The sequence below is a fragment of the Pteropus medius genome, unplaced genomic scaffold (genome assembly GCF_902729225.1).
Source record: "Pteropus medius unplaced genomic scaffold, Ma_sr-lr_union100, whole genome shotgun sequence".
NCBI classification, from domain to species: Eukaryota; Metazoa; Chordata; class Mammalia; order Chiroptera; family Pteropodidae; genus Pteropus; species Pteropus medius.
The window spans coordinates 3,748,595-3,820,683 of NW_024353908.1; positions in this window are offsets into that span (position 1 = coordinate 3,748,595).

The window sequence follows — 72,089 nt, forward strand, 5'->3', positions numbered from 1 at the left end:
ATACTGTTAGAATAAGTGTTTTATATTCATAAATTTTCTATTTTGGAAAAGAAATTTAATGCATATACCATATTGCACTATATCTCTAGATTAGTTTCTATTGCTACTGTAACATATAACCACAAATTTAATGGCTTAAAACAACATAGTTTTATTATTTTACAGTTGGGGTCAGAGGGTCTACAATCAGTGTTAGCAGGGCTACATTTCCTCTAGAGGCTCTACAGCAGGATCGGTTTCTTCGCCTTTCCAGCTCTAGAGGCTACCTGCATTCCTTGGCTCATGCTCCTTCCTCTGTCTTCAAAGCCAGCAGCAGAACATCTTCAAACTTCCCTGTCTCATTTTGACCTCTGCTACCATCATCATGTCTCTTATGTGTCTGACCCTCCTGTAAGGACCCATGTGATTACACTGGACCCATATGAATAATGCCGAGTCACCTCCCCATCTCAAGGCCCTTAATTTAATCCGATTTGCAAAGTCTAATTTACCATGTAAGGTAACATATTTGCAGGTTTCAGGGATTAGGACATAGACCTCTTTGGGGGCCTTTATTCTACCATAACCCCAGAGATGTCCAGGAGAGCACCCAAAATCAGAAGCATTAACAATTCTGCAGCAAAATATATGAATATTCATGCCAAATTATATACATCCATGGTTAGCAAACTACAGCCCTTAGGTCAAATCTCACCTGTTTTGTAAATCCAGTTTTATTGGAACATAGCCACACCTACTTGTTACTGCTGCTTTCATGCTACAATGGCAAAGCTGAGTAGTTGTGGACTGCAAAGCTTAAAAAACCATCTGGCTCTTTACAGAAAAAAGAAATTGCTGACCCCTTGTACAAATAATATCTCTAAATTGTTCAGGTCAGTTTTGCCACCAAATGAATTTTCCAGAAACCTACAGAATATCTTTTGGTTTTTAAAGGCATTGAATTTTGGAAGTACAAACAAGGGGCCACTGGTTAGTGACAGAGCAAGGGACTCAACCCCAGATGGCCACTAGGCCAGGCTCAAATCCAAAAAGTCCATGACACCATTTTTTGTGTGTTTAAAGCAAGAGCGTGATCTGTATATTTACTGGACCCATTTTAGGATTTCAGATACTCAGAGGCTTAGAGCAGAATGTAGCCCTGTGCATAATCCAGTCTGCAGGCCACGTCTTGCTAGAGGTGTATTAGCTAGGGCAGTGCTTTAGCAACAATGCACCTGAAAGCCTTTAGCCAGGAGCATGCTCTCACTGTTGCCTTACCCAAGCCCCTTCGCACATTGAGATTCCAAGCCTGATCCATGAAAGCATTTGAAACTTAACCGTTGATCTAATCTCCTTTGTCCCATACTACAGAGGAAAAAAGCAAGATCCAGAGAAGCATTTTATATAAGGTCAGACAGCAAATGAGTGGCAGAGCCAGGACCTATGTCTCCTACTCTCTCTGCCAGTTTTCTTTTACTTCACTCAGGTACTTGGATTTGGCCCAGGGTCAGTTATGATTCATGTGCATAGGCTTCACTGGCTTGTTCTCCCTGCTACATCAGTCCCTTCCTCTGCTTAACTTTGTTTTCCCTGCAGGTCACCAGTTAATCACTTGCTTAAATAATCATCACCTTCAAATATTTAGCAGTGGTCTCAGATGTTGTAATCCCTCTTGGCTTCCTTTGATACTCTGGAGAGAAATTTCCTTGGATATCTTCCAAATTTGGGTCTGAGAACTTATCATATGAATTTCAGACTACACCAAGACTTCAGCTTTGAAAATCATTATAGTTTACCTCTCTTCCAAGTCAGGATTGAGTTGTAGCTGCAAATGAAGGCACTCAAGTCTTAGCTGATCAGTTCTAGACAGGGTTTGGGGTTTCATTGTTAGAAGAAAGAACTTTTGGCCCTGGGATGATGATCCACTGACATAATTCTCCCTGAGGTCATTCCTGAAGGAATTCCAGAGGAAAAAAAAGCATCTACCTTAATGAGAAAGAGTATAAAATCTTTTCCAGCTGTTGTATTTTGTGAAGACAATAAAGTTTCCCTTATTGAGTACCCCTCCTCTGGTTTTAGGTTAGCCAAATCTCATCCATAAAGTATCCATCACAGGGATACAAATCACTTTTTAATTAAAATTCCTAACCATAGGTTCAGGGATAGGGCCAAGAACATCCTCGTATGCTCCATTACATCTTCCTTCTGAGACACATTACAGAGAGCTGGATATTTCTAGAAGTGAAATGTCTGTTTTCTCTGCCTTTGAATATAGGTATTATTTTCATTACTGTTTAGTTCCTTCAACAAGTATATGACCATTGATGTAGACAGAAAGTCATACCTGGAAGAAGATTGGTTCAAGGAGGAACTTTAAATTTCCCCATCATTTTCATCTAATAACCCTCTTCCAGCCATTCTAAATGAGCATACCATTAGAGTAAAATAATGAGCTTCTCTGCAGCTGCACTTCCATGACAAGGCCCTAAGCCATCCTCTTACCATCTACCATGTTGTCCCTAAGCACCTCTGGATAGAAATTGTACAGAGCCACTTGTAAGAATTCAGACATTCTACTGAAGCTTTATTTGCTACTTGGATAATTAGTGTATAATCTCCACCATTTAACAAATGGTATTTTCTTGGATACACGCACAAAGATCTTTTCATAGGCCAAAATTAAGGGAGACCTATAATGTCTAGTAGTGTTGCAGGATACTCAGACAGAGAGACGGGACACCGAGTCAATAAGCAGGAAGTAGCATTTATTGGTGCTGGCACCAGCTCAGCAGATTCACATCCAAAGGCTGAGCTCCTAACACAGCGGGGCTTTCCTTTTTATACACATCTTATACTTCCTCATAGTAAAGTGTATTTTGATTGGTTGGAGGGCTGTAAAAAGAGTGACTGACCAGGGTCGGTGGTCTGTGCCATATCAGCTGTGACACTGAAAAGTCCCTTACCTATTATGGGAAGGGAAGTGAACAACCTTCAACCATTATAGGAAATGATTAGCTCGGTCTCTGCTACCACATTCCCCTCTTTGATGCTCGTGTCCAAGATCGGGTGAGAGAGCATCATCTTCATCCTGTTCTTGGTTTAAGGGCAGCCAGGCTGACAAAATCATCTTCCGGGGCCTCAGGTGATCGTCGTGTCATCTGGTACCGTCCTTGGAACACTTGCCTCTTCCTCTTAGGCCTGGAGTGGGCTGGTAACTGCCCAACCACTGGGGGCACTCGTTTTTCCAGTGACCCTTTTGGTGGCAACGAGCTCACTGGTCCTGCCCCAACCTCATTTCTGAGTGAGGTGTTTCTTCTAGTCACCTTCTCCTCTGACCCTGTCCCTGGCCCGTTGGGCACCTCTCCGAGAGTGTCCTGATCATTCTACCAGGGCGGCAGCGAGCAAATCTACTTTCCTTCTCATTTTTTGTTCTACTTTCCATTGGGTTTCTTGATCTCGATTGATGAACACTTTCATTGCCACTTCTAACAATTGACTGGTGTTCATATCAGCAAAACCCTCCAATTTTTGCAGTTTGCACCGATGTCCTCCTGGGCCTGACTGACAAAAGTTGCATTAGTCATCCTCTGGTTTTCGGCCACCTCTGGGTGAAAGGGGTGTAAAGGCGAAATGCCTCACACAGCCTCTTGTAGAATTGGCTTGGGCTTTCCTCGGGTTGCTGGAGTACCTCCGAGGTCTTACTCATATTCATCTCTTTCTTCTGTCCTTCTTTTAGACCGCCTAAGAGGGCCTCCTGATAGCGCTCGAGCATCTGGAGTCTCTTGTCCTCATTGGGGTCCCATTGAGAGTCCTCCTTGGGGAACTGGTTTTGGGCACAGGCCTGAGCATTTAAGATCCCTGCTGAGGCAAGTTACTCTAGCCACTTTAAAGTAGCCTGGGTGACTCATCGGCATTCCTCTGCATTGAAGAGGGTCAGAAGGAGCTGGCAGCAATCGGCCCAGGTGCGCTTATGGATCTGGATGATAGATCGCAGTAGATCAATCATGGTCTGAGGCTTCTCTGTGAAGGAGGGCATATGATTTTTCCAGTCTGAGAGGTCAGTGGTGGTGAAGGGCTGGCACACAAAGGCACATCAGCCGGGCCTATAAGTGGCCATCCTGGTCATAGTATATATGACCAGTTTCACAGAGTGGTAATTGGAGGGCCTCTCCTCTAGAGACTGCTGCTTTTGGTCTGGTTCCAGTTGGGCCATAGTGGTTCAGAATAGGAGGTGGTGGAGAATCTACAGAGGTCATCAAGGACGGGATGTCGGTGGATACCAGGCTGTTTTCATGCGGACTTGGGGGCAAGGATCTCGAGGGCATAGCCAGCTGCTCCAGGGCCCTTGGCAGGGGTGGATAAATGGGAGTATATGGCATTGGGGTATCCTCTGGCTCACTTGGCAAGATTGGTTTCTTTTCTTTAGGTTGGCATTTGGAGATTGCAGTAGCTTTGGCCAACATTACTCTGCAATTCTCTTCTAGACAGGCTCTCAACCAAGGGGGTCGGGTCAGGACCACATCTTGCCAACTATCAATATAAGGGAACTGGTCTAGATGATCGGAATTCCCTACAATGACCTGATAGACCTTGGCTATGACTGCCTTGTCCAGGGATCCTTCTGACAGCCACCCCACATCAAATGAGGGCCAGTATATCTCACAAAAAGTATGCAGTTTCAGGTGGGTGAGCTTCACACCATAATCTCTTGAAAAATCTTCCTTAAAATTCTTTATCATACATCCTAAGGGAGTCTGCTTACTCTCTTGCCCACCCATATTCCACTCATGTGATGGTGACGCACATGCACTCAGGTATTCACTTTTCCCATCTCCGGCTGCTCCCCTCATGGGGATATTTCAAGCGCCTCTTAGCAATTGGTGGGTGGGTATAAAACCCCTACTCGGATCACTGAAGTAGACTCCTCACTGAGATTCAGTGATATCACCCTAAGCTGTATGAGGTTCACTGCAGAACTGCGGATAAAGGCTCAACTCTCACTTTGCGGCCAAGCTGCATCTCATGCACACTCAGGCACTCATCATTCAAACACCATCCTCCGCCCAAAATAAACCTGAGCAGTCACAGTTTCATCTCCCTCCAGAGACTACTTGGGTGACCTCTGGAGTTGATCAGACTCCCCTTCTGCCTCTTTAGGGGCAGATCAAATACCTGGGTCTTCACCAGTTTGTTGGGCTGTGCTCCTGCACTGATTCCTGTGCCTCACCGGGTTCCATTGTGCTCTTGGAGCTGCCACCCCGGTCCACTGAAAGAGTCATTTTCCCCTACGGACAATAGGTCCACTGGCACCAGGGAGAGTATATTTTTCCTAGTGTTCCGGAGGCCAAACCCCCTACAACAAGGGAGGTGAAAACTTGCCATCTCTGATCCTGGACAAGCTCCCAGAAATGTTGCAGGATACTCAGACAGAGAGACGGGAGGGACACCAAGGCAATAAGCAGGAAGTAGCATTTTTTAGTGCTGGCACCGGCTCAGTGGATTCACAACCAAAGACTGAGCCCCAATCGCAGCAGTGCTTTCCCTTTTATACACATCTTATACTTCCTCATATTCTTTCTATATAAAGAAAGTGTATTTTGATTGGTTGGCAGGACATTAGGGGAGAAATTAACCAGGGCCGGTGGTCTGTGCCACATCAGCTGTGACTTTGAAAAGTCCCTTACGTATTATGGGAAGGTAAGTGAACAGAAACAGCTCGGCCTCTGCTACCACAATAGCCCTTCAAATATTTCATCCAGGCTACTCACATTCATGGGTATTCCATCATATCAGACCTTCAGCTATGTTAGTACAAGATTTCTGTGAGGCCCTTGTGAATATTATTGAATTTCTTCATTTAGTCTCTAAGTGTGCTTGTATACCTAAGGCACTAGGTTCTGCAAAGAAAAGTCTATTTCCTCTATTGTAACTATTACTAGTACTTAAAGTTGACATTGGACTACCAGACACTGTTTTAAGTACTTTATACATATTAACTCATATAATCATCACAGGAATACTATAAAGCAGATACTACAGTATTATTCACATTTTACAAAGAGGAAACCAAATCAAGGAAAGGCTAAGTAATGCGCCAAAAGTCACACGGCTGGTGAGCATCAGCGCTAAGGCCACTAAGTGGTTTATGTCCAAAGTCCATGCTTATAATCATCACACCATATGAAGATTAAAAAGGGATACAGTAGTGTCCCTTTATCCATGATTTTGCTTTCCGTGGTTTCAGTTATTCACAGTCAACTGAGCTCTGAAAATATTAAATGGAAAATTCCAGAAATAAACAATTTATAAGTTTTAAATTACATGCCATTTTGAGTAGTGTCCTGTTCCATTCCACCAGGGACATGAATCATCCTTTTGTCCAGCATATCATATTGTAAGTACAGTACAATAAGATATTTTTAGAGAGACACTACATTCACATAATTTTTATTACAGTATATTGTTATAATTATTCTATTTTATTATTAGTTGTTATTAATCTCTTATTGTATCTAATTTATAAGTTAAACTTTGTCATAAGTATATATGCATAGGAAAAAACATAGTATATATAGAGTTTGATACTACTCTTGGTTTCAGGCACATACTGTAGATCTTGAAATGCATCCCCTGTGGATAAGGAGGGGCAACTGTACTTTCTGCCCTCAACGATGTTACAGCAGGGCTGAAATTCAAATGCTGGCAAGGACCAGGCAGGAAATGAAAAAGGGTGAAATAGGCCTGGTGGGCATTTTGGGGAAATGGAGAGCTCCATCCCCTGGCAGGCAGAGGCTGCTTTACAGATCCAAATCTGCAGAAAACAAGCTCAGTATGGACAGACTGGCCAGAAAAACAAAGCTTTGAAATCTGAAATCTCTCACTGAAAAAAAAAAATACTTTCAGGTTCAGTGTGGATCTGCAAGCTGGGTTGAGCCTGTGGATTGTCAGTTTGCAAATCGAAGTTATTGAAGTTATGGTCTTAGGAGGAGCTATAACACATACATGCTGATACTTGTAATATGATAGGGAGGGATTGTGCCCTAACAGAGGCATATTAGGGAAATGCTATGGGAATTCAGAATAATGGGGAAAGGTGACTTCCGTATAGAACTGTGTGGGAAAAGTGGCAATGAAGATGGTCTATGAAGAAGGAGCTGGATTTGTAAACACAGAGGAGTATAAAGGCCTGTTACGGAAATAGTAAATTCTATTTGGCCATGAGGAGGTCTAATAGTCATTGAATGTTGAAATGCGCTGTACTGGTCAGTAGAGAGCAATTGCTCCCCCAGGTGTCCTCTACCAGACCTTCCCCTGAACCAGAAACTAAAGGGTTAATGTCAGGCATCACTGACTTCTACTTAGTAAGGGTAATGGAGTTGAGGCTGGCCAGGGAAGCTGATATAGACCTAAGAAAAGTCCAAACCTATAGAGAAGTTTTATAAGAGTTTATTTGAGCCAAATTGAAGACATATGCCAGAAAGCAAGATCTCAAAGGCTCCAGAGAGTAACAGTTTTCCAGTTTCTTTTATGCATTTGGAACTAAAGAGAGGTGTAAGGCAGATTACATGAAGGTGGGAGAAAGCAAGGAAAGAATTGGATTACAAGATAGTTAAGATCATTTGCTCTCCTGAGGGTGGTTACGGCTTCCAGGGGGTTTACTTCGGGAGTTTCAAAGGTGTGTTAACCTAGATGCACAAGAACTATAGACAGGGCTGGCTTAAAACCTATCACTACAGAAGTTATAGGGCTGAGGCATGACTGTTCACTATGACCTACCTAATTAGGAGTTTTTGGTTTATTAAAGAACCAATTTTTCATCCAGACCATTGATGAGTTTACCAAGAATATCTGCCTACCTAAAACTGTCTTTAGTCTGCCTTAATGATTGAGTTGCTGGGAGAATGCAGGTCCCTTGAAGGGAAGAGGGAGTGAAAGGACCTTTAAATTGGCAGTTAGGGGCATTATATGGCCCCTTCCAATGACGTTGGAGAGGGTCTTTTATCTGATACCCTTTCTAATAAAATCCCCAGGTGGCACTCAATGATCTTTAAAGTTTTTGTCTCCTAGGAGCCTATTGTGAAAGAGAGCGATTACCTATTTGGCATTTTCTTGAAGTGACTTTATCAAACCTTGGCAATAGTGTAAGATGTCCCCTTTCAATAATGTCAGATCATAAGTTCCTTCACCTAAGTCCAGCTTAAATGCACTATGATGTATAAAGAAATGTAATGACCAAAAACCTGAGCATCAGGGAGCCAGGAAGTACCAGAGGCCATATTGGGTTTCCCATAGTCCCAACTATACATTGAATTTAAAACCATTGTTTATCCATACAATATACCCTAAAAGTTTTTCATCACTTATTTTACACTGCTTCCCATGAAATTTTACATAAAAACAAGTCTTTGAGGTGTTCCAGGGGCCTTTCTGGTGTTGTAGCCGCTAGCCCCCGATAGACCACGGACCACCAGAAATCAGTGAGTTATCGGAAACACATTCATTATTCAGCTATCTCGGTCTGCCATGGGTACATAGACCCCAAATCAAGCAGCCCCGAAATGTAGCGGTACAGGGTTTTTAAGCCCTAAACCCCCATTCTTCATCCTGTTTGAACACACAAGTCTATTTTTCTTCTTTTTACTAACTTTCAACCCACAGGTCAGTTGTGCAAGCGGGGGTACAGAAGCAGAAAGCTTATTGCTAGAGTGTTATGTTCCTATAGGCAATAGCCAAGCAGTAATTTTCCAGCCAGCACATTCCCCACTGGCCTTAGCGGAAAATCAAATCCTTGATTCTTCATGTGGAATTTGCTCATAGCCTCTATTTGGTATTACTAAAAGTTTAACAGAATTAATTCTTTTCCTTATATATCTAAACAAGAAATTGAGGAAACATGGGCCAAAAGTTAACAAGAGGAGAAGGAGGTTTAAAGGTCCAGCTACAGCAGATAGGAGGGTTGTTAGCCATGGCGACCAACTGAACATCCTATAAAACCAGTTATCTGATTCTAGTCTTTGTTTTTCCCTGACATCTAAATTTCTCTGTACTAGTAGTAAGCTTTCTCTAATTATTCCAGAGTTATCGGCATAGAAACAACAAATTTCACCTAGAGCCATACATAATCCGTCTTGTTCTAAGAATAATAAATCTAAACCTCTTCTATTTTGGAGGACTACTTCTGCTAGTGAATCAACTTGAAATTCTAGCCTGCTGATGGTATCCTTTAAGGTCTTGATATCCTTATCTATCTGTATTTCAATTTCACGTAATTCATTTTCTCCCTTGATGAGAGCATTAGTACCTACAGCTGCAGAGCCTGCTATTCTGAATCCTACAAGAAGGGATGTTAAGTCTGGTACGACCCATTTCTATAGCCTATCCTGGCGGAAGAAGTGGAGTCTGCCTTCCGGCCCATTGTAAAGGGACACTTGGGGGAGTACAAAGACTAGGATACAAATAGTAGTCTCAGCTGAGTTGAAAAGATCGGATGCAGCACAGTGAGTGAGCCCACTATCACATGCTAACCAAGTATTATTTGGAGCCTTATAGTATTTGCCCCGTAAGATAGGTACTTTGATAGTACGATTACAGTTATCAAAGTAGGGTGACTGTGCCAACAGCTTGGAATAGTTCTTTGAAATTAGGCAGGTTCCTTCTTCTTGTATGTCTCCTAAGGTGAGTCAGGGAGTTTCTCATTCACAGCCTCGTGCACTGCTGAGCTCAGTTAAAGTTTACAGGAGTTCCTACCAAAACATAGTAAAGGGAGTTTTGAGTTTAGGCACAACCAGCAATCTTGTCCTATGCCTGGGGTGGTCTTATTTAAGACCTTGTGTATTGTCATTAGTAAAGTTATTAATGCTCCTTCTGGTTCTGGTTGTGGCTGGTCGAATGCCTGGGGTTTAATAGCTGTTAGGCTACTACCTGGAGGGGCTAGAGCTGGAGTTGGAGTTACTCTGGAAACAGAAGTTTTCTTAGGTGTAAGACTTTGGGGTAGTCCTGGAACTAGAAGTGGTTTGTTGGTCCTATAGGGTTAGCTTTCCTGGGAGGGTCCTTAACCTGTATAGTAAAATATAATCCTGAATCTTACCTGGTTTTATATAATCTGATACCCCATGTCTGTCCTGTAAGCCAATAGTGTCCCCCAGGGCTACCAGTTTTGATGGTGATTATGATAGGATTGCAAGACCCAAGAGAGCATGTGGAGGGGCTTGGTCCTCTTATTAATCTAATATGATCATCATTCTGTTTTTTATAATTATCTATAGTGGAGATAGTCTCACAACCCCAGTTAGCATGAGAAAATTGGCCTTGGCCCTCACATCCAAGTCCCATATTACCCATGTGGCCAGATATCCCTGGGTAATGTCCTTGAGGACAAATATAGAGTCCTATCCCTAAGAGGCTTTTCTCAACTGATAATATGCCACAGTTGGGTCTCCCTTGTAGCCTAAGTATGCTTCTCCACCTATGAAAGATCCAAGGTGGTGTCTGGCCGTTGCAATGGCGAGGGGATCTCTGGCAAGCCGGCACAACTCTACTCGAATCTCTGGAGTACCGTGGCTGGTGATGTTCTGGGCAATAATTTCACCAGTCTTGGTTACTATAAGCTCCCATACTCAAGGCTGGTGTATGTTTCTGTATGCGTAGGCTAAAGAGGAAAAAAGAAAGAAATAGAGGGTTAGACTTATGTACACTTGAGTCTTGGTTTTAAGGGCCCATCTTCCTGAGCTGTCCACTCTCATGCTGCCTTCACGTGGGAGTGATGAATCCATGATGGGATGCTGTCTACTTTAACTGTAGTGGGCGTTGTCAGTAGACAGTGAAGGGTCCTTTCTATTTGGGTTCTACTCCTTTGGAAGTGAACTTCCAGATTCACACAGAGTCCCCAGGCTGAAACTGATGGCGAAGTCCGACCCCTGGAGCTGAGTGGGCCGCATGAACCTGGGACCAAATCTCCTTCTGTACACTTTGAAGGGCCTGTAAAGACTTAAGCTTAAGACAAGGTTATGTAGTTCTGCCTTTTTCTCATCTTCTATTCTAGGTACTAAAGGTGGGGATTTTCCAAAGAAAATTTCAAATGGGGTGAATCTATTAATATACAGAGTACACCTGGCTTGGAGAAGAGCGAAGGGGAGTTCTACCCAGGTCCCACCAGTTTCTGATCCTAATTTGGCTAATGTCTCTTTTAGGGTCCAATTCATTCGCTCTCCTTGGCCTGAACTTTGGGACCAGTAGGAGCAGTGAAGTTTCCATCGCAAATTTGGGTAGCTAGCCAATTGTTGTGATACCTTTGCTACGAAGGCTGGCCCATTATCCGACCTTAAATTTCCGGGGAGACCAAATCGAGGGAGGATTTCTTGTAGTAGTTTCTTAGTAACTACCAAGGCAGTCTCTTTCCTGGTGGAAAAGGCCTCTACTCATTCTGTAAAGGTGTCTATAAAATCAAGTAAATATTTGCAGCGCCCCCACAGTCGGGGTTACCTCAGTGAAATCGACTTCCCAATGGTCCCCCCAATAAGTTCCTCTTTCCCTATGCCTAGGTTCTTCTATCTTCCCCTTCTTTGGATTAACTTGGGCAAACTGGGCATCGTGAGGCAATCTCCTCTGCAGTTCTTCTCTCTTCTAACAAGTGAAAGTAGGGGTCTAAAGCTTGGAGCATCTTAGTTCACCCTAGGTATGTGGTCTGGTGTAGTTGGTGGAGAAGAGTCCTTCCAAGGGCCCATGAGAGCCTGATTTTTCTATCTGGGGTCGTCCACCACCCCTGATGGTTCCTAGTGACTCCCTTATCTTGAAAATATATGTTCTCTTCTGCCATATAGGTCAGAGATGGAGGCAGTTCTGGGTAAGGGACAACAGTCAGTAGATGTAGTGGGGGCCCCATTTGCCTTGTGGCTGCTTTTCTTGCCTCTGCATCAGCTTGTTTGTTTCCCTCAGCCTTGGGACTATTCCCTTTTTGATGCCCTTTACAATGAACAATAGCAAGAGCCTTAGGCATCTATATGACTTCAGATAAGGCTAAGATCTCTTCCTTGTTCTTGATGTCCTTCCCAGCTGAAGTCAGAAGCCCTCTTTCCTTGTAGATGGCTCCATGTACACGTGCAGTGGCAAAGGTGTATCGGCTGTCAGTGTGTATTGTGACAGCCTTATCCTTTCCTCATCTTAGTGCCTCAGTAAGGGCGATGAGTTCAGCCTTTTGATCAGAAGTCCCATGGGGAAGAGTTTGTGACCAGATAGTGCCAGTTAGAGTTATGACTGCTGCCCCAGCATACCTTCTTCCTTCCTGCATGAAGCTGCTTCTGTCTGTGAACAGAACTTTATCGGCCTCAGACAGAGGGGAGTCTTTGAGGTCTGGCCACGAGGAAAACACAGCATCAGTGAAATCTATGCAGTCATGAACAAGGGTCTTAGGGTCTGGGTCTGGCAACGGATTGGCTGGGTTGATGACAGTAGCTTTGGATTTTAGCCATATATTTGAGGTCATCCGGTGCCTCCCTATTATTGAACACCTTCTGGGCTATCTCGACAAGTTGGGGCAGGTTCATCCCTGCAAAAACTTCTAATTTTTGCAATTTACACCAGATATCAGGGGCTGCATGAGTAGCAAAGGCTATATTAATTGCCTGCTGGTTCTCATGGGCCTCAGGATCAATGGGGGTGTATACCTGGTACACCTCCTATAGTCATTCAAGAAATGCTCCAGGAGATTCTTGAGGTCCCTGTATAACTTCAATTACCTTAGAAAGATTAGTTGGCTGACGAGCAGCCATCCTAATTCCCCCAGTTAGAATCTGGTAGTACCGATCTAATGCCATTCTCCCTGCCTGAGAATTGTGTTCCCAGTCTGGGTGGGTGGAAGGAAATTCATCCTCAATCTGTTCCCGTGCTTTCTCAACTTTCCTCCCTCTTGCAGCTATCTTTTGTGCTTCTGCCCAAATGCGTCTGCGTTATTCCGCGGTGAAGATGGTAACTAAAAGCTGTTGACAATTGTCCCAGGTGGGGCGGTGAATCTGAAAGACACTTTCTAAGAGTCCCATTAATGCCTGGGGTTTCTCGGAGAAAGGCGGATTCTGTGCCTTCCTGTTGTACAGGTCACTAGTTGAGAAAGGCACATAAACCATAAAGGGCCCATCTGTGTGATGTCCCTGGAGTGGTGCTTCTCACAAGGAGAGAATGGCCGGGGTGGTGGTATCTGCTGGTGCCCCACCAAGAGCGGGAGCGGGAGGCCCATAAGGGTTACCTGCCTGCGTCCGAGGAGGTGAGGGGGTGCTATTTGGCCTCTGTTGTCCTGGATTATAGGGTGGGGGATGGTTACTGTCCTCCGGTGGAGATTGGAGGACTGAGGGACTGGGCTGTCTTGGAGATTGGATTGCCGTATGTTTCAGGGTACCCGCAACTAAGATTCATACCCTTAGAGAAAGGGCACACGGACAGAGCCAAGAAGGGGGTTTCTGAACAAGGTTAACCATTGATCGATGTAGAGAAACTGATTGGGATGTCCTGGGTCTCCTGTGACAATCTTCCAAACATTCCTCACTAAACCCCTGTCAAAAGAACCCTCCAGAGGCCATTTTACACCAAAAGATGGCCACTCAACTTCACGCAATGTTCTTAGACTGCCTGGAGAAAACTTTATGCCATAGTCAGCTCCCTCTACAAACCCTTCTTTGAAATGTCACAGGAGACACCCCAAGGGTGTCTTCCATAAACTCGGCCTTCCCCCATCACTTGCGTGGAAAACACAAGACAGACACTCAGACGAGAACAATTACCGGGGTGTAGGTGGACCCAGAGGGGTCCGCCACCTACAACCCAGACAAGACCAAAGACAATAGACAGAACCCGATGACAGGGCACAGGAGGCGGCGTCCTGCGGCCTGGCCATGGTCCGGGAAATATGACTGCATCCAGTCTCTCCATGAACCCCCAATGAACGGTCAACAGAAAGGTACCTTTTTATCCAGACGCCGAGGCCTTGGAGATTTCCGGCGGGATCTGGAACAAAGAGTGTGTCTTAGAGGTTGCATCCTTGATGATTGCGTTGACTCTGTCACGGCGTTCAAGGGCCCTGGAATGATGCAGGGAGGCCACCCCTTTGAGTCCGTAACAGGGACAGCAACCGCTTTGGAGGCCAGTTCGGTCTTAGATCTCAGAGCCACTCTCTGAGATCCTGCTGGGGCCTCCAAATGTTGTAGCCGCCAGCCCTTGATAGACACACGGACCACCAGAAATCAGTGAGTTATAGGAAACACACTCTTTATTCAGCCAGCTGGGTCTGCCAGGGGTACATAGACCCCAAATCAAGCAGCCCTGAAATGTAGAGGTACAGGGCTTTTAAGCCCTAAACCCCCATTCTTCATCCTGTTTGAACACACAAATCTATTTTTCTTCTTTTTACTGTCAACCCACAAGTCAGTTGTGCAAGCAGGGGTACAGAAACAGAAAGCTTATTGCTAGAGCGTTATGTTCCTATAGGTGATAGCCAAGCAGTAATTTTCCAGCCAGCACACTAGAACACGAGAGAGAGAGAGAGAGAGAATGTCTCCTCAATTTCTAATGAAAATTAATAAGTAAGCAATTTTCATTCTTTAGCTTGGCCAATTTATAAAGACTTTTTCATAAATTAGTGTGTATATTTCTGAGAATTTTGGAATACCAAATCCTTACAAGTGCTTGCCTCTAAATTATCTCATGTTTATAATATACATATATAGATATAGACAGACAGATACACACTGAGAAGAGTTGGCTCCAAGTTTGTTTTTGAGGCATTTATAAATCTGTTCTTGACAAGTCGAGTTCCTAATGACCTTCCCCATTTTAAAATATAGACAGCCATTTTTACCATTATGATAGCACCCCTTTCATCCACACCAGGTCAGTCCTAGTGACCTTGAGTGCCAAGTCATAGTGACCCAGGTGTATGGACTTTGGCAATGGAGAAACATAAAAGACATCTGTGCAGGCACTAACTTGACCAGAGTTGGGTCTAACAGCTGGGTCAGGCTAATAGGAGAGAGGAAAAAACTGGAAGCAGGAGACTAGTTAGGAAATGGACTAGGAGAGCCCTTGTGACGAGATTTGGGGCAGAAGCAGTGGGAATGAAGCAGAAGGGCACAGGGCCAGGAGAGAGGCAGGGCTTTGGGGGTGGGGAAGGCGAGTGAATATGGATCGCTTCCAGATCCAAGCTCAGGCATTGGTGGTATTACGAGGCACCTGGTGTGGGCTGGGGGAACAGGTTGACGGGGAAGAATATGAATTATCTTTTGGACATTTGGTTTTGAAGAACTGGTGGAAATTTCAGGCACATGTACATTATTAAATGTCTTCCCATGATAATACTACAACATTAGAAACAATAATTATACATTTATTTCTCTCCCCACTCCCCAGGAAATATTTGTTTAAAACAGATCAGAGTTTTGAGAGAATGGAGCATAGAGTTAGAGAATGGGAACTTTTTGATGAAAAGCATTTCCAAGTAAGACTTGCCTGGAGCAAATCAAGACCAAAAGAAATAACATTTATTGAATACTTAGTATGTCTAAGGCACAAAGTAAGGCTTTATGTAGATTATTTCGTTTGATCTTCAGAACAGAGCAACCCTGTGAGCTAGATACTATAATTATCCTCATTTTAAAGATGAGCAAACAGAGGTCCAGGAATGATGTCATTTGTGGGGACCATCAAAAGGAAAGGTGAGGACTTTGAAGGCAAATTTTATTCACTTTATGATGGTTTTTAGAGACAACCCTAGTTACAGGTGTTTAAAAAAAAAATAAAGCAGACCAAAATGGAGTCACTTTTGCTTAGCCAGATCACCAAACCAAGACTTTAAACCAATCAGTCTGGAATTTCCTTATAAGCTCTAATGAGATAATCTGCTTGATAAAACCCCCTGCCTTCCCTTAAGGGAAGGTGTCCTTGCCTGAAATAATCTATTGTTTTAACTTCTTAGCCCCACCCTATTTCTGCCTATAAAAACTTTCCATTTTGTACAACTCACCAGAGTCCTTTTCTAGTTGCTAGATGGGGTGCTGCCCTATTGATGAATCACTTAATAAAGTCAATCAGGTCTTCAAATTACTCGGTTGAATTTTGTTCTTCAACACAGGTGACAGTCTTTATTAGTCAGTTCCCACATTTATGAGAGAACTGTGTTGCTTTGATTTAATCGTAGCTCTCATGGACTAGTCATAGAGCCTTGTTTTCACAGCAAGCATGAGCAGCTTAGAGTTAAAGGTGCCTTCATTCAAAATTTAAATAATATTCAGAAAGCTTCCATATTAAAGATTTTTATTTGACTAGGGTGTAAAATCATGGCCTCTATTAGTGGGATGAAGTTGAAAAGCCTGGATTTGGGAGTCTGAGAGACCTAAGTTCAAATCCCAGGTCCATTACTTACTTAGTATGTGACCTTGAGCACATTATTTAAGCTTTCAATGCTTTAGTTCTCTCATATTTCACACCAGCCTCATTGGATTGCTATGAGGGTTAAGTAATCTTTTAAGTACATACTTTTTTTCTGCTATTCTCTCCTATATTTCTCCCATATTTTTCTCCTATTCTCTACTATATTCTTTTATTTCCCTTCTACTGCCTTTTGGAAATAATTTAGACCGGGGACAGCAAACTTTTTCTTCAAGGACCAGATAGGAAATGTTTTTGACTTAGTGGGCTCTACAGTCTCTGTTGCAACTACTCAACTGCACTGTTGTAGCATGCAGACAGTCACAGGCACAGGGTTGACACGTGGGTGTGGCTGCAAGGCAATAAACATTTATTTATAAAATAGGGAATATCTGGATTTGGCCCATGGACTGTGGTTTGCCAACACCTGGTCTAAACTCTGAACAGTTATGGAGACAGATCTCCTTGGCAGGTTTGGGAATGAGAAGTGCTTACAGGCTGGAAGCACAAACTTCCTATTGGGGGGGCTGTCCAAAGAGCTCCTTTCTTTAATACCTCTGCTTACCTTTCACGAATGATGGCAACTCTGTCTCTAAAAAAATGCACAAAAGGCTGCAGAATTTCTGAAATATCTTCTAGAAGATATTATTCACTTTTAAAAGTTCTGGATTAATCTGATCAGATTTACAATAAATTCTCTTTTAACATAGTCTGATAAATTCTGCAACTTAATCAAAAGGACTACAATAAAACCAATTTCACCTTAAGCTAATGATATGAACAAGAGTTAAGTTTCTACAGCATTTTATCAACCAAATGATGTTAACAAAACAATGTTGAACAAAACGTTATTTGAGGGCCTGCTGTACTTTCAAATGTACATTGGTCCAAGAGGAGCTAGTTAAAAAACAAAAACATAGGGGACTGGGATTTTTGTCGCACTATAATGTGTTCTGCTTAAGGCTTGCAGGGGGCAGAGGAGCCTTTACATCCAAACAGGGCTTTGCTCTGCCTGCTTTTCACCCATAGACCAGAATCCCCTGTTACAGGAATATTAACGCCACAAATGTCCATGGTCCCTGGGGCCTGAATCCAGGGACCAATACTGATTTGTGTCATACATTTTTTTTTTTTAATATAAAGTACTGGCTTTCATGGACATGCTCTTATCTGAGCCTCAAATAGGCTTTCTGAGGCTCAGATTCAGAAAGGTATGGCAAAGCCTCCTAATTCTCTGAATGTGTGAGAATTCTATAATAATATATGTGACAGCCATAGTGTGCCCTGCAGATGACAGGGATTACAACTGGCCATTGATCCCAGCTACTGAGTTCTGAGATCCATCCCCACATTTGCACCAAAGCCACACTTCCCACAGACTGTTCCTTGCCAATGACAGAGCAGGGATACTGAACACAGACCCATTTCTGGGAAATGTGGGCTCCCTTGACGGCTGAATTCTAGGACATTTTTATCCAAGTTTCTGTCCCCCTCTCCATCACTCAGGGTCAGACCAGCTATGTGAGCTGATCATTCTCCCAAGCTTTTCCACCTCCATCTCATTTTTTTTCTCCTGAGTGTTTTTCATATAAAAGCCTTGCATATTTAATCCATCTAGTCATCTGCTGATCAGAGGATCAAGACTAACACAATAATTTTAAGAATATATAAACCCCTAACACTAGGGCAAGAATTACCTCTTTATGATGGTAGGAGCCCTCTTACAGGCGGTCTGGTGGCAGGACCATTTTTGAGTTCCTAGCATCCCTGCCCTAGTTTGGGTTCCCTCAGAAGTCACAAAAGACTGGGACTTGACTGCGTTAGTTTGTTTTGAAGGTGACTGCAGGCGACCCCAGCTGGGGAGCAGGAGAGTGAAACAGAGAAGTCCCAAGAGTCAATAGAGTGTGTGTTAATATTGCCATTGTGGGCAGCTAGAGCTCAGTCCTGCTAGGGACCCCTGGGAGGCAGTGCAAAACCCACTCTGAGGGGGCAGTGAGGAAACTAGAGTACTTTCTCACCAGATCCTACGTGCTGTTGGTTGAAGGCTGTTTCTGGGGGCGTTAACTCCCTGACAGTTCTGCCATGCTCTGTGCGTGGGTGGAGCATGATCCCTTCTCCCATGGAAGTCCCAGGCAGTCATGGGTGCTTCCACTAGGAAGCCTTTGGGTGCAGGAATGATGAGTGCCAGGCCTTATGGTTGGGGCCCTGACAGCATTTGCCTCAACCCCCATTTTTATGTTACGAGGTTCAGGTGGCGCTGAGCCAAGTAATGCTCTCTTGACACAGGCACAGTTACCTCCTGGCCATAGTGATGGGTTCAAGGCTCTGACCCAAACTGGATCAATCACAGCCCTCCCTGGAACTTTTGCTGTCACTATCCGGAAGAAGATGCTCACTCCTGAGATCATGAGGGCTATTCACAACCAAGCTGGCGTGGCTGACAGCCATCTTTCCCTGATAGTGGAACAGCCACCCTGAGAATAAAGCCACTGTAGATAAAGTAAAGCGTTGGAGAGAGGCAGAGAGAAGCTGGTCCCTACTGGTGACATTATTGAAACGTCTGAGTATAAATGTGCCTGAAGGCAAAGCACTTCTGTGTTTTCCGGTGATGTAGACTGATTAATTCTATTTCTTACTAAAGCAAGTTTGAAATGGAGGGGTGGGGGGATCCATTGTTTGAAAACAACAGGATTCTGACTTATACAAGTAGGCACCATAGGGTGTTAATGTAGGATCTTGAAGCATGGATTTCTGAAAGAGAAAATAACTGCTTCTCTTAGTGTGGAATCTTATATCATTGACAAGACTTGTGCACAAGATAGGATGGTCTACCAGAAAGACAGAAATGGTCCCTGCTCTCATCTGTAAGAACACAGCAAGCGGCTTCAAAACAAATAACTAGCCACAGATTTTGGAAGGACTCTTTCTCAGTACTATTCTTCTCAAATGAAAACTTGATGGAATACCATAATAAAAGCTTTTAAATTCATCATTTGAAGTTTTTCAATAATCATAAAGTAAATGAGCACCTCGGGGCTAGATTTCCAGGTAGCTATGTCTCAGCTATGGGCTAAAAAACTATTGAAATTTTCACCAACATTTCATTTAATTCATTGTTGAAGAATTCTCTGACCTTGACTTTTTAACTATTAGCACCTCTCTACTAAACTCTCTGGATTTGGATTTGTGGGCGAGGCTTATGGTTACATGCTTGTCAGCAAGAGTTATTGACTTTGCATGAAAAAGATACAGAGGGATTTTTTCTTTCTGTGGTGTCCAAATAGTTATTAAGCAGACTTCCCAAAGAGGCTGCTATAGACTGAACTTTGCCCACCCACCCCCAAATCACATGTTGAACCCCTAACCCCCAATGTGATGGTATTTGGAGAAGGGGTCTTTGGGTGGTAATTAGGCTCAGAAGAGTTCATGAGAGTAGGACCCTCGTGGTATGATTAGTGCCCTTATAAGGAGACATACAGTTTACTTGCTCTCTCTGCTCACACACAAAGAAGAGGTCATATGAGCACAGAGAGAGACGACAGCCATCTATGAGCCAGGAAGAAAGCCTTCACCAGGAACAAAATCTGCCAGAACCTTGATCTTGGACTTTCCAACTTCCGAAACTATGAGAAAATCAATTTCTTTTGTTTAAGCTACCCAGTCCACAGTATTTTGTTATAGTGGCCTGAGCAGACTCAGAGAGAAGTTAATCTCACTGTAACTAGAAAATGAGTCCAGGAGTAAGTGGCTAGGCTCCCTCTGCTCGACACAGTGACATAGCAATGGATAGTGGCTACAGAGGGTTGGGTACCTGGAAATGCTACTGCGATTTCTCAGCAGGGTTGTTAAGGGTATTTGGGGTGGGATAATTCTTTGGGTAGGACTGTGACATGCATAACAGGATGTTTAGCAGTCCTGGCCCTTGCCCACTAAATGAAGCCTCTCTGTCATTGGGATGGCCAGAATTATATCCACACATTTCCAAACACCCCCGGGAGAAGATGGTATTGCTCCTAATTGCAACCAACTGAAACATCCAAGGTTCTAAGCTTTTAATCACCTTGTCTCATTGTTAGTCTAATAGTTGGCATGTTAAAGCCTGCCCAGTGGTTAGAGCTGCCCAGTTAGTTGTAGGGGAGAACATTTCATTCCTTTACTATTTGGCAAGAGTGGTTTTTGTAAGGTTACCAGGGCTAATCAAATGCAGTGAAGAAGAGCCTGGTTGAGACCCCCATAGTAGAGGCTTCATAGCATCTATGGCTTCACTTTTCCTTGCCCTGTAGCTTAACAATAGATTTTCCCCAGCTGCTTGGAGAGAGGCAGAGAGAAGCTGGTCCATAGAAAATTGCCCTGGAACTAGTGATTAATACCTTTATGCTTACTGTTTACAATCCTTTTGGTCTTTCTTGCCAGACTACTCCCATCTTTGTTCCTGGGTTGCTGATGGCAGGGGAGGACCATGTTGCCAGAGGGACAGCTCCGTGTAGCATGAGAGACCCTCGGGACTGCCACATAGCCCCTGGAATAATGCCCAGACTTTCCCTTAAATACCCTGAGCTGGACTGAGAAAATAAGGCAGTTTTTGAAGGTGTTAACCTGCTGCCTTCTCAGATCACCGGTGCTCTGACAATAAACACTTATTCTAAATATCTCAACTCCTGTGTCAGTCTATTGGCTGAGCGGCAAGGGCAGCGCAAGCCACGGACTCGGTTGCCCTCCAGTTACAGTAATATGTATGAACTCCAGGCCCTGGAGAGGCAGAATGGAGTGTGTCCAATGGGTGTGCAATCAGTGTTGCACCTTGAGAAATTATTTAATTGACTTCTTGCCTCCAGACAGAATACATTAAACTTATGAAGAATGTCACCATTTTCCCTGGCTGACCCTCTCCCATTTGTCTTAGTCCTTGCTCTTAAAAATACCTTTCTTAATTAGTCTTGCTGCAGTTTATACCAGCTTATACTTGCCTAGTGTTGAAAAAATGTGTAAATAGAGCCACTTTAAAGTGGAGCAAGTGCTGCCATTCCCAAAGAATTGCCTTGTACTTCTTATGTCTCAAACCTTTGGAATGTTAAAACTGGGCAAAATAACCTTTGGACTGGGCCTAAGCAACCTTGTGCCCCAAAGAACTGTTTGCAAAGATAACTAGAAACAGATATTATGACTACTGAACTGATGACTACCAGATTAAAAATTAAAACATTATTTAGAATTAACATCACTATGTTATGTTATTTTCACATAGAAATTCCTTCCTTCTATTGATGTAATTGTTCCCCTTCCCTTTCTCATAAACACCCATTGCCTTTGTCTTCTATTAGAACACTATGTGGGCTTCTGCCTGAATCAGATAGCTATTCTTTGATCTGAAATAAATACTCATTGCCTCTTACTTTGAAAGGTTAACACTAGGCATCCACATCTTATTACCTTGAGACAATATAGACAATATAACACACAGTAGCTTGGAGATTGAGCTCTGGAGTTAGATGTTTCAAATCCTACCTCTGTCCTTATTCATTGTGTAACTATTAGTTGTGTAAATAAGAGCAATTTTTTTTAGTCTATAAAACAGGTATGGCGATAATAGTTCCTACCTCATAGGGTTGTTGGGAGGGTAAAGTGAAATCCCTGACATTCAGGGGAAGAAAAAACAACAGTCACCTGTCTAAAAGTCTCCTTACACAAAACATTCCATGGCTTTACCAAGATGCAAGAAATTCTCAAATATCTCTGCCATTTGGGGTTAAATTATTTAAAGCTCCAGTTTAAAATGCAAATATTGAGGAACTCCTGGAGTAAGAGTGTTATTTATCTTTGTATCCTTTGCATCTAACCCATAGAAGGTGGGCACCAACGAGTGATTGTTGAATAACAGTGTCCAAAGGCTATCCTAGGTCACTGTGACAGTAATAATAACAGCAGCTAACCTTGATCAAGTGTTTACTAAATGTCAGGCTATATTCTAAGTGTTTTACATATATATTGAGCTATTTAATCCTTGTAAGGTAGATAGTTTTATCATTTCCCTTTTACAGTGAGGAAACTGAGGCTACAGAGATTGGTTTGCTCCAAAGTTCCCATAGTTTGTAAATGAGACCATGGGAAAAAAAAAACTAGCAACTTGGGAGAGGAGACTAAGTTCTGTCTCAAGAACCCTTGCTTCCTATCAGCTCCCCAGGGCTGGGTGGGGTGGGTGCTGAGTGGAAGAGCGGATGGTGGGTGGTGGCGTTTCTCCAAAGAGCAATAGCACAGGATGTCATCTGTTCTCAATATCCACTCTGGTTGTCCTCTGTGGCAGTCCTCCAGCCTGACACACGTGCTCAGGCTGTTGGCCAGGAGCTAAATTTATTTGCAAGCCCAGGGTTCAAATAGGTACATAAATCACACATATACAACCTCATTCCTCAGTCCAGCCTGTGACAGCTGAGTACCCATCAGGGTTTTACAGGCTGTTCACTCCCAGTCCTAAGCTGTCTGCTCTTGTTGGGATGTCTCCAGCTGCCACCCCCACCCAATGCATCAGGCCTCTTATAAAATACTCTGGCACATTTCCTCTCTGCACACAGTCTTCATATGAACTCTTTGCCCAACTTATCCTTTGTATTTTACTCTGTCACTTTCTCATATCTTCTGACCTTGTGACTCATCCAACTCACATTCCTTAACATTTTTCCATCACACCTAGGATAAAGTCTGACCCCCTTCAAATAATTTACAAAGCCCTTTACCCCATGATTCCCACCCACTTCTCCAGGCTACCCTCAGCCTAAGCTACCCTCCTTGCACCTTCCTGACCTTTCTCAGTTTCTTACAAATGAGCAGAATGTTTTGCTGTCATAAAGATGGGAGAGCAATTTTTCCTTAACTATTAGGCAATAGCTTTCTAATGATGAAAAAGTTTGTGTCCACCAACATGATTCTTATTTTGCTAGGGCTCGATAAATACCAGCAACCTCTTACAATTTAAATCACTTTCTTTTAAACCCTTGCAACCACCAAATTAGTTTCTGCTTTTACATTTACTCTAGTCACATCATATGTATGCCTTTCAGAAGAAATTTTAGGAAAGCGCACATGACAGAAATTTCATGAACTCCTTACACAGATTTGAGGAAAGACCTCATCTCCTCCAACTCCAATATTGTGGGGAAAGTAAAAAGTACAGAAATAGACTGAAAACTTTTTGAGAATAGGGCCTTATATTGGGATCTTCTGCAGAATTTGGGATTTGCTAAACTGAATGGAAAGGGGGGTAGTCTGGAAAAACTTAAGCTCCTTTACTAACCGATGTTTATTGCAGACCTACCCTGCAGCAGGTGCTTTGTATTATAGTACATCCTTTAACCCCCACGACAATTCTGTGAATAAATATTATTATCTCCATTTTATGAGGAAGGAAACAGACCCATAGAGGTTAAGCAAGTTGCCTAGGATTGCACAGCTGGCAGCGGGCAGCCGCAGTGCCATAACCCAGGTCTCACTCTCCTCTACAGTATCGAATTCCTGATTAAGGTTAGTTAAGCCATTGCTCTGCTTCAGCTCAAATCGATCTATATGCTCTCCCCTGCTTTTCAAACTTCCAGTGAGGAAGGACCCTGCTTTTCAAACTTCCAGTGAGGGCCTCTTGACATCTCAAGAACCTACAACTCAGTCAAATTTTAAGTTTTGTCATAACTCGGAAGTTTTGGAAAGCTGGCAGATATGCACTTTCTAAAAAAGTACAACCTTAGTCAGTGTTTGTAATCTGGACATTCCAGAGAGTGTCAGAAATCTAGTTGGATAATTTACTAAAGTTTCGTTCAAATGATGGGAAATATTTGGATTATCGAACTGTTTTTTACAGAGAATATTTATTTTTTAAAGGAGCTTAAGTTTTTGTTAAATACTGAAATATGTTTGGAGGATTTAATTGCTGTAGATATGGTAAGAGGACCACTTAGGTTATATGTTACCAGCTACCAATTTCTCATATACTGCAACAATCTGAGTCCTTTCAAAGTATGACAGTTGGCAGAAATTTTAGGACATATGAGATTGTGATTGTTTTCAGATATTAAAAATCAGACTTCAGATCATTATTGCCCCATGTTCTAGCTTCATCCTCCGTTTGCCTTTTACACACAGCTCTAGCTCCCTGGCATCATCTCGCATGGGGCAGGGCCACTTGGGCGTGCGCCAGGGGAACTGGATTTGATGTTCCCTACCTTCGCTCTGGGGTGGCTAACAGCTGTGATCCCCTCACGTGAGAATCCGTCAGCTGCCGGGAGAAGGCAATGAAGCATGTGAGACCCAGGAACTAACTCTATTTCCTAGCAACCAAGAAAAACCATTTCTCCTGTCAGCAGGAATGCTCAGATTTATGTTAGCTACAAATGCCCGTTATCACCATAATAAACCATATATTTGCAGGCGGTATTTACAGGCAGCGAATCGTGGCACTCCATCCTGGCAGCTCCCAAGTTTGCACATTTCCCATTTGGAGCACCCCAAAATATGATTAGGTGGATGCTGAGTACTAATTTAGTTAACAGCAGTGCCCGACAAAGCTACTAACTGCCTAATTATGAAGGAAGATTACTGATACCATTAATTGAATGGTTGTAAAACTCTGGTAAAGTCAGATGGTAGTGAAGTCCATTTTCAATTTACTAGGCTATTAAAAGTATTTCCGGCTATAAAATAAACAGACACAAAGCATACTAAATAGGCTAATATGGAAACATAAAAAGAGAAGAGGGAAGCTTGTTGTAGCAATTAGTGGCCGTGATTAGCTGTGCCACAGACTCAGTAGTAGAAATTAAAGATTAATTTATGACTGTGCTCTGGTGAAGTCAATTTGCTGGTGACTGTTCTGACTACAGGTGGGCTGGGTGCTTGTCATTTCAATTGCCAAAAAATCATCTCCACCTTAGGCCATGTTTCAGGCCTGTTTGGGACTGTTATATCCATTACCTATAACTGAAAAATGCTTAATTGATACCTATTCCTCATTCGGATCCTCAATTTCCCTACAGAAATGGGCTGGTTTAGGGGTCTTGCAGCTCTAAGAGACCCTAGATGATCTGTTTAAACATTAAATCATATCAGCCTGAATCTTCATTGACCCTTAAATATAACTTACCTGTTCATGGTGCTCATACTCTTTACCTGGATGCTCTCCTTTCCACCTACTCTTGGGAAACCCTTCTTGGTTTCCACATTCTGGAGAGTTCTCTTAAAGAATTGAGTCTCTGTATCACTCGCTTACCATTCATCTTCACTGCTCTTCTCTGTCTATATCTTCAGACTAGCCAGCTGATAAGTTCCTGAGAAGCTCAACAAAAATGTAGGGATTGATTGAGGGAAAGCTTTCTAGGGGCATGAAGCATGCCACATCTTGGTCTCTTTCTCCTGGAAGATGTGGAAAAGTTGGGAAGAGGTTATATAGAACCTGTAACTATGCAGAAATAACAGAAATAATATTTGGTGTGGAATTTTGCTATCAAAAGGCCTTTCATGTTCTGATGTACAGGAGGACCCATAAAATAGACTAATGGGCATTAGACCAATCTCATGAGAAGAATGAGGCTCAGAAAGGAGAGCTGACCTTACTCAGGATCTCATAATCAGCAAATGACAGGGCAAGAAACAGCTGTCTTTGGCCCAGGTTCTAATTGGTTGAGCAAAAGAACTCCTCTGGGAGGTGAGTATCAGCACTGAGGTCCTTATCAGTAGAATGAGCGGAGCATCCTGAGGGAGCTTTTTAGACTCCACTTTGAGAAGATTCTCTAACATATGGTTTCATCAGGGAAATGAAGACTTCATGCGCCACCAGGAGCCAGGGGCACTGCCTCTTTTCCAATCTTTTGGATTAGACAGTTAGGAATTGCTTTACCAAAATTCTAACCACCCCATCACTTTCTAGTTTCTCCAGCCTAAATCTGGGCTGTTCAAAATGACCAACAGCATCAGCCTTCCCAGGGAGCGAGAGAGAAGTATAAATTCTTGAGCCCTACCCCAGACCTACTAAATCAGAATCTGCTTCCTAACAGGATCCCAGGTGTTTCCTATGCACATTAAAGATTAAGAAATGCCATTCCAAACAGTTTTTCTAAGTCATACCAGGATAAGAATCACCTGACGTGCTTGTTGAACATACAGCCTCCATGGTTTCTCCCCGGAGAATCCCCACAGCATTGAGCCTAGGATGGGGCCTGGGTGTTTGTGTGGGTAACTAAAGCTTACAGGGGTTCCTTCTCCTGAGAAGAGGCATGATTCTCTACTCTAACCCAGTGGTTCTCAGTTTTAGTTGTGCATTAGAATTACCTGGTAAGCTTTTAAAAAACACTGAAGCCAGGAATATACTCATAGCAATTCCATTCAATTGGGTGAAGACGGAGCTTAGGCACTTAGCCAATGATTCTAATGTATAAGTAGGGTTCACAGCCACTGTCTCAATCCACAGTTCTCAAAATCAGTGGGTCTCAAAAAAAAAGAAAAAAAAAAAAGCACTTCCATTGACCAGAATGATCTTGGAATGTGTCAGAAATTCAAATTTGAGGGCCTACCTCCTAAAACTACTGAATCAGAAACTCTGGAGGTGGTCCCGGTTTTCTGTGTTTCAATACATTTGCCAGACAAGAGTGGCTACATAATTTGTGAGGCCCAGTGCCAAATGAAAACACAGAGTTCCTGTACAGAAATTGTTAAGAATTTCAAAATTTGACAGTATAGCAATTAACCAAACATAGAATCTTCCAAGCATGGGGTCCTGTGTGACTACACAGGAGATACGTCCACGAAACCAGCTCTGCCTCCAAGTGATTCTGGTGCACACTAAAGTTTGAGAACAACTAGTCTATATTCTTCTCCAGGTGATAGCTTAAATTTCTGCTTCTTAACGTGGTCCAATAGTGACTATCAGTTCTTGTAAGCCACTGGCTCTGGGATAACAATAATAATAATATCATTTATTGATCACTTACGATGTACCAGACACTGGCACTTTCTGTGCATTATTTTTATTCAAGTCTCACAACAACCACAGGAGGCAGGTTTTGTTACCTTCATTCCCTCTGTACAAGTAGGGAAACAGAGCACCAAAGGCCAGGGGCCATTGGTAGGTTGAAGATTTGAATATCAACTGTCTGCTCACTTCTTTACCCTTCCTCCTGCTGCAGTAATTATTAGCCCTGAGACCATCCTTCTTCCTAACTCCATGAGTGAATTAGGATCTCCATGGAAAGGGGTGTGGCCTTGATGAAGAGGCAGTTTTCTCCAGCCAAGGCAATCCCCTTAGGGCGCTGACAGCCAAGGCTGTCAGCACAGCTCTCTCAAGAGCTGATGGCCTTAAGTGCCTCATTCCTTATGAGGAAGCTTGGTAGCTTTTAACAACACCTACCACTCCTCTTATTCCTAATCACGCTGCTTAGGAAATCCAAACCTCCTTGATCTTAGCCTTTGCAAGTGCTAATTGGGTGGAGGTTATACAATCTTTCAGTTTACCATCAACTTGGCCTTTTCTCTTGAAAATAGATCATGCTGGAGAGTCAGAGCTGGTCAAGAGGTTGAGTAGAGGTGGTGATGTGGGATGATTCTGTCCCAATATAAATACTAAGCTATCTGTAGCTATCAGTTACTGAGTGCTAACTCTATTCCAGGGTTATGATGTCTGTAATTCTCTTTAAAGGACTTTTCTTTGAAAGACTTTCTTTAAAGTCTGTCAGCATACCTAGTGTGATATTGTGAGTGCTGAATCTATAACCCAGTGACACTGAGAGCAGCCCAATCAAGAACACATGGTTCTAAGGGAGCCAGAGAGGTCTTTCTAGAGGGGACCGCTGCAAGCTGTTTTGTCTCCCACATCTTGAATAACAACCAGAGCTTGACTAATTAGCATCCATAATGTCAGAAATGAGGTCTCCTGTGTGTGCATGTGTGTGTGTGTAATATTGGCCTGTGACGAGCCTCATAAATATCAAAAGTATACTCTCATCAGTGAAATTAAAGGTATTTACAATATATGGGTATACTTATACCACATGTTTCCATGAATAGAGTATAAGAATTCAGGGAGTTCTGTAGACTTCACCCTAAGATATTCACTAGGTACAATCACTAAATTCTCATGAACAAATCTTTTCATGCCAAGGCATAGTTACAACAAAATAGGTCATGTGAACTGTTTTTGTGACCGCTTGTTAATAAATTAATAGTTGAAAAACCTTCTTATGTGTGGTAGAGAGTCCCTTTCTTTAAAACTTAGAAACAAAGTTGTGCAGGGCATGGCCAACCCTCAGCACCTCAATTTTCTTCAGTGGCTGCTCCGTACACAGATATACCTTGCTTGTTGTGCTTCACAGATGTTGCATTTTTTTTTTTTTTGCGAAGGCAAGACCTGCAAAAAGAAAATGACTAACTTTATTGTGATACTTTATTGTGGTCTAGATCAAACCCACAATATCTCTGAGATACGCCAATATACTGCAAAAGAACCCAGGAGTTGTCCCTCAACCAAATTATCTTCAGTCTGTTTGCAGCTGGGCACTAGGCCAGCTGCCGTATGCATGTACTTCATTTAATGCCCACAGCAACCCTAGAAGGCAAGTACTATTATTTATATCAGTGAGAAAACCAAGCCTCAGAGTAATCTAATAACTTATCACAAGGTTCTCATACCTGATCAAGCCAGGATTGGACCCTGGCCTATATGTTTCCCAGGCCTAAGGTCATCACTTCCAGCCCATGCTGCCTGCCCGTGAGCTGTCTGAGAAGGCAGGAGGGAATGAAATGAGCCAAGTGCTTCTTAGCTGGTTGTTCTGTTTCCATGTTACCATCTGCTACAATATTAGGGAAGTAGCTATACGCATGGCACACCTCTCAAAGTATTCAACCAATCCATGCGTTTTGAATTTCATCAATTTCACAGTGAGAGTTTATTTTTAACATTCATCATGTTGGTCAACAGGCCAAGATTTTCTAAATAAATAGCTTAGCAAACAAACAAACAAGACTCATTTCTGACTCTTTAGACACGAAGGCCTGTATCTGACTACCGCTCCGCCATGAGCCATCCACGTGATCCTCAGCAGGGTTCTTCAACCCTTCCAACATTTCCATACTTCTTCCAAAATGGAAATTGTTCCTCCTACAGATTTATGTCTATAATGTGTATGTGTTTTAAGAAGTATAAAGTAGGACAGAAAAGTGATGGAACTAGTCATGGGAATACTAAAAATTGGCTAAAAAGTTCCTAGAGGAGACATCTGCTCCCCACACAAGAGCATCAGAAAGTGTGGGCTTTCTGAGTCTTTTTATAAGCAGAACTGGACTGTGGCCTAGTGGCAAGAGCAACAACTTTGAAATCAGCCTGTCCTGGTGTAGAAGATGATGTCAGACTTTTGGCCCATGCCAGTGGCACTCACCACTGCTATGTACAGACACCTATCTGGAGCTTTCTCTGGCCAAATAGAATGCTCAGCCCACGCACAGGCCAAGTTGGATGTGCTAGGGGGCAATGACCCCAAGAGCAGCTCCAACCAAAGATGAATGGAAATTAGTGTATAAGTACTCCAGTTTCCTTGTCCCCAGCGGGACTGAACCCCGGTTGCCTATAGAGATGACATGCTCACTAATGCACTCTATTGGTTTCTGTCCCTTCTGTTTCACCTTCCCATTCCCTACCAGGGGTCCCTGGGACTACCTCCCAAATGAATTATTGCCCTCAAATATTTGTTTAGAGTTGACTTCCATGGGAACCGAGATACCTGGTTCAAATCCCTACTCAGCCACTGACCAGTTGTAGGTCTACATTACTCCAGGCATCTGAACTAGAATAGTGAGATGATAAAAGTAAAACAAACATCACAAAACAATTGTGAACATTCAAGAAAATATTCTGTGTAGTTTAGAATAGTGTTTGGCATACAGCAGGCACTCCATAAATACTACCAATGTTGTTGGTTATTATTATTATTATAATTATGATTGGTAGCTCTTGAAGTTTCCTTGGCTGAGTCTAAATTCAATCGGAGAGCTCTTAGCTTACAAACTTCAGACTTATTCTGGCTGAATCTCCCTGGTTACTTCAGGAAATCTAATTCATTTATTCATTTAACACATCTTTAGCGAATATTGACTTAACACCTATTATATCAAAGGCATGTTGTTACAGTGGATATAAAGTACGATGAGGTCACTGTCTCCAAGGAGATAAGACATAGCCACACATAGCTACAGTCTAAGACAAATTATGATAAGTGCTCTAGTGTATGTGACAATAAAGTAAAAAGTGAATTGAGAGGAGGGTGAAGATAATTGTATCTGGCTTGGAGGAGAAAATGGTATTGATGCGGGTTTTGAAAGTTAGGTAGAATTTCAAGAAGAAATGGAGAGGAGAGAATGTGATAAAAGCTAAAACAAGTTTATCTGTCTAGAAAGAGCTCATCTATATCTTCTGGGAGCTCCAAAGATTGATAACCCTCCATCTCTCAGAGCAGATTCTCCAAAACTATTATTATTATTATTATTATTGTTGTTGTTATTAATTATTCCTAACATATAGCACTTATTATGAGCCAGGAACTACTGTGGTTGTGCTACATATGTTCACTTATTTAATCCTCACCTTGAAGGCCATTAGCTCCATTTTATAGATAAGGAAGCTGAAGTGCAGAGGGGCTTAGAATCTTGTCCAAACTCACTCAGATACTAAGCAAAAGGCTGATATGTAAACCCAGAGTTTGGCTCCAGGGTTCATACTCTATACTGAATAGAATGTGAATAGCACCTTTTCAGGACTTTAAGGGAATATGTGACTGCAATATTGACAAGATACTAGAGGAGAGACTGTGAAAGAAAACCCTTGAGCCCCATAGAAGAGGTCTCCAAAGGATGAAGATGGTTCTGGAAGTTGCAGGTAACCGTGACAAGGTACCCCTTCAACCCAGCCATGACCCCACACTCACTTTCACTGGTTTCAAAACCCTGCTTCATCCCTGCACAGCAGGGGCCCTTTCTGGCAGGGCCTGCTAGGGAAGTATCCATGGCTTGTGGTGCCCGTGGTTTGGTGCCCAGGACCCAGATGTAAGAGGAACTCAGTCTGAAGCTCGGGCTTGCATTTGACAGCAACACTTAAGCCTCAGAGTGCCTCACATAGGTAGTAGTGTTGCTGGTTTGATCCAAATGAAAACAAGCCAGGATTTTCCTGTTTGTTTTTCTCCGGTGCAGTGGGGTCAAGGTGGGGGAAGGAATGTGTAGAGAGTGCTAATGAGATAGTGAAGTGACCGATTTATTATTTTCTTATTCATGCCGAGCAGAACTGTAGGAAATCTCTGGGGCAGGAAGAACACAACCAGGAGTCTCTGGGTCTCTCTAGGATGGAGTTAATAGCAAGACCAAAGCTGCCAGCTTACATGTTTTATTTGGCCTGCCCAGTGTTTAAGAAAATGTTTATAAATAGATGCTGACATTTCTAAAAGGCAAAGATTATACATAAAATTCTACATGCCTGGATTGTGTCAAGAAATTACGATCTCCTCAAGTCAACAATCCGAGGAGCTGAGAAGGGGCTGGCCCTTTAGATGGATGACCAGGGTCCCCACATACTGGCTTTAGTCACTTCTATTACCTCTCTGGCCCCTGTCAGCATTTGAGCTTGTGACATCAGCTGAAAGAAAGTCCTTTCTCCTAGGACCCTCACCAATTTTGGGACAGGTACCACCACACAGATCATGATTTAGCAAGGAAACCTATGGCCAAGGTGACCAGCAAGAGGGTATTCCCAGAGTGGGTTTAATGGCAGATTAAGTTGCCCATCACGAACCCATTAGAACACAGTATGATGCGTCACTGGGTAAAGGAGAGGGGCTGCAATCAGACAGGTTGGTGAAGCGCTGCATCCAATTTAATTATACTTTTTTAAAAACTCTAGGGAGATGAAAGTAGAGACTGTAAATCACCCTCTGTATAGTGGCTCACCATAAAGGATGTGGGGAGAAATTAGAAGAGGCAAGAGAAGGAAAAGCAATGTTGAAGAAGGCAGGGATTGAAGACAGGCAGATAGTGCCCAAGAAGTGTCTGGAAATCCAGCTTGGTTCCTGTCCTGATTTGGTCATCCTGAATGAAGAGGAATAGTCACCAGTCCTGCCTACTGCTTTGCCTCAGAGGGTGTGATGGGGGAAATATGTGGGTAGAGAACTTATAGAAACAGTGCCTCATAATGCCAGCTACATGGAATTTGAAGTCAGTCAGGATGTCTCGTAATCCTGGCTCTGCTGTTTTTTTTTTTTTGGCTGTGTGACTTTGGATATGTTACTGAACTTCTCTGAGTCACATTTTCTCATCTATTAAGTGAAGTAAATATGACAAAGGCAAAGGATGGTGCCAAAAGTCATAGCAGGTACTCACTAAGAGATGCTTTCTTTATTGGAATGTTGTAAAAGATATAAACTGGACAATCCCCAAATGAAGGTAGAGTTCACAACCCTCTAGCTCAGGTGGCAGTTGAAAGGAGGTATCAGCAGGTTCTACTTAGTTCTTCCTGAGGAAAGGCAGAAAGACTGTCCCTTGCTGAGTTCTCTGAGTGTCCCAAGTGTACACACAGGTTTGCCGTGAGACATAGGTAGGCGATTTAATAGTGGGAGAGCTCAGTCCAAGAGAAGGGACTTCTCTGGGCTACTCAGCACTGGTTATGAGCTGGATGGACGTGCTGGTCTCCCACCCCCAAAGTTGTTCTCTGCACTTCTTCTCCTGCTCAGTGCCCCTGGAGGCTGACCCCAGTAGTGCCTCACCCACTGTCTTTGTTTGGGCTTCTCCAAAAGCGGAGCCTCAGGTCAAGACTTGAGTACTGCTAGTTTCTTGAAGGTTGTGACATGCATGAAAATGACCATTCAGATCCCCACTTCAGGAAAGGATGGATTGCCCCTGCTGCAAAGCAAGAGCTTCTGTGTTGCCTGAGGTCATGCCTGCCCTTCCCAGGCAGATAGCATCCTCATGTCACCGACATCCAGAGACTGAATGAGGTGGGGGTGGCCATTCAGCCCCACAGGAGACACCCAGGATTTGCTACACGCTCCTCGCTGAGTTTCCCGAGGCTTTGTTGATTCCGCATCATGTCTCAGTTTACCCCTCTGCCCAAACCTGCTTCTTCTTCTTCCTTTCACAGATATTGATTGCCTTATCTCGCACCCCAAATTCCACTTCGGAATCTGCCTCCAGAGAACCCAATCTGTGGCAGAGCTGGTCGCAGGACTCTGGAGTGAAGAAACAGGGAAGGAGAGAAAGTCAATATAAGGGGGTGTTGTCAAAACCAAAGATTGTTCTGGGACCTCTAAGAAGGGTCCAAGATGTGTCCTAGGAACTGTCCATTTGAGGCACTTGTCCATGGACTGCTCTGAATGCCCCGTAATCTTCGGCTTCACTTCTGCACTGTCTGAGAGGGCTCCCCACCTTCAGAAAGGACCCTGGGCAGAAAGTCGATACACTGCAGGTGGGCTATGAGGAATTTCACTGTGGCTGTGTCTGAGTTCAGCAGAGGGCCCAAGGGTGTAGTACATAGTCCCCCAAAACAGCTGCTAGGCAATAGGTACTTGAGCCAAGAAGAGGCACCAGCAGGGGTTCAGAGGAGGAAGGAGAGGAAGGTGGGTCTTTTCTGCTCTGCTCCTTCCTGCCTCCACACAAGTGCTCAGGCGGTAGGCCTGGTGTCCCTCAGCTCCTCCTGGGTGCCAGCTCTCCCTGGAATCAGAAACACTGGCCTTTCTTGCCCCTTCACGCTGAAGAACATAAGGGCCTCCTGGGGTTACTAGTCTCAGGGTATCTCCACCTCCCTTAATAGTTCCTTTCACCCTGCTCACACTTTTGTTAACAGTCTTCTCACTAAAGAGTCAAACAATTTGTGGGTACCCTGATTGACACAATGGGCTAGGCTACCTCTCAAGGCTGAAAGACTTGTCCTTGAGTTGCTCTGTAGGCTCTGTTGGCCCCACCTGCTCCAGCTCCTCATCTCTCCTCCCTCCCAACCAATTTGGGTCCTTCCCCATGTCTACTTGCTTTTGAGTCTATTTCTTGCAGATAAATGTATTCCCTCTTTTTTACAGCTTTGCCTTTTGATTTGGAGAAACAAGAAAAAATATTTCTAGAGAGCTATTAAATGTTTCCTTACACAAACACCAGTTTTGCATATCAGAAGCTTTGCCTCTCATGACTTGAAGTCTCGAAAATGGGTTGCAAGTGCCTATTTTGGGAGTTAAAATCTGAGCATCAGCTCTTTTTCTCTGTATTCCTGCTGCACAATCCTAATCCCCTTCAGAGTGATAGATCCCTCTGGCCGAGTAGAAGGAATATCATTTAAAGGAAGGAAAAAAAAATAGTGCTACATTTCAAGAGATTTTTCTCCCCACAGTTATTTTCAACAGGTAAGAGGGAATGAAAATGGCAGCAGATTTTTCAGCGATTACATAACCACTTCTCCTCCCCTGTCCCACAATACACATTATCCAGAAATTCTGGAAAACTATGAGTGCATTTATTCAACACATAGTGAATGAGGGCCAACTACATGCCAAATAGGCAGGTACTGAGAACAAAAATGTGTGATTCCCACCCCCACCACCCCTGCCATGGAGATTATAATTAATGTTACATGTTAGAGATTAATCTAATAATTCACAAAATATTCACAAAGGCAGTTTTGTCTTTGTACTTGCTATTCTATTTGCTTGCAATACTTTTACCTCAAATATCTACATGGTTTGCTCAAACCTCCTCCAGGTATAGAGGACAATCATTGATCTTCCTGGAGGACCTCCATGGCCACCCACACTCCTTTTCCTCTTGTTTTCTTTTCTGTGTTCAGACTATCACAAATTGTAAACTTCATGAAAATAAGAATTTTTCTTTCCTTTTGTTTTAAGTTTTTTTAGTTCTCTGCAGCATTTTCGGAGCTGAGAACAGTATATGGCACATAGTTGGTGCTCAGATGTTGTTTATTGAATGAACAAACCATACCAAGAGCTAATAAGCATTGAGCTGAGAAGGACTGGAGACAAAAGACTTCGCAGAAAAGTGACCATTGGCCTGAGCAGGAGGCATTAACTAGGCCTAAAAGAGAAGGGACTGATTCCATGCAAGAAACACAAGCACAAGCATAGGACCTGGAATGAATGGAAGCATTGTGGGCATAAGGGACTAAAAGGAGTTCGGTGAGATTTAAACACAGAGCATAGGACAGAAATGTGATGGAGTCATAATAACAGCTGACAATTAGAACTGCTGGAAACTATTCTAATCTTCATACAACTCTGGGAGGAAGATATTATAGTTGTCCCCATTTTAGAGATGGGAAAATCAAGGCCTGAGTAGTTGAGGTAACTTGTACAAATCACAGATCTAATGGGCAGCAGAATTAAAATTCAAATCCAGGTATTTTGATTCTAGAGCCTGAATTCCTATAGCCTTTTGACTTTAGTAGAAAGAGTAGGGTAGACCCGAACCTGTGAGGCCTTGGAGTGACAGAATCCCAGTTGGGGGCCAGGGAGGAGCAGGCAGATACAGGCTGCTATCTCCCAGGGTGATCCCAGCTCTACACTGCCAACCTTATCTGGCTCTTCAGAGTCACACCTGCTCTAATTGGGTTGGCTGTCAAAAATGTGTTTCGCGTTTTAGTCAGGATGGCCAAAATCAGTCTAAATTCCCTAAAGGCTTGGGTATGTATCAATAAGATCCCTTCAGAGGTTATTATAAAGCTACTGCTCTGTTCTCTGGGATGATGGGTTATATTAAAAGGCATTAGCCAGGTCATTTGTGGTGCAGTATCAGTTGTTCTCAACCTTAGCTGCCCATCTAGAATCACCTGAGGAGCTTTTTAAATGTCTCCATGTCCAGATCACACTCTGACCATTATATCAACCTCTAGTATATTTTAAAGGTCCCCAGAGAAGCCCAATGTGGAATCAAGTTTGAGAATCACAGGCCCTCACTCAAAAGCTGGATCAGTGACCAGCAGCACCAGCATCCCTGGGAGCATGTTAGAAATGCAGAGTCTCAGGCCCCATCCTAGATTTCCTGATTCAGACTCTTCATTTTAGTAAGGCGATTTCTGTCCACATTAGGTTTGAAAAGCACTCCTCTAGAACCACGCTGTCCAATATTGTAACCGTTAACAATATGCAACTTCTCAGATTTAAATTAAATTAAAAAATCAGCTCCTCAGTTGCACTAGCCACATTTCCAGTGCTCAATTTCAAGTGTGGCTAGTTGCTACCATATTGGACAGTACAGGTATAGCCTATTTGTATTGCTTCGGAAAGTTCTATTGGACAGTATTGCTTTAGAACACTCTGGAAAGGGGTGGTAATCACCCATGATCTTTTTCCTTTGGGTGCTACAGGCAATACGGACAATGCTACCTCCTTGGATAGGACAAAACTGAGATACATTTAGCTGGATACGTGAGGAAGTATATCTAGATTATTTTCTGTTCATTTTTTTAAAAATCGAGAACATGGCTATATCTTCCTCAGCCTTGGATAAGCACAGTTTGTGGGTGGAACATAAATGCGTTGTGAGAAAAGGAGAAATATGAGAAGCATGATTGTTTCAACTGCTAGAACAGAATGCAGGGGAGTTACTCTGATCCCCACCCTCCCCACCAGTTCCTGCCAAGGCAGTAGGAACACACTCCCTAAAAATCATGATGCAAAAAGAGCTTGGCAACCAGATGTGACTGATTTGTTACTCTAGGTACAAATATGAAAAGTGGGCATTTTGTCAGCTAAATAATAGCCACTCTACAGTGTCATGAGGCTGGGGGTGTAGATTGTTTTTCTTTGCAAGATGGAAGAATTCAGTTCCTTCAACAAAACCCTTTCTTCTTTTGGGAAAGGCCAGGGGATGTTTCCTTACCTCCAGGGGATGTGTGGTCGCTGCCAGCAGGATGATAATGCAGTGCAATCTAGATAATGGTAGGCCACATCAGCAGTGGGAAGTGATGGCATTTGCCTGCTAGAAAGCTGTACTCCATTTCAACAGCCACTTTGCCAGCTGACAGGAGGTGAGGGCCAGCCTTCCGCAAACAGATCATTTATTTATTTACATAATCCTTTGGGTGCTCTCCTCCCACATTACCAGGATATAGGAGCAGGTGAAAGAGTGAAAAAGCAACATGAGAGACTGAACCAACAAAATGCTTCCTACTATATATCAACATATGTTATTGGATGCTGTTTAAATCTTTACAATATTTCAGCTGTTGAGGCTCAGTTGATATTGTTAAATAGTAATACTTTGAATTTTGAAGTTGTTTTGTGATTGTTTTATGAGGTTGGTCCTCATGACTATCTCAGGAGGAAGTCAGGAGGAAGTTAAGGGGAAATAAAGCCCAGAGTGGTTAAGTGATTTTTCTGAGTTCACACAGCTGCTAGTGAGTTGAAGACTTAGAGCACTTCTTCATTTATTCATTTATATTCATAACTATTTATTGAGAATCCTACTTAGTACCTGGCTCTGATGTGGAGCTTGTATTCTATAGAGACTGAGTGGAAAAAAAAATGAAGCAAATTAACAAATTAAATGATCATAAATTATGGTAAATGCTATAAAGAAAACAAAAAACAAACCTTAGTGGCTGAAAATAGAATTGGGAGAGGGATGGACACTTGAATAAGTTAATTTTGCAAAGGCTTCCCTGAAGAGAAGACATTTGTGTGGAAACAAAGACTGAGAGGTAACCAACTAAGGGCAAGAGTGCGAGCCAAAGGGAGCTGCATAAGCAAAGGTTGAGGCAGGAAAACATTGGCCTATGTGCGTAACTTAAGAAAGGCCTGTCCAGCAGCTGCCCTGAGACAGAGAGTGGTTTAAGACCATAGCACCTAGCTGTCTCTTACCTCCCCTCGCCCCACTGTACCCTTATAGCTAAGGGGGTTTTTGTCTTCACCAGCAGTTCCTCCTCCCCTTGGCCCTCTGCTGCGAATCCGTTCTGCCAAACCCATCCCAACATTTTGTGCTGTAGAAGGATGTCTGGAAAATTGGAAAGAAGGGCGATAGGGCTTCAAAGATCCTGAAGCTTGGGTGTCAGTGGAATTTGTATTAGAAGGTTGAGAATGAAGAATTGGGAAAAGTCAAAGTTTCTAGAGCAGCTTCCAGATATGAGAAAAGGGGCAGAGAAGCTGCAGTAGGTTGTGAGTGGGAGCCCCTGCAATCTTGTTTTGAGAGACTACTTTTGGCTGTGTCTCTGTGGGTCCCAGGTCTGTCTGTGAGGCAGGCTCATGGCTAGGGATAGAACTCCAGATTTAAAATGTTACATTAATGTAGTAGGGCACCTGCACCTAACTTATGTAAGTATGACTCAGCTTAGTGTTTATTACACTTGTGTGGCAGAATGTCACTATTGTTCTCTGACATATATAAAGCCTATGCTGTCCCCTAGCGCAGAAGTGCACGCTTCCTGCAATAAAGTTGATGCCTGCCTTTTCATTTTCATGTTAGCAGCTCGTGCATTCTTTCTACTGGGCATCTCACCATAGAAACCTTCCCTTCTTGATCAGCTCGGCACTGATACGTGGCATAGCTGGCAAGATGAGGAGAGTACAGCCCCAAGAGTTCCGGACAGTCCCCAAGTGGAGGAGACCTGGGTGGAGGACATGTAGCCCTCTGCCTCCCAGTGGTATCCCGTGGCCACGTCCCCGGAGGATTGGGATGGAGAGAAGCCACCTCCAGAGGATGTTCGGAAAGCCCTGGAGTTGCTGGAGCGGAATGTCCCTACCGCACACCAGAAGGCAGCGGGTTGGGTGGCCTGGATGTTCCCGGCGGTGCTGCGGCAGGCCAGCCTGGACGTTCAGGACCAGGCTCAGAGGGTGCAACAACTACAATGTCAGGAAGAAGGGTTGGAAAGGCACTGGCGGCAACAGAACACATGATGCAGAGCCTTGATGGGCCATTGCCATCTTCCTGGTCTGGGAGCCCGCCAGCGATACCGCAGCAGGCGCAGACATTGGCCCTTGGGCGGGGGGCAAGCTTGTGGTGCCCCTCAGGCTAAAAAGCATGCCACCTTGATCCACTATACCCCTTGACAAAACAGGTACGGCAGAGAGCTGGGGAGATGGTTCCAGGGTGGCTGCTGCAGCTGTGGGATGACAGGGCTGAAAAGACTGAATTACCTCCAGAAGAGATGGCTCAGCTGGCCTCCGTAATGGTGATACCGTCCCTCAGGCAGCATCTCCAGAATGTGGTGCGCCCGGCCTGGGGTGCCAGCAACTACTCCCTCATTAACTGGCTCATGTCAGCTGCACGGACAGTGTGGGCTGACTAGGGATTGCTGCCAGAGACAATGAGCAGATGGACCCCTTACTTAGATCTGGTCCAGATAATTTGAGAAAGGGGCATGTGACAGATGATGTTTCGTGCCCAGTACATTAGCCCCGATGAGGGAGTATTTACAACCCATATGAAGGACTTGATCTTGACCTCTGGCCCAGCTGGTACTTTTGGAAACATAGCAGTGCTGCTGGCCCCATACATGGATAGGCAGATCCACAAGGTAACATCTGCCATGGCAAGGTTGGGGGATGTGGAAGTGAAATGCAAGGAGCATCCCACCCAAGTGCGTGCTGTACCAGCCCCTGCACTCCCGACCCAGCCAATGCATGGACAGAGGTGTGGTCGAAAAGGAGGGGCAGGGCAGCTTCCAGCCCAATCAGCAGTGAAAGTGAGCCCCCAGCAAATGTGGCTTGATCTCCTTGCCACAGGGGTCACTGCAGAAAAGATTAAGCAGCAACCTAATGAAGTGCTGCTGGCACTGCGGAATCAGCTGTGCCCTGACCAGCAATTCACTCCTATTCCCAGGAAAGCCACAACCCATGAAGTGTGACTGGTCGATTATCTCCCTGATTAGGACTATTCGGCAGGGACATCCAGTTGGTGAGGGAGCTGGTTGACCTGAGGCCACCTGTGGAACTGACTATACATTGGTTCCCCCACAATGTGCAGAGGGTATTAGCCCTTCTGGACACAGCTGCTGACAGCACCCTGCTTTATGGGAATGTGGGCAAGTTTTCCGGGCCCACTACAACCATAGAAGGCTATGGGAGTCTAATCATTCACTTATGGCAGGTTCCTGTGACATTGAATATTGGCAGCTTGCCTCCTCGGACATAGCAAGTGTACATATCCTCCATACAGGGGTACATTTTGGGGATTGATGTTTTGCAAAGCTTGACTGTGAATACCACTGCTGGTGAATTTCACCTTCATATCCAGGTGGTGAAAACTATTATCCAGACACATCCACACCATGCTCTGTTGGTGTTGCCCCAGGTAATGAATACAAAGCAGTAGGATGCACCATTCTGAAGGTGGAAGAAGCCAGGGTCATTCGTTCTACTCATACCCAGTGTAACTCCCCCATGTGGCCAGTGAAGAAGCCTGACCAGCTCCTGGCGCATGACAGTTGACTATCAGGAGTTGAATAAGGTTATGCTACCCCTGCATGCTGCCAAACCAAACGTCAGGGACATCATGGATCAGTTGTCACATGAACTTGGAAGATACCATTATGTGGTGGACTTGGCAAATACCTTTTTTTCTATTGCCATAGCCCCAGAAAGTCAAGAACGGTTTGCCTTCACCTGGGAAGAGCGACAGTGAACATTCCTCATCCTTCCCCAGGGCTATCTGCACAGCCCTGGCTTGTGCCATGGTCTCATGGCTCAAAATTTAGCCACATGGAAACAGCCACCCGCAGTACACTTGTATCATTACACTGATGATATAATGCTAACCTCTGACTCTCTTACAGAACTAGAAGCAGCGGCGATCAGTCTTTGAGAAGCTCTTGCCAACCGGGGTCGGGCAGTCCAGGGAGGACAAGGTCCAGGGACCTGGGTTCTCTGTCAAATTCTTGGAGTCATCTGGTCAGGTAAGACAAAAGTAATGCCAGAGGCAGTGATCGATAAGATACAGGCATATATCCCCGACCTGAGACTGTGAAGCTGCTCCAAACCTATTTGGGACTGCTGGAGTTTGGGAGAGTGTTGATTCCTCATTTAGTCTCCTTGATGCAACCCCTGCACCGTCTAGTGTGACGGGATGCCCAATGGGATTGGACCCCCGAGATAGAAGAGGCCTTTAAGGCTACAAAGCAAGCTGTAGCACAAACCCAAACTCTACACATAGGAGATCCAGCCCTCTCATTCCTACTTACGGTGCAGGTGGATGATGCAGGGTTTGGATGGGACTTGTGACAGAAGCACAGTTCCAAGAAGGTGCCAATAGGCTTCTGGTCCCAGATATGGAAAGGCACAGAAGTGCAGTATTCTCTGATAGAGAAGCAACTGGCTGCCATATATGCAGTCCTTCTGGCCAGTGAGGCCATCACTTGTCCTAATCCTAATGGAGAAGTGGCTGAGGTCTTGGGTGAATACTCCTCACATGGGAATTGCACAGATCCCTATGCTGACCAAGTGGGGGAGTACCTGGAACAGCAGGTGCAGTTCTCTGCAAGCCCCATGTCAGGTCAACTGCACTCCCTACTAAGACCAGTGCAGTTTCAAGCAGAGCTCCTGGCAGAACCTGCTGAGATAGGGGATGTACCAAGTCCCTATGTAGACGGCTGGGCTCTCATCCCTGAGGACACCTGGCACACAGATGGCTCACGTCGTAGGCTGCCGTGGCATTACAGCTATCTACAGAAACCTTCTAGTATGAGAATGGCACTAGGCAATCCAACCAACAGGCAGAGCTTCACACTATGTGGTTGATCCTCATGAGTGAATCTGGCCCAGTGCATGTCTGCACTGACAGTTGGGCTGTGTATCGTGATCTAACTCTGTGGCTGTCCCGATGGGCTGCCCAGAAGTGGATGATAGGCCACTGTCCCCTATGGGGCCAGGGATTGTGGGAAGACCTCTAGAAGTGTAGTCTTCAGCAGGGGGCCACCATATACCATGTCCCTGGCCAATGATGCAGCAGATAGATGCGCTGGCACAAGTCCGCTCCGCCTGTGTACCACCAGTTCCAGCGGACATTGGCCCCTGGCTCCACGCAAACTAAGGCATCTAGGGGCCCATACCATGGAACAGGGAGCAAAGCGTTGGGGGCTATCATTGACCCAGGCACAAGCACAAGTTGCCATGTCACAATACTCCTGGAGAGCTGAGCAGCACCCAGAGAGATGGTGGGTAAAGAATACCCTGGGGGCGGTGCCCCACGGGGCTAAGCCACTCCAAGAATGGCAAGTGGACTACATAGGGCCTTTGCCCACAAATTGGGGACACCGCTATATGTTCACAGGTATGGACATGGCTACAAGTCTAGAGTTTGCATGGCCAGTAGCAGCTGCTCATCAACGCCATACTGTGACTACTTTGGAGCACCTCGCAGCAGCCTATGGCCGGCCCTTATTAATCTCCAGTACTCATTTTACTGGACAGGAGGTGCAAACCTGGGCCCGCATCAATAATGTGCAGTGGCAGTTGCATGTTCCGTATCACCCACAGACAACTGGAATGGTAGAGTAGTTCAACAACTTGCTAAAAGACAAACTGCGTGCCTCGGGCCCGGGCTGGTGCCATTGGTATACTAACCTCCCACAGGCTATATGCCTTCTGAATGAGCAGCCCTGGCGAAGGGGGTTGTCTTCCCTTGACAGAGTTGTAGTAGGCTTGCCGCTGGCTATCAAAGTGTGCCTGGGCACTGCTGCTAAACAGTTCTTGTCTCAAGCCTACCAGGGAGCTTTACTCTTGCCAGCCCCAGAACCTTTGGCAGCAGCTAAACAGGCCACCTGGTCATGGCCCTGGACTATACAGGTAACAAAAGAGCTGTGGTTGGCCTTGGTGGAGTTCCGAGGACAGGGCTTATGCAGTGGGTTGCGATTAGAACCTTGGATTTGCATCTGGCCCATGCCCCTGTGAGTGTCAGTCTCAATGACTGCAGAGGGTTCACTGTTAATGAGGAGTTTTGTCCTTAGCCTCTGGCCCATTTCTCTTTATATGTGACAATGGTGGAAATCTCCTGGCCTGCTACCCTTGGAGAAACTATCTGGTACCACAGGCCAGGGACAGCTCCTCTCCCGGCCACCCTTCTACCTCAAGATGAGCAGGTGGCCTGTGTCCTCCCGGAAGGACGGGACTTGCCCCTAACGGTCCCTTTGTCTGCTCTATCCTATCGCCCAGGCTGACAACAGGGAACAGTGTCATGTCTTGGGCTCACGTGTTTGCTGCTGTCTACAATGTTTCCCACTGCGGAGTGTGTACTGAACTACCAGTGGAAGCAGCCAAGGGACTGCCGTGGCACATCACTCCGGCTACCGCTGAGAATTGGACGTGGCTGCGTACCTGGAACACCACACCTGAATGGGACTTGCAATGGCAGGCCGTGAACGTGCTGCTCTGCCATGATCATTGCAATTCCTCGCCCCTCTTAGGCTATGCCATTTCCAGTGGGTGAGGATGGCTGGTGGGAGAACATGTGGAACTGTGGGAGCATGCCCCTCACTGCACAGAGGAAGTAAGATCTGTGCCCAACTGTATTATGAGGCGGCTACCCACTGAGTTGTGTGCTAACACCACCCTTGATAATATTTCCAAGGTCTGGTGTAATGGACAACATTATGTCGGTACAGAGCCTACCGACTGGCTACCTGCAGTGTATCTCTGGGTCTGCAGGTACTACATCTGGCCCTACTTGCTTGTTGATTGGACTGGCCATTGTACCTGGGGACATCCTTATTTAGCTGGACATTTATTATCTACTTTACTCCATTTGCATCGCATTTGGGATCCTGTATATCACTGCTGGCACTAGCAGAAACAGGTAGCATGCTGGTTCTACCCCCAGGTATTATTCATTCCAGGGGTGGGATCCATAGATGTAGAACTGCAGGTAGAAGCTTTAGCCCAGCATACCACACAGGCATTGAACACTACGTATCAGGCTATAACTCTTTTAATGGACAAACCACATAAATGCAGAAAGTACTGCAAAGCCACATGGCCCTTAATCTCCTAACTGCTACCCAGGGTGGCACCTGTGCCCTACTCCATGTAGAATGCTGTGTTTACATTCCTGATCATGCTGAGCAGGCATAGGCAGCTCTCCAGGAAATGGATGCTGAAGTCCAAGCCATCCATGCCCTAGGAGAAGACCCCTTGGCAACATGATGGAATACCTTGGGGTCCTCCTGGTGGTGGACAGTAGCCATCTTAGCCCTTGTTACCTGTAGCCTGGTAGTATTTTGTTGTTCTTTGTATTGTTGTTGTGGATTGCAGGCCCAAGGTAGCGCCCTCCAGGCTAGATCCCATGCTGCTACCCTGTAGAAGTGAAGTGTGGGTCCCAGGTCTGGCTGTGATCCAGGCTCATGGCTAGGGATAGGACTCCAGATTTAAAATGTTACATTAATGTAGTAGGGTGCCTGCGCCTAACTTATGTAAGTATGACTCAGCTTATTGTTTATTATAGATGTGTGGCAGAGTGCCACTATTGTTCTCTGACATATATAATGCCCATGCGGTCCCCTAGCGCAGAAGCGCGCTCTTCCTGCAATAAAGTTGGTGCCTGCCATTTCATTCTCATGTCGGCTCCTCGTGCATCCTTTCAACTGGGCATCTCACCATCAAAGCCTTCCCTTGATCAGCTCAGCACTGACAGTCTCTGTATTTCTTTGGACAGGATATTGCCCAGAGACTGGATTTCATGGGTCCTTCAGTTTATGTGGTTTACTCTAAAATGTAAGTCAATGCTTGACTCTCAACTGAGAGCTCTGCGGTTTCTCAAAAGACTGTTTGATAAAGATGGGCTCCTGCAGACAGAGATTCAAGCTAGTTGTGCAACAACTGCCATAGTTATTTTTTTCTCTAGTCATCTTCCAGTCTGCCTAGTATAACATCTCCATTGACTGTTGCTTTTGGGAATCCTAACGTAATGAATGGAGCTATGTGCTTTGGGAGGCTGGCCCTTGCTAGGTCAGATTAGGAGGGACAGAAGAGCTAATTATCATTATAATAAGCATTTCTCAAGCACTCATCTAGTGTCAGGCACCATTTTAAGAATATTATATGCATTACTTAAATCCATGTAACAATCCCCATGGGATTGATAGGTACTATTTACATCCCTGTTTTACAAAAGAGACAACTGAGGAACACGCTCTTAGAGTAGTAGGTGGCATGGCCAGAATTAGAACTTATTTTGTCTCCAAAGCTCATGTTTTTTTCTTTTAATACTTCAGAGGTGACTTAAGAGTCTCACCTGACCACAAATACCACCCCATTCCACCCCCACTGGTCACAGTAACTGACCAAATGTGGCAATCATTGACAGAGCACTTACTAAAAATGCAGCATTGTCCTAAGCACTTTACATTTAGCATCTCATTATATTTTCTTAACAGCTCTTTTAGATAGGTACTGTTATTCCCATTTGACAGAGGAGAAAATTGAGGCTTAAAAAAGTAAGTAATTTGGTCAGGGTCTCTCCGTTAAATAAGTAGTAGAGTCAAAATCCAAATTCGAGAGTCAAATCCCAGAGCTTGAGCTCTGAACCAACACTAGACACATTTTTTTGAGTAAAGGCTTTGCATCTCTTAAAAGTCCCCTATTAAAATGAACCTCAGCCATGTAGGAGGTAGGACTCTTTTTTCAGTCCCTAAAGAATTTTTTTTTTTTTTTTTTTTGTGGTGGTGGCGGGGAAGATATTGGAGACTTGGGGGCAAGTTTTATCGAAACTCCTCAAGGCACTAGCTTTCACTCTGGGTGACAATTATCTAGTGACAAGAGCAGCCTAATTGAATAGGTTCAGCCACACTGATCTTAATTCAGATTTCTTTCAATCTCTGTATTCTGGCCTCTTCCTTTGAACTCTCCATTCTGTCTAGGTGATCTCACCCACTCGCAGTGTTAATATCCCCTGTATTTGGAGGAATCTCAAAGCCATATCTTCAGCCCGACGTGGGTCCACATCTCCATTGCCTTAGTTCCAGGGCCTCAGCAGCTGGAGTCTCCCTAGTATAGCAGAGGCTGGGGTGCCTGCCCAGATTCCACAAGATTTTCTTTCCTCCCATCCCCCAGCTGCTGTCTGCACTGTTTAGAGCTGAAGGCTCCCATCTGAAACTTTCTCCAGAGGATTGCCCTTGGGCAATGGGAACTGGCTCACCCAGAGGTGCCTGCTGGGTCCCATACCCCCACCTTCACCTGACCTCAGGTATGGAAATGGTAAAGGGATTTGATGGGATATGGGCAGGGCATTGCTAGAGTCTGTTGCGAGAATCTAGTGCAGATTCCTTAGATTAGCAATCAGTACCCCTCTAACCTGGCTACAAATCTTTGCTCTTGTTCAGCCACAGAGCAATTCTTCAGCCCTCAACAGTTCCTCTGCTTTCTAACGGTATTCACCCCCTAGAATTGTCACCAGGATTAGTTTGTTATGCAACCTGAGTTGAGAAATACACAATATATGTTAGGGACCTTGCAGAGTACTTGGCTCATTATTGGTACTCAATAAATAAATAAGATTCATAACAGTAAACACATTAATAGGTAATAAGTTTGGAAGATGGTATTGCTAAGGTCTTTTTGAGTGGCTAAACTGGGTGTATAATTTATTATGTAGGCAATGGGGAGTTTCTAAGCAGGAAACCAAAAAAAAAAAAAAAAAAAAGGAAGTATATAAGCACAAAATTCGGAGGTCAGTATGATAATAGAGAATTATATAAGGCAGAATTCTGCATATTTTAGCATCAGAATCACCTGGAGGGCTTGTTAAAACACAGGTCAATGCTGCCTCCACTCTCTTTTTGGGATTCAGTTGGCTTGGGATGGTATCCAAGTATTTGCATTTCAAATAAGTTCACAGGTGATACAGATGCAGCTGACCCAGGGACCACACTTCCTGGGAGGGAGGAAGAGAAAAGAACAAAGACTAGCATGACCTTTGGCTGATGACTTGCTGTCTAAAATTGTGGCAGAATGCTTGCTCTGCAAATGTTCAATCCATACTGTGGTAGATGGTGGATAATGTAAGTGGTACATGGAGCTGCCAAAAGAAATTGCTACATGTATAGCAAACAATTATGGCATTGGGTTTCTGTTTTTGTTTTAAGGGTAAACCACTACAATTAGAAAACTTGCAAAACCTTACTTATGAAGTGAGTGGATATTGAAGTTGGAGATACATAGCTCCCCTGCCTTCTGTAAGTTGTAGATTTCTGTTCAGCGATGACTATTTGGAGCTGGTCGCTAAAATGATATGGATTGGTCGCCAATTAATATAAATAATACTGGTAAAGTCAGCAGAACCCACAGGTTCATTAAGATGTTTGGTTAAATGTAGAATGGAAAAGACTTTCATGTTGCTTTTCTTATACCCCGAGGTGAACATTTGCTGTTTCTTCCTCAGCATTCCTTCCTCTTTTATATTTGTACCTGCATTCTCAAGTCATCTTTTTTTGGGAAATTGCTTGTCATCATAGAATTTGATATGGTACTTGCCAAACTCCTTAGTCCTCCCCTTCAGGCCAGAGAGGTGAGCATGGGTTCGAGGTCTCCCAATCACAGTGTCCCATCCCTCCAGTCCCAGTGATTGGGATGAGGAGGCTTGTGAACCAGCACAGCTTATCAAAATCTTTCTCTGGGATTCATCTATGGGTATCAAAAAAGAAAAATCTCTTTCCTCTGAAGTTGCAAAGATAGAATGATATGAGTAAAGCATGCAGCTCATCCAACTCCCATACGTGGATGGAGTCCTCTTGTCATAGGAGGGAATGAATCCAATCCACAGAGAAAAGAGCAACTGAGACTTAAAGAAGGCGGGGGGAAAGAGAGACAGAGAGAGAGAGAGAGAGAAGAGCACGCCTTATCATTTTTATCACTAGAATCTCAGGCCAGTACCACATGCAAATTTTCATTTGCATGAGTCAAAAAAATTTCCTCATTTTTACTTAAGCTTTGAGTTAGTATCTGGCACTTTTAACTAAACGAGTATGAACAATAAAGTCTATTTATCCACCTGTGACCTTCTAACTTCTAGAAAACAAGTTGTGCCTAGGAAATGGCTTATTCCATATTTAAATGCCTGTATCAGCATAGGAAGGAGCCCATTAGAGGTGTCTGAAATTTTAGGGCATTGTTCTCATATGAAGCTTCAAGCACTGCATTTGGAAATGTTAACGAGAAAGAGGGAGACAGAGGGAAGGCTTACTGATCTTCAAATACCCAAGTCAGTCTATTTAGGAGAGAAAGAGAAAGGAAAAGTGGTAGGGTACATGGGTAGTGATTTTGGTTGATAAGATAGTGGTGAATCTTTATTATCAGGTAGTGGAAAATCTGGTGGTCAAAAACTTTCCCTACGAAAAGTGCACTAGTATTTTTCATGTTTGTAGGAGGGACTAACACTCCTGGGGAAGCAGATTAAGGTAAAGTTACATAACCTACACACTTGGCTAGAGCGAAATCGCCCCCATATCATATCCTCAGCAAAAAGAGCAAGAAAGGGGAATAACAATTTCAAATGTGCAGCTGTTCCTTCTGCCCACATCACCCAATGGGCACATGAGAGCGTGAGTTCCAACCTCACATAGTTGAGCGTCTTGCTGGGCTTGTGGGCCTTTGTAGGGATTTTCCAAAATCGATTTTAACCATACCTTATTTTCAACTTTGCGAAAATTTAGAAATCAATCTCCTAAATAAGGTAAGATACTACTACAACAAGCCCCATGTTTCAAGTTTTTACTGAAGCATGGGGGTTTAGGTGCCAGTGCAGGGAGATTTCTCAAACTATATTTGATGATTATTTGAGTCTCACCATTAATAATCCATATAATAACTGGGTTCTAAAGTATTTGAAATCACTTTTAGGATCCTCTACTCCTCTGGATTGTTGTCAATTATAAGCATATCAGAATGCCTTGTGATGGCTGTGTGGGGAAAAATCCTCTCCGCCCTATTTACTAGGACACTTTTATCCCATTGAAAAACTCTACATTCTAAGGCAGTGACTCTGCTGTCCACACCACATGTGAAAAGCTGAGCTTTGTGGTTGGGCTGTTTTGTGTGAGGTAGGCACTTGCTGTTCTGTTTGTCCAGTGGCACTTTTCATTTGAAATGATTTTGATTTGGTCTGATTTCCTGAAATAGAATGCATTGCCTGCTGACCCCAGAAAGTCTATTAGCACTGTCTTGGGTTCTCAGTTGTTTATGGAAGAGAAACGGCTGTGGAGTGAAGACCAAGGGAATTGCAGCATATTCAAATCTGATATTGAAATAGCTTGTGTGTGTTTAGGGAGTAACCACAAAATTTGACATGCCATCTCCACCCAAACCCCAAACCCCAAGCCCCAAACCAGTTCCATTCTAATAGCCAGGCCTGCTCCAGTTAGCGGTCTCAAAGCCTCTTTTGAATGGCTTATTTTTTTCTTACTTACAACTCCCAAAGTGAGCTGCTTTTTAAGGGAAAATCAGTTTCTATTAATGTCTAGGACCCTGAGTGGGTCTTTGCTTCTTATTTGTCCTGCTTTGTTTAGGCCAAAGAACATTGAGCCGGAAACCAGGCAAGCTGGTGCCTGAATCACCTGAAATTGATTTATGCACAGGGATTCAAGGAGCAATCATATTTTAAATAAGGCTAATCAAGTTGTCTTTTTGTGAAAGCCCCAAATCCACACAAAAAACCTCACCCTTGACATGTTCTTATTTCCACTGAGTAAAAGCGAAGGGGAGAAGGCTTATTAGGAACATGATGCTGGCACATAGTATTAAGCAAATGCTGTCCGTTATGTGTTCACAGCAGAATTCTCTTCAGAGGGAGAATAACAAGGAGGCAACATGGTCCCTGCAAATAAAGAGACTCATGAACCTCTCTAGGTGGGACCTTTCTGTCTTAATTGAGCCTGCTTTGCATTTCTTTCCTTACTTTCTTTGGTTGAATATTTTTCTTCATTGTAACTTTGCTGCTTAATTACCCTAGTCCCAGTCTTCCAAAGCAATATACCAAGAGATCAAGTGTACTTTTGAAGTCTATCACCTCCTCTTCCTTCAGTTCTCACCTTTTCTCACTTTCCTCCTCATACCTCCTGCAACAACCTCTGAAATATTTACTACCTACATGTGGCACTCCTTTTGTAACCCACTCAAACCTGTAATTTTTTAAGCTGCTACTTATTAAGCTTCTACTCTGTTCCAGTCAGCAAACTTCTTCTGTAAAGGGCCATACTAAATAGTTCCAGCTTTACCAGCCACACTGTCTCTGTCTGTCACAATTACTCCACTCTGCCATTATATCATGAAAGTAGTTATCAACAATACATAAACAAACAGGTGTACCTATATTCCAATAAAATTTTATTTACAAAAAGAGATAATGGGATGGATTTAGCTTGAGGGTCAAATGGAATGAATCCTTATGACATACACAGGAGACATCCAAGAGTTTTGAGAATTTTATTTTAGCAGAAACACTACCAGCTTGGATTTAGAGTGGTAGAGAAAACAACAACAAAGTAGACTATCAGACTCCCAAAATTCTACTGGCAGAAAACAGGCTGATAAAATTACTTAGCTGCAAATGACTGCTACCCTTCATGAAATAGAAAAAATGACTTTGAGAGCAGAGCCAGGGCTTAGGAGAGAGCTGGGAGCCAGATCTTAAAATCAAATGGAGTTTGCTTGGTTGGATTTAGAAATTGTTTCATATCAATGACTTTTTTTTCCTTTCATTTTTCTCTCTTTATGGAATGGGAATGTTTATAACTATTATCTGGTGGGGTCTGTCCCACTAGGGGTAGATAAATTTTTTGCTAGTATCATAAGTCCACAGATGGAGAGGAATTGTTCCCCTGGATGGACCATACCAAGAGCCTCATCCACACCTCATTTATATAACATAGGTGATGAGATTGAAACTTTTGAGCTAATGAGACTTAGAAAAGATTTTGGATTTGAGTTGATGTTGAGCATTTTGGGGACCTTGGAATGGAGTTAATGCATATGAGATGGACATGAAACTTTGGGGACAAAGAATGGATTGTTGTAGGTTGAATAATGCCCCCCTCCAAAGATATTCGTATTTGAATCCCAAGAACCTGTGAATATATTTCCTTACAGTGTAAAAGGGGCTTTGCAAATATGATTAAGTTAAGGATCTTGAGATGGGGGGATTATCCTGGTTAGCCCAATGTATTCGCAAGGGTCTTTATAAAAGAGAGGCAGGAGCATCAGAATCAGAGAGAGAAGATGTAAGGATGGAATCAGATGTGAGAGAGAAGATGCTACATTGATGGCTTTGAAGATGGAGGAAGGAACCACATGCCAAGAAATGCAGGTGACCTGTAGAAGCTGAAAAAGTAAGAAAATTCTCCCCTAGAGCTCCCAGAAAGGATGCAAGTCTGCCATTATCACAGTGTTTTGATTTCCAGAGCTATAAAATAATAAATCTGTATTGTTTTAATCCCATAATTTTGTGGCAATTTATTTTAGCAACAAAGTAAACTAATACAGATTTTCTCCACTACTATCTAGCCATATACTATGTTAGCAGCTCTCATTAATTACCTTCTTCAGCCTTCATAACTTTTTGAGACAAGTATTACTATTATTATCCCTGTTTGTAAGGGGAGAATGCTGTTTGGAGAGACTGACTCAATGGTCTAGTCTATTGAACTCCAAAGTGCATGTTTCTATGTTATATTGCCTAACCAGACACGCTTCTGTTTTCCTTGTTTAAGATTGTCTTTCCAATTCCCATTAAAGTTTACCTGTCCTAGGTTTCAATTTCTTGGAACTTTTTTTCTGCTCCTATGAATATGTTTTTCATTTACCCTGCCTACAGTTTCTGGGACCTACCAGTGCCAAGCCTTGGTTTAAATTACAGAGGAAGTATATAAAAAAGTTATTTACTTCAGAAAAATCATCATCCCTCTTTCTGAAAAGCATCAGCCATCTTTTTTGGCAAAGTTTCATCTATGCTAAATTTGTCTCTTCAAAATTCATATGTTGAAGCCCTAATATCTAATGCAATGGTATTTGAAAATGGAGCCTTTGGGAGATAATTATATTTAGGTGAGCTCACAAGGGTGGGATGCTCAAGATGAAAGTATTGTCCTTATAACAAGAAACACCAGAGAGTCGCGCTCTCTCTCTCTCTCTCTCTCTCTCTCTCTCTCTCTCTCTCTCTCTCTCTCTCTCTCTCTAACTGACACATGAGGACACAATTAGAAGGCAGCCACCTGCAAGTCAGCAGGAGGGCCCTCACCAGAACCGAATCACCTGGAACCTTGATCTTGGACTTCCCCATATCTGGAATTGTGTTGTTTAAGCCACACAGGTTATGGTATTTTGTTAGAGCAGCCTGAAGAGATTAAGATAATTTAAAACAAAACAAAACAAATAAACGAAAGGCAATTACAGCTGAAACAGTCCTACTAATTGTGACTCAGTGGGCTAAGCAGGCAGAAGAATAGCACAGAATTGTGGGCTGACTCTAGGATGGCATTGATGATCCCTGCCTGCAGGTACTTGTGCATCTGTGTGACCTCCTACTCCCTGAGTGTGGATTGGCCTAGAAACTTGCTTCCAATCAATAGAATAGAGCAAAGATGATGATATATCACTTCCATGATTACATTACAAAAACTTGTAATGTCCACTTGATAATAGAATCTCTCCTTTATTGGCTTTAATGAAGCAAATTGCCATGTTGTGAGCTATCCTACAGTGAGACCCACATGGCAGGGAACTGACGGTGCCACTAGCTGACAGCATACAAAGGATTGAGGCTCTCTGTCTGACAATCTGCCAAGAACTAGATCCTGACAATAATCATGTGAGCATGAAAGTGGATCTTTCCCCAGTCAAGCATTCCAATGAGACCCTGGCCAAAACTTTGCAATGTTGCAGAGAACTGCACTAAGCCATTCCCAGACTCCTTATTCACAGAAACTGTGAGACAACATGCATGCTGTTTTAATTTGCTAAATTGTGGTAATTTGTTACATAGTTAGAGATAACTGATAACGGTTTGAAAGCACAGGTTTAGAGTAATCCATCATATGTTATCAGTTCAAATCTTGCCTCTTTTATGTGCTCCTATAATCTTAGACATGCCATGTACATACTCAGAGCCTTAATTTTTTTCATGTGCAGAGTGAGAAAATACTAGAGCCCACCACATAACAAAGCATTCAATTATTGTTAGCTGTTACTATTTTTTAAGTACTAAAGAATTACAGAAGAAGGAAATTTAATTATCCCTGGAATCAAGGGAAAATAATTATAACTAACATTTTTATTGGGCTCACATAGGGATTATTGAGTTTGACATTTACTGCAGTGATTCTCAACTACAGGTGATTTTGTCCTCCAGGGAATATTTGGAGAAATTTTGGCTGTCGCAACTGGCCAAGAATGCTGCTAAACATTCTACAATGCATAGGACAGCCCTCTACAATAAAGAATTATAGGACCAGAATGTCAGTGGTGCTGAGGTTGAGAAACCATGCCTTCATAACCCTGTGAGGGTAGGTGTAGTTACCATGCATGGTTTATAAATGAGAAAACAAGCTAAGAGGGGTTGAATTACAAAAGAATGTGGAAAGATCAAATAGGTGGTATGTGGTAGAACTAGGGCAGAAGTCTTTGCCCTCGGGCCCTGATACTTTTTCTTCACCCCCACATTACCTACCAAGACTGTCTGGAGGCCCATTGATTTCAGTCTACAGTCAGTAGACAGTATGCTTTGGCTCAGAAGAGAGACTGTAATGGTGAAGATTTCAGGCACTGCAGCTAGGGGCGAGAGGGATTGAGGACATCATTCTTTCAGGAACATGATATTTTTAATCCCACTTTGTAGGGAGTTAGAGTAAGATTGATAGGCATGCTCCACCAGAATCCAGAGACATTCTTACCCAATATAAACTTGAGCTTTGTATTCTCTTCCAATTCCTGAGAAAATTTTCAGATCACATAGACACTCACTCAAGAAACATTTCTGATCACTGTTTCTGCTGATATCTTCATTAGGTCCCTTAATATGTATTTGTATGCCCATTTGACAGATGAAGAAATTGTGTCTCAGAGGAGAATATAATGGCTTGGCAAAGGGCGCTCAATTTTCAAAGGGCAGAGCTGGTACTCAAACCTAGGCCTTTCTACTTCAAGTCTAGATTAATTTCCACCATAGAACTGAATCCCCTATACACGAGGCTCTTTTTAGGGTATTTGTATGTGTGTGAGGTGTACAAAAAATTTCTTGTTTTCAAGAAGTTTGCTATCTAGAGGAGGAGATGGAGTTATAAGCAGATAACTCAATTACAAGAGACAATGAGAACATGTGCTTTAAATGGTTGCAAACACTACACTCTTGGGAGAACAGGGAAGAGAAAGACAGAATGGTTCTTGGAGGTGGAACTGCGGGACATCTGAAAAGTCTTTTGGAAAGAGGTGGCACTTGAGCTGAGGCTTAAATTGCAGTCAGAACAAAAGGCCAATGCCCCAAATCAAACAATAGATTCACTTGTTAAAAGTGGTTTCTGCCTCCAGACTTTGAAAGAAAAATTCCTCATTCAACTTTTAGCTAGTTCTCAGTGACAGAGCTTTAGCATTCCATTGTGTTCTGATTATTGTTCTCTTTTCTCCTTTCATAATTGAACAACCAAGCAGCCTGAATTCTATAAGCTTCTGTTCGGCCTGAAGATTTGCCATATTTGGCATGCCTTGTGATTTCAATCGTCATCATGATTATACCAAGTTTATGAGATAAGTCTCTCATTACTGCTATCAGCACTTTTGTTGTCCCATTTTCTGCTCAGTTTTACATAATAGTAAGAGCCAAGAGCTCTTATAATAGTCAAATAATCACACTAACACTTTCCTGTGCAAACACGGTAGCTACATGGACAACGGAACCACTGAAGAGAAGACCACATGCTCTGACACTATCATTTGAACCATAAACTCAACTCCTATGAACAGAAGCCTTATTTCTATTTGTGAAGAGTGATTTGGAGCTTTCAAGGCAGAAAGCATGAATGTGCAGGTGACATATTTATTAAATACCCACTCTGTGCCAGGCACTATTTCAGGAAGTGGGGATACAGCCATGAACTTGACATATAAGATCCATGCCCTCATTAAGCTTTCAGACTAGATGGGGGAGACACAGTAAATAAGTATGCAAATCCATAAACAAGATAAGTTCAAATTGTGACAAGTAGGGTTTCCAGATCAAATATAGAATGTCCAGTTAAATTTAAATAGCAGATTAAAAAAAAAACACATTTTTTTAAGTAGGTGTACTTCCTAAAATTGCACCCTATGTTTTTATGTCCTAAGTTAGGCAACCCTATCACTAAGGAGATAAAGAGTAACTGGGATGATGTATCATTCAGGGTTTCACCAAAGAAAGAGAACCAGTAAGATATCTATATTAAGAGAGTTATTGCAAGAAATTGGTTTAAGCAATTTGGGGGGCCAAATAGGTAAGTCTAAAACCCATAGGGCAGATTTTCAGGAGGGGTAGGCTAGAACTCTCAGGCACAAACTGAAGCTGTTGTCTGTCCACAGGCAGAATTTCTTCTTCTCCAGGGAAACCTCAGTTCTGCTCCAAAGGCCTTTTAACTGATTGATTAGACCCACTTAGACTATTAGTTTACTTAAAGTAAACTAATCATAGACGCTAATCACATCTCCAAAATACCTTCCCAGCAAGACCTAGCCTAGTGTTTTATTGAATAACTGGGGACTTTAGACTGACCAAGTTGGCATATAAAATTGGCCATCGCAGATAGGAAGGGGAGGGATGTCTACAGTCATCAAGGAAGGCTTCTCTGAGGTTGGGACATTTAAATTGAAGCTTAAACGTTGAAACATTGAACTGCATTCTAAGAGCCAGGAGATCAGAACATTCCAGATAAAAAGAACTGCAAGTGCAAAGGCCTTGTAGTAGGAAAGAACCCATCTTGTTTTAGGAACAACAACAACAACAAAAAAGACAATATGGCTGGAATGAAACAAAGGGGAGAGTGGTACCTGGTTGAAAAGGAGAGGAAGACAGTAACTGACTGAATCAGAGTTGTATTTATAAGCCAAGTTTATGAAACTTGAGTCCTATTACTATTTGTAAAAAGATGTTGATGGGTAGAGAAAAGAGAGTAGGCCTTTAACAAAAACTTCTTGCTGAAGTATTTCTGGGTATCTGGTTGGTATTAAAGCTATTTGCTTGTTGAAAAAAAAATTGCCGTAGGTCATTTAAGGCATGGGACTTTACCAAACTGGAATTATCTAGGACACCACAAAGTAAGACCAATCCTTATTACTGTTTCTGAAAAGGACTCTTTTCAAGAGCCAAAGAAAATGCTCAATAGATGAGCAGCCACTGTAAGACATTTCCAGTTTAGAGATTCTTCCTCAGTCAGTCTTTACATTCAAGAATCTTCCTTTCAAAGTCTGGAATTGTCAGATGGCAAGCCAATTGTTTGCAAGAAGTAGCAGAATATGAGTCAACGCTTACTTTTTGTCTGTGTTTGGGGACTTATGGTTTGTTTAAGAAAAGATTCCAATAATTTTCCTTAAACAAAAATTAAATCAGTTTTACATATTGATCCTGAATTGAAATTTCACAGGCAGTTTTGCTTTCTGGAAATTGCGGATATATCTGTGAACCCTCAACATTGATGGCATGCAGGAAAGATTGTCACCTGGACCAGGGAGAGATTCCTGGCATTCATAACTTCTCAGAGTTTGCCTATTGCCTCCAAGTCAGACCATGATCCTTCTTAAATGGATATGATAACTTTAGAAAAATCACCTATTTTCCCTTGACCTATGTTTCTCTATATTTTTTAAATGAAGATTTTCTGCCTATGAAGTGCCATTCAGGTAGAAAATTCTGGTTCCATGAGAATCCTGTATATTGTAAATTGTCCCGTGTTGTGCCTTGGTTTGGTACCCAGCATAGGCGGAATGTTGATCTTTGTTGTATGTCATGTGCTCGTGCAGTTTCACTCCCTAAAATCTTGATGATGAGTTCTTCCTGTTCTACCTCCCCACCTCCACTACGGATCAAATAGTAGATAGTTATATTAGTTACCTATTGCTGCTTAACAAATTATCCCTAAAATTCAGTGGTTTTAAACAACAAACATTTATCATCTTACAATTTCTCTGGGTCAGGAATTTGGGAGTGGCTCAGCTGGGTTCTGTCTGGCTCAGTCTTTCATGTAGTTGTGGTAACATGTTGACTGGCGCTATGGTCATCTAAAGGTTTGGCTGAGGCTGTCGGTAGGAGGCCTCAGTTCTTACCATAGATTGATGTGTCATGACATGGCACCTGCCTTCCCACAAAATGAGTGACTTTAGAGAGAAAGGAAGAAACTGTAAAGTCTTTGACAATCTATTCTTAAAAGTCATACGTCATTAATTCCACTATATCTGTTGGTTAGAAGTAAGTCACTAAGTCCAGCCTCACTTAAAGGATGGGGAGTTAGGTTCTACCTTTCAAGGAAAGAGTGTCAAAATTTGTGGACATGTTTTAAGCTACCACCGTTGTGTCTTGCGTGCATGCTGGAGAAATTTCACTCCATAAGATCTTGATGGTGTTATTCTTCCAGGTCTATCTCCTCAACCTTACCCCCACTAGTAATTAAATAATATATGATCTATAACTTATCTATTCTCTATTCTTGTATAACTCATTCTGAGCACAGTAAAACCTAGCTTCAGAAAGCCCAAACACCGCAAACACTAATGATTTCCTGTTTTCAAATATTACTCAACTATTAAAGCAGTAATTGGCAAATATTCCCTCCCCCAACCCTTGGGTAGATGATTGCTTGGGGATAGAGATGGAGGAAAGTGGAGGATACAACAAGAGGATTTTTTTTCTTTAACTCCCTTAGATAGATGAGCCATTTTATGCACCACTTCATCCACTCCCCTGCCTCCATGATAGTGCAGAAATATTCAAGAGCCAGGAGGAGGCTTGTGGAAGACGGCCTTTTCAAGTAGCAGCCAGTTTATCTGATCAGAGGATGTGTGAGCTGACCATAGGCAACTTCTACCTCAGGTTGGGTTCCCCTAGAAGTAGACCTGAGACAAGGACTCATGTGCAAGTTGATTATTTGGGAGATCCTATAAACACTGGGAAGAAGTGGAGAAATTAGACAAGAAGGAAAAGCAGGCAAAATGGAATGGGTTATCAAGCCACTTACTCTCTGGAGCTTAATCTTGCTGGAGAAACTCTGGGAAATGGTGTCTAACCCACATCTCAGAGTTTCCCCAACTACAGGGAGCAATAAAGCTGGGTTATTTATCTACCAACTCCAACAGACTTTAGCTAGAAGCTGCTCCTGGTTAGTTCCCCAGCCATTCTGGTTTACCCTGTGTATGAGGTTGCCGAGGCTGTGTAACAAAGTACCACAAATTGAGTGGCTTAAAACAACAGAAATATGTTGTCATATAGCTCTGGAAGCCAGAAGTCCAAAATTAAGGTGTTGCCAGAGCCACGCTCCCTTTAAAGGTGATAGAGAAGGGACTATTTCACACCTCTTTCTTAGCTTCTAATACTCTCACACATTCCTTGGCTTATAAATGCATCACTCCAAACTGTCTTCACGTGGCATTCTCATTGTATGTCTTCACATCATTTTAACTCTATGTGTGTCTGTCTCTTTGTCTAATTTTTTCCTTTTTATAAAGACACCAGTCATATTGAATTGGGTCCACCCTAATAACCTCATTTCTTTACTTCTCTAAAGAATCTATTTCTAGATGAGAACACATTCTGAGATACAGAAGGTTAGGATTTCAACATATCTTTTTGGGAGTACAATTAAACCTATTACACCTTTTATATTCAGAGCTGGTGTAAGTTGCTAAGAGCAAGATGGTGTACACAATAGGGATCGTGGATTAGGGTCTTTGGGGTTGGCTTCTGGACTTGGGACTCTGTTGGATTACTGTTTAAAGAGCCAAGGCTTCAAGTGTAGCCAGACATAACATAGGAGACAGGAGGTCCCAGCTGCATAAATCTTCCTTGTTTAGGGGTTCAGGCTACAAATATCAGAGTCATCCCTGATTCCTCTTTTCCTTTACTCACTACTTGCAATCTACAGCAAGTATATCAGTTTCACCATGCATTTTTAATCTAGAATAACTTCATTGTTTTAATATCATCCTGTTCCAAATGATCTTCACCTCTCGCCTGATTTACTGCTGCAGCCACCTACCTGATCTCACAGCATCTTATTACATCTGCCTGGAAATCCAGTATCTTCTTAGTAGGTGTTATGGACTGAATTGTATCCTTCTAAAAGTCATATGTTGGAGACTTAATCCCCAGTATCTCAGAATGTGACTGCATTTGGAGACAGGGCCTTTAAAGTTATGATTAAATTAAACTGAGACCATTAAAGTGGGGCTTAATTTAATCTGACTGGTGTCCTTATAAGATGAAGAATTTTGAACATACAAAGAGACACAGAGGAAAGGCCACGTGAAGACACAGCAAGAAGGTACCCATCAGCAAGCTAAGGAGAGAGACTTCAAGAGAAACCAATCCTGCAGACATCTCAATCTTAAACTTGCAGCCTCCAGAATTGTGAAAGAATAAGTTTCTGTTGTTTAAACTGTCCATTCTGTGGCATTTTGTTATGGCGACACTAGCCATAACATAGTCAATGTGCTGGGAAAATTTCACCAGGCTGAGACCAGAGAAAGGCTGACGATTCCAGTAATACATTATGAGTTTATTAAGGAAATTCACATATGAGATGCATCTTGGGCTACAGCAAGATTACATGGATATCCACCATAACACTTGATAGGCACTAAGAAATTACATAGGACAGGGCAGGGTGGATATAAGAAAATATCTTTACATACTTGACAAGGGCAGGGCGAGGCCTGGACAGTCTCTGTGGGTAAGGATCAACTTCTGGATTTACAGAAGCAACCTCCATTCTGGCCCAGATTTAGCTGGATCTAGCCCAAGGGTCCAGCAGCAGTCACGTCATAGAACACTCTCTCCTCCACACATGTGAACTTTAAAAAATCTAAATCAGATTATGTCACTCCTGCTTAAAATCCTTCAGTGGTTTCTCATTGCACTTAATGGCCCACGCCATGTGGTTACTGTCTATCTTTCCAACTGCATCTGGCACTAAGCTCCTCCAGTCACACCAGCCTTCAAGTCATACCAGCTCCTCCTCACAGTCTTTGCATTTGCTATTTCTTTTGCTTGGAAGTCCTTCTCAAAGCTCTTCACCTTGTTGGTACCTAATCATTCTTCAAGCTTTAGCTCCAAAATCACCTCCTCAGAGACGCCCTTCTGATCAATGTGGAGTCCATTCCCCTCCCCATAATTCTGGGCTGGCTTCAGTAACTTGTTTGAATAGTATAATGCAGCAAAAGTGAAGTTCTGGGAATTTTGAGTCTACTTTCTGTATCTTGTAGTAGTAACCCTTAGCCACCATGATGTAAAGAAGCTCAAACAGCCATGTGGAAAGAAACTGAAACCCATGGGTGACAGTCCAGCAAAAATTCTCAGCAGACATCCAGCTTTTTGTATGAGCCACCTTGGAAGTTGATCCTCCAACCTCAGTTGAATCCCTCAAGTGATACTCCATGGAGCAGTGATGTATGTTTTGATTATTAAGTTTTGAGGTGATTGGTTATACAGCAATAGATAATGAGAACACCATCCTATATAATGTACCACCCTGACCAGTCAACATCTACTGCATCACTGTTTTATCCCCTTTACATTTGTCACAATCTGAAATTACCACATTTGCTCAGCTTATCTTTTACCACCACTAGAATATAATTTCATGAAGGTAACAATCTTGGCTTTCTTATTCACCACTAAATCTGTAAGAGTAGATTCTTAATAAACGTTTGTTGAATGAGTAAATGAATGAGTGTGGAAATGAATAAATGAATTCCCTTTAAGTCCTTAATTCAGAAAGCCAAGAGAAGGGGCCTCTTTGCTTGGTTAAATGGACACAATTGAGAAACCATTGAAACAAAGATGCTCTGAGCCTCCTTGTTTTGCATTGGATTCTCCATTTTTCTGCAGTGAACACTCTTCTTCTCATAGTTACCTTTTTGCCTTGGAATTTGAGGTTCATCCAACATAGAACAGTTCACTCTAAGAAAGGAATCTTTTTCTCCTGAAGTGCTTTCCTAAAGAGCTATAAACTAGCAAAGGTCTGGAGCTCTACGGCACTGTGGAAAACCAATGAAACTGCTGCCTCGTTATGTTTTAAAGGGATCTACAAAGTTTGCTTTTTAATCTTTAGTTCAATTTTAACCTCTCTTTTATCTCCCTCTACCATTCCCCTTCTCCCTCTCTCTCTCTTCCTCCATTCTTTCCTCCTTCTCTCTCTCTCTCTCCTCTCTCCCTCTCTCCTCTCTCCTTCTCTCTCTTCCTCTTGATTTTGTAGCACTCAGTGATTTGAGGTACACAGGCAAGGAGTGTTTCCACAGTGGATAGTAATATAAAACATTCTGGAGTTGTTGACCCAAACATGCACTTATTTAGATTGATTTTGGCAAAAATGAGGTTTCAATATTCCAGCATGACCCTCTCCTGCTGATTCTCTCCTTTACTGCCAAGTTGCATATTTCTCTGTCCTTGACCTTGCTCCATGATTCTCCCTTCTAAAAATGAGAGAGAGAGAGAGAGAGAGAGAGAGAGAGAGAGAGAGAGAGAGAGAGAGAGAGAGAAACCTACTAGAGAGATGAGAAAAAAACTTTTCCCACCCTATTTCTCCTGGGATAGTCTTTTCCCCTAACATCAGCTCTGCCTCCAAAACAAAGATACCAAGAAACAGATTGAAGCTGGTGATTTTGAGCTGAAGTGTGTTGTCTGCCCAGCCAGGCTTGGCCTGTAAAGCTGGAAAACATGGGATCGGGGAGGGACAGGATCCCAACATTCTCACAAAGTCTGATTTTACTGCTATGCCTACCAACCAGCCAACAGAAATCAACGGAGAGGGATTTGGGGCCATTTCTTTTCAGGGATCCATCCAAAGGAATCTGTGGGTCAGAGTCTGACACAAGTTACTATATGGGCCAACTGCTCATGACTCAGCTCATTCCAACTTTTTAATATAAGTGATACCTGTTTAAAATCAGCTCCAGAAATTATTTTAAAAAGCATTTACAAGCTGTTAAAGGTGTTAAAGGGTAAGAGGAAGCTCATCCATCTTGACTTGGTAATGGTAAGGAACTCATGGGTATAGTCTACTATGTCAGACACTGCCAGGACCCACCTGCATCCTGAACCCACTCCCTACCAATTCAGTAAGGTGATTAATATCCAAATGCCAGCACTTCTATTTCTTTGCCCGGAAGATTTATCTTGCTACTGAAACCTCCTGTGAGCAGCCCTCAACTAATTACTAATAGGATTTGGTGTATAAAATCCCCAATCCCTCAACTTTGGGCCACGTAGCTCAGGCACATGTTCTACACTGGCTCTGAGAGTTTCTTCAGTGGGTCTAAGCTCAAGCAACTCATAAGGGCAACTGGCTAGAAAACATGCCATTTACTGACTGTTATTTCTTATCTCTCTTTATCCCCACTTGCTACTGGTCTTGCCTTCTTTTTCAAATAAACTACCTTCACACTAATCCTATCTCAGGGACCACTTCTGGGGAAACCAAATACAGACAGGCATTTATTCACACCTCCAATGCATTCACTACACCAAAGGTTGTGTTAAAGGCTGTGGCTCATACAGGATATAGGAGATAAGGCCTATATCTTAGGAACTTGAAAACCTAGCTCACAAGACTAATTTACCCAACCAATGAAATACAAGACTCTACCTTAGGAGCCCTGTCAGAGAGCCCTGTGTTGCAGAGAGAAGGGAGGGGGAGGGAGATGGAGAAGGCGAGGGTTATCAGCAAAGAAGCGAACTGTTCAGCTGGAGCCTCATGGTGAGAAATAACTTGGTGCATCACCTGGATCTTCAGATTTGTATATCCAAATATCTCTGGGGGATGTGCATCCTGAGTTGACCCAGCTTGAAGAGTGACTCTTATTAACCAAGTCTCCAAGAGTCTGAGGAATGTCAGAATGCCAAGTTATGAATTTAGAGTAAGTGAATTTGTGCCAATTGCCAGGCAGCCTCTGGAATACTAATGTAGACTGAACAGTGCTTCTCCTTCCCCATGGGAAAGTTCCTAGCTGAAGCCAACTTGCAATTCAAAAGTCATGAGGTTGTTTGGAAAGCTGTAAAACAGAGTCAAAGTCAAGGTGCAGTGAAGATGCACAGACATTTTAACATTGAGAAGAGGGAAGCTGAAGTCATTCATGCATGATGGTTTTGAACTTCCCTTAGAGAAAGAAGGCATTTTCAGAAGTTCAGATTGGTGAGGCTGGGGTTCAAGAACAACAAAGCATGTAGCAGCCATGGTGAAAAGGACCATGAAGAATGAACAAATCAAAATGAAAAGATTTTTGAGGAAGAGTAAGTTCCACTACCACCACAGACATACACACTAAAACAATATGAATTTGAATCTAGTCAAAGATTATAGGCTTTCCAATTAAGCAGACCCAGAAATGAGCTATGTGTGGACGTTACTCCACCAGAAATGAGCTATGTGTGGACGTTACTTTCTGAACCTCATCTGTAAAATGGGTAGCACAATGCATCCAGCTCCTAAAGTAGATGAGAATTTAGTGAGATCATTCATGAGAAGTGCTGGGCATGGAGGCTGGCTCATAGTAAGTGCTCCATAAATGGTAGCCAAGTTATCAGTTTTATTTGTTGCTGTTGTTGTTGTTGTTGTTGTTGTTGTTGTTGTTGTTGTTAAATTTCCACTCTCTTCACTTTCTGTAGCCTGGGGACAGTACAGAGAATGCAGGTGTCATCTACATTTGACAGTAGTTGGACAAGGGAATGCAGGTGACAAAGGAGCCCAAGATTGAACTGAAGGTCAAATAAAATCAGGAGGGGCAGGGAAAGAGAGGGGGGTCTGGGGAACTGTTTTTCAAACTTCACTATGCATACAAATTACTTGGGGAACTCATTGAAATGCATATTCTGATCCAGCAGTTCAGGGCTGGAGCCTGAGAGTCTGCATTTCTAAAAAGCTCTCAGGTGATGTCAGTGCTGCTGGTCCTCAGCCTACAAGGCTTGAAGAGCAAATGTCAGACCCAGAGAAAAGAAGAATTGAAAGTTGGAATATAAAACCCAAATGTGGTCAGAAAAAATCACCTGATGTTAATCTTGATTGAGATGCGCTGACTGTGTAAAATATATACTAAATTTTAAAAACTTGATTCAAAGAAAAGAATGTAAAATATCTAAATACTCTTTAAATATTAATTACATGTTAAAATGATGTTTTGGATATATCATGTTAAATAAAATATATAATTAAAATTAATTTCACCTATTTCTGTTTACTTTTAAAAATGTGGCTACTAGAAAATTTTAAATTACATTTTTGGCTCACATTAAATTTCTATTGGATAGCACTAGTCTAGAAAAAGCCTCTTTCTCTCGCCTTCTCTGAGTTGCTGCCCAAAAACTCATCCTCAGCAATTCCCGTGATGTCGTGGGGGAAAACTCTAGACTAGAGAGGTTCATTGCTCTCAAGGTAGACCTGTACAAGAGAGCTGTTTGGGAGGAACAAGGCAGAAACATGCCAAGTCATTCTCTGCAACAGTAGAGCTATTGCCATGGCACCGGCTGGACAGCCTGGATCCTGGAGATGCCAGCCTGCCACAGTCCGCTGCCTTCTGTCTGGGACTCTTCAGTCTTTTCTCATGTTTCCCTCCCCTTCCTGGGCGACAGGTAATTAGCAGGGCCAGCTGGCAGCCTTTGCTGAGCACTGCCTCCAGAGAGCAGGCAGCCGGCCTGCAATTACTGTAATCCTGGCTTGGCCTTCCAAAGAGAGCTCTATTCAGCTCTACCTCTGCAAGTTGGCTCTGGGGTGATGGGGCTTGTAACCTCTGCATTCTCAGGGTATCTTTTTACAATGAAAGACCTACAGAAGAAAGTCTCCAGTGTGCCTACCTGCCACAGACTTCGCTTAGTAAATAACTGAGAAGTTGGGCATAAGTCACTGCCTGTTGACAGCATGGGGAAGTAGGTAGTTGAAATGTCTCACCCAAGTCATATATTCCTCAGATAGTTTCTTTTACATATTCCAGTATCTACTCTTTCAGGAAAGTGTTTCCCAGAACCAGCCCTCAGCCTTCCAACTGCAGGAAGCTTGTCCAGGGCAGATCCCAGGCACCTCAGAAAAGCCTTGGAGACATAGTGGGTATAGTAGTCCTCTCCACTTTGTCAACAGAGCAGTTCATGCTACTTCATTTGTGATGTCCAGTGCAAAATGAAAATGCAGGGCTCATTGTTCAAAAATCAAGAAAGACATGCCATTGAAGGTATTAAAATAGAAAATTTTTTCCATTCTTCCACTGTCTGTCTTTCTCCCCATCTCTGTGTTTCTATTTGCTATTTAAAGTACCACTCCCTCAGGCAGGGAGATATTCAGCTGGCAGTACAGACCATCACAGTTACCTGAGAGCCCTCTACATACAAGAATTTATCCCCCCACATCTCTTTCCCCTGCAAGTCCACCTTCACAGCAGCCAGAATCCCCCTCCCAGCAGCCAGTAAACTGATGCCCCATGCCCCAGCCAGGCATGAGCAAGTTATTTTCCCCTTCCTATCAGCCTGGGTCTCTACTCACAGAAGATAGGCAACCCCCAAGGGACTGCAGCCTCTGTGTTGGGACACATCAGTAGATCAGGGTGGGAAAGAGGCTTGCCCCTGCCAAGCTGCCTACCAGATACACAATAGTATTATCAGGTCTTGCCCTGCCCCTAGACACTACCCAGTCTTCACTCTTCCCATGCTTAGTGCCTAGGCTTCTGTCAAGAGCGAGGGCTGCATTGACTGCTGGGTGGGACCTGGAAGCCAGGTTAGGGGTGGGGAGTGGCTGCAGTTGCTGAACAGTGAGGATACAGGGAGATAGAGTTGGAGAGGAAGTAGAAAGCAGGACCACACACATTCCACTATCCTATCAGAATTGACTTACAAGGCCTAAAATCAAACATACAGTTATTAACAATTTCAAGATGGCAACAGTAGAAGAATAAATCACCAAGTGCAGGGCCCCTCTGAGAGTGAAGCCCTGTATTACTGCACTGCTCATAAACCTATGAAGCAGCCCTAGATGGAGATTGCATAATAACTGGACACCATATTTCTTATTCCAAATAGAACATGGGATTTAGACCCCCAGCTCCACCACTCACTAGTTCCATGACCCTGGGAAAGCTATTTAACCTTCCTAAGTCTCAGTGTCTGCCTCTGTAATATGGGAATAATGATAGAACCCAACTCATAAAGCTGTTGCAAGAATTAAAAGAGATTATGCAAGCAGGGTTTAGCATTGTGCTTGGCATAAAGCAAGACATTAAAAACTGCTAGCTATTGCTAACAAAGTGGCTTTTAAAGGGAGGCATTCTTCTCCAAATTTATCTCCTGGGGAAGCAACCCTTCACACCTTCCCGAAACTCAGAGAGGGATCCTATGATTTCTTTCTTCACAGTACCTGAAGTGTAGCTGAATGAAACAAACGAATGGGCAGGGTTCCACTAACAAATAAGAAAGTGCAGAGCTTAGCCATACCCGGACTTATGTGCCGGCAAGTTTTGCTTTTATCACAGATTCATTCTTGGTTTTCTGCTAAGAAAGAAGCTGAAAGGCAGTGAAATGGGTTTTATTTAGCCTTGATTGTCCCTTCTCAAATGCTGATTTTGCTTCCCATTTTCCTAAGAAGCCCTAAACTCCCTATGAGAACACATGGTCTGTCACTACCTGCATGACCTTGAGTGAACCACATCTAGTTACTTCTTTCACGTGTTTAGTGATAATCTCTTTACTGGAAAGCAAGCTACCCGAGGACAGGGTCTATGTCTGGTTTTGCCTAGTTTTGAATCTCATGGCGCCTTGCATGACTCCTACCTTGTGGGAGACAATAAATATTTGTCAAAGTAATGAAAATATGTATGTATGTATGTATGTATGTATGTATGTATGTATGTATGTATGCATGGGTGGGTGGATGGATGGATAATGGATAGATGATGGAATGGATGGATGAAAGAGATGGTTATATTTTATGATCTCTGAGATTATTCTCAGCTGTGACAATCTATTATATGACAAGTTTACTTCATCATTTCTACTTATTCTCTTAAAGGATGAAGTTGGAAGTTTCAGAGTTTTCTCTTCACATTATGAGTCATGCAAGGAGGAAAGTAAATCAAAAGTGTATGTTGTATTGGTTGGATGTCCATGACTTGGTGAAGGATCAAAAGCTAGAGCTACGAGTTCCATCACAGTCTTAGTGGAGCTTTTCTTCCAGGTCATATTACCTATTTCTAGGAATTCTGCTCCATTCCAGGGAGCTGGGGCTCACAAGGGTCTTGCGTAGTCTAATGGGGACTGAGGCAAATTCTCTGGGCACAGGAAGAGCTGCAACCTTCTGTGTATGATCCTTCTGGAAACATGCCATTAGTGTTCCCCAGCAGATGGCCATAAGAAGGGCAACTGGGTTGCCATGTGGTTCCCTGGCACTGGAATATATGGCATCATTTCCAAAGACCTGGAGTCTCTTGGTATTCTTGCCTCCATGGTCCCTCTTCCCTTTCTCTCCCCTAGGAGTAGAATCTTTTAATTTATTTGGCAGTAGGGGAAAAATGTGTTTCATATATATGCATGCAAATATTTCTGCCTTGAATTTAAACCAGTGATTTTTATAACTCGATATTCAGGAATTTGTATTCCCCTTTCCTACTTTATTTTTTGATTCCACAGTGATTGCTTTCACCCCAAGCAGTGGGTGACTCAGTCTAACTGTCTGGGCTAGGGAGAAAGATCCCGAGGCTAGGAACTGCTTCTCAAACTCCAGTGTGCATAACAATCCCCTGGGGATCTTCCTCAACTGCAGTTTCTGATTCGGGAGATCTGGAGCAGGGTTGAGACTTGACATTGCTAATAAATTCTCAGGTGATGCCAATGCTGATGGCCAAAAAGGCTCACTTTGAACTTCAAGCCTCCATGCAGAAATAAAAGAAAAGAGAAGAAAAGAAAGGTCCTAAGAGGGAAGAGCAGGGAAGAATAGGCACATTGTCTAAAATTTTAATATAGAAGGCTATATCCACATTTTTGTACTATATGCACCATTGAGCTCTAGCAACAAGTTTGAAAAAGAAAAACAGACACAGAGAGAGATATGTGTGCAGCCAAATTGCTTTTGGTTCAAATTGAGGCTGAAAACCACAGGCTGAAGAAGTTGTCAGCAGTCCATTTTCACAGCCTGGGGAGGTCATAGAGTCTAGAGAAAGGGAAACTGAGGTAGCATAGCAGGGAAGCATTTTCTCAGGGCCCACAGAGATTACCCTGCAGAAACAGGACAGGAGCTGCCCATGTTCCCCAGCCTAGGCTCTCCTTTAGATTGAAAACAAATGCTGGCCCTCTTCCTGTCCATCTGCCCACCGGCTGGAAAGCACTCTGCTTGCTGCTTGCCCTGCTGCTGAGCTCTCACACACAGCTTCTCCAAATGCTCTGGGCTAATTGGAGCCAAGACAGGGAGATGGCTTCAGGCTTGAAGTGGCATGTTCCTCCTGCTTCTTGGCAAGGTGCCAAAGCCACTCTCTTCCACAGAAGAGAGAGGCATGGGGGCCCTTGAGCAGCCAGCGCTCACAATTTAGAGTGTCAGAGTGTCTAGTGGGCTTGGATTTTAGGGCCACCAAGGGATGGATGGTACCTTTCATAGGCGACTGGTTCTTTATTTTATAAAGTCAGGAGGCAATGACAACCCCACATAGATTAGATGCTCAAGAGCCCTTATGCACTTCTTCTCCTTCATTCACTGGGATCTTCAGTTCAAAGGCTTACAAACACCAGCCAGCCCTCTAGATCCTTCCAAAGAACAATTAGTAGGGCTTAGGAGAAGACTATGTCCACTCAGCTAATGAATGAAAATCTTGGCTTGCCTTTGTAGGTGAAGGTCAGAATTGAGGTTTTGCTTGATTTTCCAGCTAATCAATCTAGGGTCAAAGATTGCAAGTGCAAATGCCTACATGGGCCAAGCAGGAAGTGTGAAGATGCCAAGAGGGCTGGGTACAATGAGAAAACAAAGACTGTTGAAGGAGGCAGCCTCAGCTGATTGTTGCATGTGGGTCTGTAGGCCCAGCTTTCCTAGGTTCTAGGCTTTTGGAGTAGATTCTAGAAACCTTTTTATAAAAAAATTAGTTTATTTATTTTTATTGTGGTGACATTGGTTAACAAAATCCAATAAATTTCAGGTGTACTAGAAATCTTTTTTTAAATAATAATAATAACAGAATTTATAAAGCCTGTACGATGTACCAAACACTGCTCTTAGCACTTTAGATATTTTACTTTGATTCTCACTACAACCTTATGAGAAAGATACTACTATTAACTCCATTTTACAGATGAAGAAATCAAATCTCAGAGAAGTTAAAAAACTTGCCCAAACTGAGAAAATCACAGAGCTGGGATTCGAATCTAGACAGTGTGGCTACAAGTCCAAGTCCATGTCCCTAACTACAATGCTCTACTGCTGGCCAGAAAATAAATGTCCAGATTCTTTATGTTCATACTTATATTAGTTTTCTATCACTGTGTAACAAATTGCCACAAACTTAGCAGCTTACAACAGCACCCATTTATTAGCTCACAGTCTATGGGTCAAAAATAGGAGGGGGCTAAATCGGGCTCTCTGATTAGGGGCTTGCAAGGCCAAAAGTAAGGTGTCAACCAGGCTGGGCTCTTGTCTGAAAGCTCCAGGGAAGAATCAGCTTCCAAGCTCATTTATGTTGTTGGCAGAATTCAGTTCCTGTGGTTTTATGATTGGGTGCCCACTTCCTTGCTGGCTGTAGGCCCAGGGTTGATCTCAGCCTCTAGAGGTTGCCATCGAGTCCTTGCACATGATCCACTTCATCTTCAAAGCCAATAATAGCATGTAGAATCCTTATGCTTTAAATCTCACTGACTTCCCTCCTGCTACTGGCGAAGGAAAATGCTCTGCTTTCAAAGAAAGGTCTCATCTGATTGGGTCAGGCCCACCTGAATAATCTACTGAATTAGGTTAACAGACTTAGGACTTTCATACCATCTGCAAAATCCCTTCACAGCAATGCCCAGATTCATGTTTGAATAACCAGGGGGTGGGAACCGGGGCGGGGCGGTTTGGGCAGAGGGATGTTTAGAAATCTGCTTACCACAGCACTAATGGTGAAAAGTACTAAAATCTTATTTATGACAAAACATCTACAGGAAATACATTGGAGTTTCTAACCTTTGGTGCATTCTTTTGCTTACTCAACTCAAATCTTTATTGAGCATCCACTGGGTGCCAGCTCTGGGCTGGTCACTGGGAACACATCAGTAAACAAAACAGACAACCCCTTTCCCTCAATCTTTCAGATACCACATCACTAGGGCATCCGTGGAAGTCCACTTGGTAAAATGGTGGTCACCATCCCTGAGCTTCATCCCTGTTATTCTACTTGGGTATTTATTTGTCTTCAGTTACACGCCTCAAAAATCACATTTATTGTTTTTCTCTCCATCATGAATATTCATGACCGTGAACTGCTCAGATTCCCTAATCAGTCTCCCATGTGAGCTACATTCAAACAGGGACTACATCTAAACACCTTTGTTCTGATGTCTTGGCCAAAGCGAATAGAATTATGAATGAACAAGACCCTGCTCAGTTCCTGGTCCCATGAGACAGCTACTATAGTCAGGGCAACCACAAGTTCGAGTAGCAAGACAGATGATGCTGCTCGTGCTGGGAGGGCAGGAAGAGAAAGGTAATTTCCTGACTGCCAATTTTTGTGAGTCCTATAGTTTAAGATTATCAAGCATCCTCCTTTCTCTCATCAAAGCTTCCTAAAAGAAGGGATTTTTCCATCTATTTTGGAAGTTAAAATTTCTAATCTTGAGCTGTTACCTGCTGTTTAAATATGATTATGTACAGCCAAATGGTCTGATCCAATGTGCACAGCCTTATGCGTTAACATTTTCATTAGTTCAATTTCATTAGTATTTACTAAGCCCCTTGCTCTAGATGCTTTAGAAATTTAAGCAATTTCCTTACCCCCATCCCTCTCTGCATTCTATCTACATGTTGCAACCTACACAGCCCTGAAACAGATCTGTATATTTAAAAACTATAGCCATGTGCCAATGTCCATCAGAGTGTGACAGCCAGGAAGAAAGAAAATAATGTAGATGTGGCATACCTCCTCAATTAGAAATGATCTCTCCTTCCTCCACTCCTCTTAACACTGACTGTTGAATGCTGGGATCATAAGGGGATAAAACCAGACCCTGAGGGACAATTGCACTTGACTGAGAATTATCTCTCCTTTCTTGATTCCTGAGAAAATGCCACCAGGCTCCCTGCAGGGTCCTCCCTTGCAACTCCAGCCTGTCTAGGGATCACAGGCAGGCATACAGGGTTCTGTTTGCATAAAGGTTTAATGGACCTATTGGGAGAATCTATAACCGACACTAAATGGGACTCATAGGACTATGACTGTAAGAAGAAAACGAGTGAGAGGTTGATGCCCAGCCCTCATTCCCCAGATTGGCGCTCTTTGCATGCATCGTGCTCAGCGTGTGCCTATATTATCTCATTTAATCTTCACAATCACCCCCAAGAGGTGAGTCCTATC